The sequence below is a fragment of the Bufo gargarizans genome, chromosome 4 (assembly GCF_014858855.1).
Source record: "Bufo gargarizans isolate SCDJY-AF-19 chromosome 4, ASM1485885v1, whole genome shotgun sequence".
NCBI classification, from domain to species: Eukaryota; Metazoa; Chordata; class Amphibia; order Anura; family Bufonidae; genus Bufo; species Bufo gargarizans.
This window is the reverse complement of record NC_058083.1, coordinates 89,118,057-89,190,145: the sequence shown is the minus strand read 5'-3', so window position 1 is coordinate 89,190,145 and position 72,089 is coordinate 89,118,057. Positions and strand designations below refer to the sequence as shown.

General features: G+C 42.9%; 1 protein-coding gene across 1 annotated transcript; it reads right to left on the bottom strand.

Annotated features, from left to right (window-relative positions):
• Nucleotides 1-18,461: 18,461 nt before the first annotated feature.
• Nucleotides 18,462-53,605, bottom strand: LOC122935236 (alpha-1,4-N-acetylglucosaminyltransferase-like). Its single transcript, XM_044290999.1, has 2 exons — nucleotides 53,285-53,605; nucleotides 18,462-19,091 (listed from the first exon to the last, which is right to left on the bottom strand). Exons 1-2 carry the CDS (start codon nucleotides 53,603-53,605, stop codon nucleotides 18,462-18,464), a joined length of 951 nt encoding a protein of 316 aa, XP_044146934.1.
• Between the last annotated feature and the right edge of the window lie 18,484 nt (nucleotides 53,606-72,089).

The window sequence follows — 72,089 nt, the reverse complement described above, 5'->3', positions numbered from 1 at the left end:
TAAAAAATCGAATCAGAAGCCAGCTAACACATCATATTAGTAAATATGTGTGTTAAATGGCTTCCCTGCTCCTCTGCTGGTCCTTTTCGTCGGTTGGTCTCAGCAGAGGAGCAGGCATCACTGTGAGTACCCAGCAACACTTCACTTAGCCCCAGATCACCCTCCATCACCCCCATCACCATAATTAACCCCTTGATCACCCCCTGTCAATCACCTAGTGAAAGGGAAAAAAGTGATCAGTGTAAACTGTCACTATTTTTTTCACTGGTATTGACTGTTAGGTTTTAGGGATAGTTTAGGCCCCTTGGTTAGGTAGTTTAGCGATTGTTTAGCGACCAGCCCACCGCACCGCAGTCACTGATTCACTGATTAGCGTATCGCTAATCAGCATTTGTACTTTTATAGTATCTGTAAGTGATCAAAACTGATCACAGTCAGATCTATAATAGTATTAGTGTCACCTTAGTTCGCCCTCCACCCAAAATGCAGTATTTGCCCGATCAGGCCTGATTGGTCGCCCACACGTGGGTTCGCCCACGCCCGCATCACCGCAGTGACAAAAAATGATTTTTTTTTGATCACTGCACATTCACTTTACACGCGCTGCGGCGATAAAAAAATTAGTTTGGATATTTTTTATCAACCGCAGCGGCCTCCGGTACTTCGCTAGCCTCCCATTTGTAAGACAGGCTTGCTTTTTTTCTTGGGTAGTCTCAGGGAATACTCCTAAATTTAGTTGCCCAAATGTCAAACAGGGGGTATTCTTCTGAAGAGGCCTACAGGCTTCTGACCCAGTCGGATGAGGAATGGGAACCCTCATCTGATGAATCTAGCGGGTCAGAATATGAACCTGTAGAAAGCAGTGGCACTCTGACCCAAAGTTCGGACGAGGAGGTTGAGGTCCCTGATAGCACCAGGCGTACCCGGCCCTGTGTCGCTAGACCACAGGTTGTGCAGGATCCACTTCAAGGGCAGCAGAGTGGGGCTGGCGCTGGCGGATCACGTGGTGAGGCATACACCAGCAGCGCAGCCCATCCTGGACCTAGTACCAGCACTGCCGTACAACATGGTGAAGTGGCGAGCACCAGAAGGGCAGTTGAAGCTGGTACGGTGGCATGTGCAGTAGTGACCCCGTCGCAGCCACCCCAAAGACGGGCCCGTAGAGCCCCTAGAATCCCTGAGGTGCTGGCAAACACTGATTGGCAGTCCCCAACTTCAGCCGCACCTGTAGTTCCTCCTTTCACCACCCAGTCTGGAGTTCGGGTTGAAACAGCTCAGATCGGTTCGGCCCTGGGATTGTTTGAGCTGTTCTTGACTACGGAGCTCTTAGACTTAGTTGTGGCAGAAATAAATCGGTATGCCACACAATTTATAACTGCCAACCCGGGAAGCTTTTATGCCCAGCCTTTCCGGTGGAAACCAGTCCAAGTTTCCGAAATTAAAATTTTTCTGGACCTTCTACTCAACATGGGTCTAACTAAAAAGCATGAATTGCGGTCATATTGGTCCACGAACCCAATTCCCATGCCCATGTTCTCTGCTGCTACGTCCAGGACACGATTTGAGATCATTTTGCGTTTCCTGCACTTTAGCGACAACACCACCTCCCGCCCCAGAGGCCACCCAGCTTTTGACCGGCTCCACAAAATGCGGCCCCTCATAGACCATTTCAACTAGAAATTTGCAGATTTGTATACCCCAGAGCAAAATATCTGCGTAGACGAGTCCCTAATACATTTTACCGGGCGCCTTGGCTTCAAACAATACATCCCAAGCAAGCGTGCCCGGTATGGGGTCAAATTGTCTAAGCTCTGTGAAAGGGCCACAGGCTATACCCACAAACATTGTGTCTATGAGGGAAAAGATCAGACCCTGGAGCCGGTCGGTTGCGCTGACTACCTGGGGAGCAGTGGGAAGACAGTCTGGGACTTGGTGTCACCCTTATTCGGCAAGGGGTACCATCTTTATGTGGACAATTTCTACACAAGTGTGGCCCTCTTTAGGCATTTGTTTCTAGAACAGATTGGCGCCTGTGGCACCGCGCGAACTAGTCGCGCGGGCTTCCCCCAACGGCTCGTTACCACCCGTCTTGCAAGGGGGGAGAGGGCTGCCTTGTGTAACGAAGAACTGCTCGCAGTGAAATGGAGAGACAAGCGTGACGTTTACATGCTCTCCTCCATTCGCGCAGACACGACAATACAAATTGAGCGAGCAACCCGTGTCATTGAAAAGCCCCTCTCAGTCCACGACTATAACCTTCACATGGGAGGGGTGGACTTCAATGACCAGATGTTGTCTCCGTATTTAGTGTCCCGCAGAACCAGACGCTGGTATAAGAAGGTTTCTGTATATTTGATTCAATTGGCTCTGTATAATAGTTTTGTTCTCTACAGTAAGGCTGGGAGAACACAATCCTTCCTCAAATTTCAGGAAGAGATCATCGAGAACCTCCTGTACCCAGGAGGTTCCGTGGCCCCATCCACCAGTGTAGTTAGCCGTCTACACGAGCAACATTTCCCCAATGTCGTTGCCGGTACCTCAACCCAACCGTCACCCCGAAAAAGATGTTGTGTCTGTAGCAGGAGTGGAATAAGGCGTGACACCAGCTATTTCTGTCCTGACTGTCCTGACCACCCTGCCCTATGCACAGGGATCACATCTCACCAGGACAGGCACACAGGGCTATTAGGGCCCATTCACATACAGCTGCTGCAAACCTCTCCTTTCACCTGGGATAAAGTGCATAATGTACTTCGCCACATCTTTGGGCGCTTTGCACATTGTCCCATGGGGAAGGAGAGGTTTGTCCTATAAAGGTTAAAAAAACAAAAAAAAAAAAAACACATGTAAGCAAAAAGGTTGTTCAGTTCCAAAAGTTAATAAAATTGTTGCGTTGCGGCCTGGTTTTTTCTTTTTTTTTTTACCTTCCAGGTGGATTAACCGATCGACTAGCTGCAGCACTGATGTGCATTCTGACAGAAGCATTGCGCTGCTGTCAGATTACACACAAGTCGGTGTATGCGGCGCTGCAAGACGAGATTTCTCCTCTGCAGTAAAAGATAAGTTTGCCGAGGCATATGAGCTGAGGAGGTGGCGGTGTTCCTATGCTTTGGCAAACACTTTGTATATAAAAAAAAATATATGGGGGAAAGTGCATCTTAAAGGACGAAAAATACAGTACTTATTCCTATATCAGCCATAAACTAAGATTTACTGTATAAACTAAGTGTAGGTTCCTGTTGTAAAGAGATCTCCTTGACACCGGCACAAATAATCTTATAGAGAATGTATTTGCCAAGAATCTCACATTTATAATGTAGCCTTAGCACTAATTAGTACATTGTCTATAGTATGTATGACACTATTGTATTTACTTTGTTATTCATATTTGTAGATTGCTGTTGAATCATTTATTTTTGCTTTCGTGGTCCCAGCCATGGCGACGTGCACCTGTGCACTGGGATGTTCTGACTAACCCCAATTTTTTATTTTTTTTCTGTAACCCCTCATATGCAATGGTCATGTGGATCATGACACCTAGCGGTAAGTCTTTAAAAGAGAGAGAGGATTCTACCTTTACAAATCCATCTGTGCCCCTAGGAGGTGAATGTGTAGTGCTATAGGTTGTCATGGCAGCCATTGTCTTAACAAAGGCCCCAGGTCTGCCATGTACAAGAGCATTTTAGGTTGGTGGGTACGTTAAAAGGAAAACTGTTTGTTTGTAGTGCTATAAAAAAATTAATCTTAATACAGCTAAGTAAAAAGAAAAATGTTAGGGAATTTGAAGAGTTTTTTATGCAAGGGCAGTAAATCATAAAAAAGCTATAAATGTATTACTAAAAATATACCTTATCAGGATAAAGGTATACTGTAGACCAAGGGTCAGCAACTTGTAGCAATCCCGCTGTGGTGCAACTACAATTCCCAGCATGCTCCATTAACTTCTATAGGAGTTCTAAAAACAGCCAAGCAAGTGTACATGCTGGGAGTCATAGCTTCACCACAACTGTAGGTTGCTGATGCCTGCTGTAGACAAAGCATTAAGCCAACTGTCTGGTCTTCCTTGTCTAGCAGGAACATAATCCAGTCAGGCAAGGTAGAACCTAAAGAGGACCATGTAAACCTCTAAGTGTCCTTCAGATATTCTGCTCCTAACAGGCTTAGGCCTCATGCACACGACCGTATGTATGTTGCAGTCCGCAAAAAATACGGATGACATCTGTGTGCATTCCATATTTCGGGGTAATGGAACAGCTGGCCCCTAATAGAACAGTCCTATCCTTTTAGGGATTATCATGAGACAATAGAATGAGGAGCTCCATGGAAATCAGATACTCCACATAGGGGACAAACTGAATGGCACTAGTTTGTAAGCAATTTGGTTCCTAAGATGATTTGGTAAAGATTTTATTTAGTGGTTTCTGGATGGGCAATTTTATTTTTATTTTTTTAAATTTATCAATTTCTTTTATTCAGACAACCAATGTTCATGTTCGCATTAATAAGAGCGCCCAAGAAGACATAGTACCCCACAGATCCATTCTCTGGGCTGACATTACAATTACAGTGAAAACTTATAGTTTTACAATTAGAGTAATACAAATGTATATTATTTTTTGAGTTTTACCACATTTAACAATAAAAACTGTAAAAAACAATACTAATGTTGCTCTGTTGCTGTATGCGGTAGGCATTTTGGTAGTCCGCATGCAGCATATTTTGTACCAGCAGAATGTAGTGTTTAATGCTAGAAACCCAACGCACCATGTTATTGTGAACGGGATCTGGCAATGTTCAGCAATGCTGTATGAAAAATGACAGTGCCCTTTCCTTCTGCCAGAGCAGAATACTGGAATACCGGCTGTCTATGTGAACGTAGCCTTACAAGACCCATTCCATTCATGCCTTTGAGTTGATGGGTTTGTAGGTGGGCCTATTTTTTGAGGGACAATTTGAAATTTTCAGTGGCATTTTATATTTTACCTTGTTTTTCGGGAAGCGGGATGAAAATAAATTTTGAAGCTTTTTTCACAATAAAAAATGTAATAGCATAATAATGTACAGTTTGGATATTTATGGCTAAGATTGCATATTAGTGAATCAAAACATCTGAAGTGGGATTTGATCCAAAGTTTAGGAAAAATGTGATTCAGAACGCATATTTTTTTCCTAAACGGGGGCTGTTTGTGGCATGTCCATATTGAATAATAGATAAGCAATTCTATTAGGCCCTGATTCACAAACTGGGGTGATACACCCGTCTCATTCTACTGTTTGTGGTGTGTCCACATTGATTAATAGACGGGGAGAAAGAGGGGGAAACGCGATCCTGAATCGTTACCACGGATGCAGGAAAGCCTAGCTACACCTCTGAAGCAGGGTAATGTGCTGCCGTTACTTGCACAGTGGGTGACTGTGAATATCAATGTCCAAGGAAAACTGTATATTCTGTGAGAGGGGTCTAATACCTGCCCCAATATTCGGAAGATTTCTTGTGGTCCTGGCAGTCAGAAGTTACCACATCAATCAGATTCTGGAGGTATGTCATTGCTTCTAATGGTAAAATAATAATATTATTAAATTACTAATAAATACTAATTATGACTTGCCTACTTACTAAGACTGGGCTCACATGTTGTGATAGTACTGTGTTCCGTAAAACTGTTACTAAATCTTGAATATTCAAGTTTTCTGATCAAGTGATTTGCTGCATATTTTTAAACAGGTTACATATGTTTTAACCCCTTCAAGACCAAGCCAGTTTTCACCATAAGGACCAAGCCACATTTTCTAAATCTGTTATGTTTAACTTTATGTAGTAATAACTCTGGAACGCTTTGACTTATATAAGCAATTCTGAGAATGTTTTCTTGTGACAGATTGTACTTCATGTTAGTGGTATATTTGAGTCAATATGTTTCACATTTTTTATTTAAAAAAATCTCATATTTACAGAAAATGGGGAAAAATTCAACATTTTTGAAATTTGAATTACTCTTATTTTAAAGCAGATTGTGATACCTCATAAAAAAGTTGTTACTGTACATTTCCGAGATGTCTACTTCATGTTGGCATCATTTTGTAAACGTCATTTTATTTTTTTCAGGACGTTAGAAGGCTTAGAATTTTAGAAGAAAACCCACTTTTTAAGGACCAGTTCAGTTATGAAGTCACTTTCTGGGGCTTACATAGTAGAATTAACCCATAAATTACCCCATTTTAGAAACTACACCCTTCAAGTTATGCAATACGGATTTTGCAAACTTTGTTAACCTTTTAGGTGGTCCACAAGAATGAAAGGAAAATGGAGGTGAAATTTCTAAATTTCACTTTTTGTGCAGATGTTTCATTTTAATCTATTTTTCCCTGTAACACAACAAGTTTTAGCAGCCAAAGAAAACTCTATATTTATTACCCTGATTCTGCAGTTTACTGAAACACCCCATTTGTGATCGTAAGCTGCTTTATGGGTACATGGCAGGGAGCAGGGAGGGCAGATTTCACTGGGATAATTTTAGGTTGCCATGTCACATTTGAAGACCCCCTTAATCACCCCTAGAGTATAAACTCCCAAAAAGTGACTCTTTTGTAAACTATGGGATGAGGTGACATTTTCATTGGTACTATTTTAGGGTACATATGATTTTCGATTGCTCGATTTTAAGCTTTTTGTGAGGGAAGGTAACCCAAATATGACTGTTGTGGCACAGTTTTTTTTTTTACTAAGTTCTCTTGACAGTATAGATAATGTGTTGCTTTTATAGTGCAGGTTGATATATACACGACAATACCAAATATGTGTATTGTTTGTTGTTTTCCTGTTTCAATTCAGTACATCAGATTATGTATTGGATTGAATTGAACTGTCAACCCTCAGGCTGGATCTCCTAGGCTTGTGTTTTTGGCAAGCTCTGATGCCTGTGGAAGCATCAGTCCCTTGTCAGCGCAGCCCGGGGGTCTATGGAATCAGAGAGAGCCCCCTCTCTCTGTAAACTCTGCACGTGCGACATAATAAAGCATTTTTTAAAACAAAAATAATATTTTTGTGTCTTCATTTTCTGAAAGCTACATTTCTTTTATTTTTCTGCTGATCGTCTTGTGCAGGGCCTCTTTATCTATATTGGTACCATCGTTGGGTACATATGAATTTTTGACCATTCAATATGACCCTTTTTTGGGCAAGGTGACCAAAAAATTGCTATTTTGGCAGTTTTTTTTTTTTAACATCATTCAACTGAGGTGGTAGATCATGTGATATTTTTACAGTTTTATGGATGCGGCGATAACTATTATGTCTACTTTTTTACATTTATTTCAGTTTTACACAATAAAAGCATTTTTTAAGAAAAAAAATCATTTGGGCAATTGTCCTATATAGGGGCAAATTTTTTGTGAGCAGAGATGATGGTTTGATTGGTACTATATTGGAGTACGTATGTCTGTTTGATCGCTTGGAATTACACTTTTTGTGATGTATGGTGACAAAAAAATTTAATTTTTGGTCCAGTTTTAATTTTTTTATGGTGTTCACCTGAGGAGTTAGGCCATGTGATATTTTTATAGAGATGGTTGTTATGGATGTAGCAATACCTAATATTATACTTTTTTTAAATGTATTTCAGTTTTACACTATAAAAGCATTTTTTAAGGAAAAATAAATCATGTTTTAGTGTCTCCATTTTCTGAAAGACATATTTTATTTTTATCTTTTGAGCAATTGTCTTAGATAGAATCAAATTTTTTGAGGAAAGATATGACAGTTTTATTTGTACCATCTTGGGTTGTGTATGACTTTTTGATCGCTTGGAATTAAACTTTTTGTGATGAAGGTGACAAAAAATTAATAATTTTTGGCATAGTTGTTATTTTTTATGGCGTTCACCTGAGGGGTTAGATCATGTTATAGTTTCATAAAGCTAGATGATTACAGACGTGGTGATACCTAATATGTCTATTTTTTTACATTTATTTCAGTTTTTCACAATAAGGCCGAATGCACGCGGCCGAGAGCGGTCTGTGGTATGCCAGGCTGGATTCCTGTTCAGAGCAGGAGTGCACTGCGTCATTGGTTGCTATGATGCCGTGCGCTTCATGCCGCCGCTCCACTACAGTAATACACTTGTGTAGTGTATTACTGTAGTGCAGCGGCGGCATGAAGCGCACGGTGTCATAGCAACCAATGACGCTAATGCTGACAGGAATCCAGCCCGGAACACCACAGACCGCCTAAAAGCATTTTTGAAAAAAATAAAATTCTGAAAGCCATATTTTTTTTATCTTTTGGGCAATTATCTTAGTTAGGTTCTCATTTGTTGCGGGAAGAGATGATGTTTTCATTGGTACTATTTTGTGGTGCATACAGTTTGTCATTTTGATTGCTTGGAATTACACTTTTTGTGATGTAAGGTGACCCAAAAATTGAATTTTTTGCTAATTTTTATTTTATTTTTTACAGCGTTCACCTGATGTGGTAGGTTATATAGCATTTTTATAGAGCACGACGTTATGGATGTGGCGATACATAATATGTCTGTTTTTTATTTTATTTTTTAAACACTATTTTATGGTGAGTGGGCTTTTTATTATTTAAAACTTTTATATATTTTTTTTTTATTCAATACAATAGATTATGTATTGTACTGAATTGAACTGTCAACCCTCAGGCTGGATCTCCTAGGCTTCTGTTGCTGGCAGGCTATGATGCCTGTAGAAGGCATCAGGAATGCCTTGGCAACCATCAGTCCCCTGTCAGCGCAGCGCAGGGGACGATGGAATCAGAGGGAGCCCCCTCTCTCTGTAAACCCTGCACGTGCCACGGTCAGTGCTGACCGTGGCATGTTAAAGGGTTAATCCGCCGGCATCACCGCATACAGCGATGCCGGTGGATGCAGCAGCGGCCCGGCTATCAGTAACAGCTGGGCCCGTGCTGCTGATCGGTCGGGTGCAGCTCCTTCACCCGCCTGATCACATTACGTACATGCATGTGAGGATGAGGCATGAAGCCGCATTCCCTCATGTACATGTACGTGAAAAAGCGGTTAAAACATTTGTTATACCTGTAAAATACATATAGCCAATAACCAAACTTCAAAACTATGACAATACATGGTAAAACGGATCTGGTTTGGTTGCCCGGTAATTGGTTGCGCAGTGTAATTGCAAATTGTGAACCCAACCTTGTAATAATTTATTTCTAGTCATAACAAATGTACTTACATTACTTATTTATAATATGATCCACTTGCACCATTACAGAAGAACAGTTACACATTTAAATAGTATTTATTAATATACTAAATATATGTGTTCTAACAATTACATCAGCACTAATTATCAGGCACTGCACATAGAACATAAGTTGCACTTTACAACTAGCTTTATAGAAGACAATATTTAAGCACATATTTACCGAATTTGTTTGCTCCTCTGGTCAAAATTCAAGGTGAACGGCTCACAGCAATAAATCCACTCAGTGTCTTTTTCACCTTCCAACAAATGTTACCCCTTAAAAAAAAAAATCTGCCCTCTATAGAAAGCTCCAACAATTGCCTTTGCTTCTTCCTATGTAACTGAAGAATATAACTGAAACTCAGCTATACAGTTGAGTAGCTGGACATTCTCTGGGATTGTGTTTGACAAACATGCCAAAACTTTGGTTGTCCCACTTAATTGTCCACTGATCTGGTCTGACTTCTTTTATGGATCATCCCATTCTTACTATAGCAACCCTGTATTAAACATTTAGTCACCAGCCTGTTTTGCACATTCGTGACCAAGCTTTCTTTTTTTTTCATTGTCACTTTCCAAAAGCTTTAACTTTTAACTTTTCTTTTTTTTTTTCATGGATGTAGCCATATACAGTGGGATGCGAAAGTTTGGGCAACCTTGTTAATCGTCATGATTTTCCTGTGATTTTTTGTGCTGTGGGCGGAGAAAAGGCTTCCTTTGCATCACTCTGGCATACAGCATCTCCTTGTGTAAAGTGCGCCGAATGGTTGAACGATGCACAGTGACTCCATCTGCAGCAAGATGATGTTGTAGGTCTTTGGTGCTGGTCTGTGGGTTGACTCTGACTGTTCTCACCATTCGTTGCTTCTGTCTATACGAGATTTTTCTTGGTCTGCCACTTCGAGCCTTATGCACCTGCCTAATTTTGTTTAAACAATTATAGCACACTTTATGTAAATCCAATAAACTTCATTTCACTTCTCAAATATCACTGTGTGTGTCTCCTATATGATATATTTAACTGACATTTTTTATCGTAACAACCAACGATTTTTACAGGAAAATTATTACGATTAACAAGGTTGCCCAAACTTTCACATCCCACTGTAAGTGCTTGCAGTACCAAGTTAGGGTATCATTTTGGCACAAACATAACTCATTAGGCTAGTTTTACATTAACTTTCGGGAATCTACAGGACACATAACACTGAGCGGTAACTTTATCCTCTGTGTCAATACTATTATATATATATATATATATATATATATATAAAATCACAAATATTGCAGCAGCACAGTCAGACGTTGTGCACTGGGTGCAATTCCTCACAGAGGCCGGCCCCTCCTCCAAGATATATACTGAACAAATGACGAGGCAGCACTTCCAGCTTTCGGTGGCAGGATGAAGACCCCAAAACAGCTTTAATCCAGCAATGTTTCGGCCTACTCAATGAGGCCTTTATCAGCTTGATAAAGGCCTCATTGAGTAGGCCAAAACGTTGCTGGATTAAAGTTGTTTTGGGATCTTCACCCTGCCACCGAAAGCTGGAAGTGCTGCCTCGTCATTTGTTCAGTATATATATATATATATATATATTAACCCGTAGGATACCAGTGCCATACATGTACGGTGCTGGAAAGTGGGTCAGAAAACCCAATGCCATACAGCTATGGCGCTGTGTACACCCGGTCCCTTAGCAAAATCAGTTGGTGACCGGGGTACGATGGATGCTCTGCGCGGCAGGCAGCCATCTTTCCTGTGCTCACACTGAGTCGTACAGGGGTGACAGGTGTTGAACCAGCCAGCACCTGTTTCCCCCGAGGTGAAGCAGGGGACACCTGTGTTGTAGAGGATTTAAATGGGTGCATTATCACATATTAAAACATATTTAAACTTTGGTTTCTAAGATGATTTGGTAAAGATTTATTTTGTGGTTTCTGGATCAGCAATTTTTTTTTATTTATTTTTTTCAATTTATCAATTTCTGTTATTCAGACAACCAATGTTCGTGTTTGTGTGTTGCCAGAGTGTTTAACGAACAGCATATGGAATACAAATTAAAACATTATAGTCAAGGGACTAGTGCAGAGAAACTTGCATCATGCTCTACTTTGGTTTAATTCTCACAGTAGACTCAACCAATGAACTCCATGGGTCCATAAAAAATAAAAATAAAATCACCAATGGTTACCAGAAGACCAATGTAGAAAACGGATGACATACTGATGCCGTATGGACAGAAAAAATGGACACGTTGGATGCAGTCGGAGGCAATGCTGATTACACATGGATGAAAAATGTTCTTGTTTTTAGAGGACAGAACAATGACCCGTTTTACAATACTCGTGTGAATAGGCCCTTATCTGCAGAACAGGTCTTCTAACAATCTCACATGTAAAATCTTTACAGCTCTACAATTGCTTTCATCAAGCCCCATAAATCTGTACACTTCAATTGCAGTAGTGTGCATTCATTCACATTTGTTCACTAAGAGCTGTTCCTAATATAGATATTAAATAGTCATGAAAAAAGCATACAAATTACCAGTGAAAAATCATTAAAAAAATGTTTTCCCATTTTTCCCTTGATGTAGCCTTGTGATGGCATGTTTGTTGTGGGATGAGTTGTATTTTTTACGGGATGCAATTCAGCTTTTAACAAGCTTTGTCTCTGATGCCACCAGATGTAAGACAGCTAGCCTATAATTCATTGTTAAACCTTTTAAATAGGCCTTGAGACACGACTTGGATAATAAATAAGCCAGTGCCTCATCTGCAGACAGCTATATCGGGTAATTGCCCCTCATCAGTGCAGAGAATACTAGCTTCACTGCTGAGAGGCCTAAGTCGGGATTTGGGGGATACTATTTCTCCTTGCGGAGAGAGCTTTCTTATAAGTCAATGTTCGACCCTTGAAACAGGCCTTGAGATTTGACTCATATATTAAATAAGTCAGCACATCATCTCCAGAGAGCTGTTTCGGGGTGATTGCCCCTCATCAGTGCAGAGAGTACTGGCTTAAAGGGGTTGTCCGAATTATGGGAAAAAAAACTTAAAACCTCATAAATTCGTCAGGATATACATATACATTGGTTAAGCTCGATTTCATAAGAGAGAAACCCATACTTACACCTTCTCATGGTTCTGTTATTGCTGTGTTTACATGCTGAAGTACATGCTGAGGGGAGGTATAACAACAAAGCCTGAGCCCTGCCTCATGAATATTTGTGGGCGTGAACAATCTGACCTTCCCCTCACCCTGCTCTGCACAACCTAAGTTTGCATAAAAAAACTGTCACATGATCATCTAGCTAACACAGGCAGAAGATCTTCCTGTCACATTGCAGATACAGATACAACTCAGATACAGCTACTGCTCAGATACAGCTACAGCTCAATCTATAAAATGGACATATAGCTGTATCTAAGCTATAGATGTATCTAAGCTATCACTGATTCTAAGCTATAGATGCATCTAAGCCATCGCTGACTCTAAGCTATCGCTGTACATATTGTTCTGTTGCAGGAAACCCATTTCAAAACAAATCATATCCCACGTTTACGCTCGAGGTCCTATAAAATTGTGCATCACAGCACTAATCCTGAGACTAAAGCTAGAGGTGTCTCCATTGCTTTGCATAAATCCTTTTCTTGCTCTGTTTTGGATTTCAGATCTTGTGACAAAGGAAGATTTGTATTCGTCAAGCTAGCAATCCATGGGAGAACGTACACAATTGGTAACATCTATCTGCCAAACTCGGGACAGGGTAAGGCCTTTGCCTCGATAATGTCTGGATTGGACTCCTTCATTGAGGGGGTTCTCCTCCTTGTGGACGACTTCAATCTGACGCTAAACCCTAAGATGGACACATCCCTGGGCAGGTCTTTGGTGCCATACTCGGCAATATCCAGGATACGCACTATTCTACACAATAGAAGACTGGTAGATGTATGGAGAACGCTACACCCAAATGATAGAGACTACGCATACTTTTCTCCAGCCCACCGCACTTACAGCAGGATTGATTTATTCGCCACCTCTCACCATGCCTTAATGTTCGAACCTAAAGCTAACATTGGCACAGCTTTGTGGTTAGATCATGCACCCATATTCCTTACTCTGGAGCTGCCTGATTTGGTAGCCAGGGAGTGGAAATGGTGACTTAATGAAACCCTGTTGAGAGATATAGTGCACAATAAGGCGATTGAGGATACAATTCAAGATTTTTGGGTGAACCATGCTTCTGACACCACAGCTCTCCCTTTGCAGTGGGAAGCACTTAAATGTGTAATACGGGGCACAATCATACAACACGGATCTAGACTGAAAAAGGAAGGTGAATCTCATATTAAGAGGTTAACAGAAAACTTACAGGATTTAGAATCACTACACAAGCGACTCCTTACCCCTGCTCTCCTAGTGGAACTAACAAGGAAAGGTTTCAGAGTTTCTTATATGACAAAGCCAACAAATGTGGTAGCGCGCTTGCCAACCTGTTACACCCTAAACCGTTGCAAACATATATCCCTATGATTAAGGACCATAGGGGTCAATCAGTACATCACCCCTCTCATATTGCCAATACCTATAGTACATACTATGAATCCTTGTATAATATTAGAGGCCAGTTTGCAGATATGTCCCAACAAGATCTTGACAGACGCATATCTACTTACATGTCAGAAACAGCTCTACCAGAGATTTTGGCTGAGCAGAGTATGGATTTGGACCAGCCTTTCACAGAATCAGAAGTTAAAACAGTAATCATATCTCTTAAAGGGAAGAAAAGTCCTGGCCTAAATGGTTTTACAGCCATTTTCTTTAAAAGATACCAGGAATCTCTACTTCCCTTTCTTACTAAGATATATAACAGTATATCCCCTAAATGTCCCTTCCCTAAGCAATCCTTAGAATCTCACATAGAGGTTTTACCTAAACCAAACAAAGATTGAACTATATGCAGTAACTATAGGCCAATATCCTTAATAAACTGTGACATTAAGATCTATTCGAAAATCCTAGAAAACAGACTCAACATCTTATTACCTGAAATTTTTAACAAAGACCAGGTAGGATTCATCTTAGGGAGAGAGGCTAGGGACAATACCATACGCACCATTACCCTAATTTTGCAAGCTCAGAAACAAAAGGTTCCAATGTGCTTGATGTCAGTAGACGCCGAAAAAGCTTTTGACAGGGTGCATTGGCAATTTTTGTTGGCTTCCCTAAAATAAGTAGGCATTGGGGAAAGATATGTAGAAATGGTAGCGGCTTTGTATTCACATCCAACAGCATGAGTCCGAACTAATGGTATTCTAGCCCCTCGGTTTGACATACATAATGGGACACCCTTGTCTCCTGTCCTATATGTCCTGTCAATGGAACATTTGGCAGAGGCAATGAGGAACAACCAGAACATCAGGGGAATAGAAACTCCCAAGTTGCATCATAAACTTGCACTCTTTGCAGATGATCTCCTTCTGTATGTAACTTCACCTCATACTTCCATTCCATCCCTACTCAAAGAGTTCAATAGATTTAGCCATCTTAGCAACTTTAAGGTGAACATGGATAAGACTGAAATGTTAAATATTTCTCTCTCTCAAGAGGCCACAGAATCTCTCAAGCACAACTTCCCCTTTAAGTGGAAAATTAGTAGCCTATCATACTTAGGCATTCAGGTCCCAGCTTACCTACACCAGTTATTCCCCTTAAATTACCTACCGTTACAGAAAGGAACCCTTGAGGAATTACAGACATACAAACTTAAACACCTTTCCTGGTTTGGTCGTATGAACACTGTCAAAATGGACATTTTACCAAGGTTTTTATACCTTTTCCAAACTATACTTATTCATGTAGCTAAAAAATACTTCTTAGATATTCAAAGGGCCCTCAATAGTTTTTTTTGGCACACTAGTAAACCTAGACTGAATAAAAAAGACCTGATCAAACATAAATCCCTTGGGGGCTTTGGATTACCAGATATTCGCCTTTATCATGAAGCGGCTGTACTTGCTAGACTTTATACATTGGACCCTGCGTGGTCTGTTTGTAACATTCATGTTCATATAACGTCACCACTCCTTTTTGAAAATGGCGATTTCAATAAAATTCAGAGTAAACATAAGCTATCACAGTATCTAAGCTATTGCTGTATCCAAGCTATCACTGATTCTAAGCATTGCTGTATCTAAACTATCGCTGTATCTAAGCTATCACTGTATCTAAGCTATCACTGATTCTACGTTATTGCTGTATCTAAGCTATCGCTGATTCTAAGCTATCGCTGATTCTAAGCTGTCGCTGTATCTAAGCCATCACAGTATCTAAGCTATTGCTGTATCTAAGCTATCGCATATTCTAAGCTATTGCTGCATCTAAGCTATCGCTGTATCAAAGCTATTGCTGTATCTAAGCTATAGCTTAGATAAAGATATATCTTTGATGCAGATATAGCTTAGCTATAGCTATAGCTTAGATATAGCTATATCTATATGATGGACAATTATTTCTTTTTTCCCCCGGGGGGGTATTAATATTGTAATGGGGACTTGTTGAGGGGGCCAGTGCTGTAATAACGATCCCCAGATGTGGGAGGGAAACGTGTAAACTGGCCCATGTGAGGGAAGGAGCCAGACACATACCCTGAGAAAATCTATCGCCTCGGCTCTGGTAACTATCACGCATGAGCGATCGCTTACCATCGCTGAGGCAGTGTGAGAAGAGGGAGAGAGGGGCGGGCACCAAAGGCGCTGACGTCTCGTTTGCAGAGCCGGACCACTCCCTCCAGTAGGGAGAAGCTTGTAAACGAGACGTCAGGGCCCAAGCAGGGTTGATGACGTCGGGGTCACCTGACCCAAATGTGAACTGGCTAAACAGAGCAAAATAGCTAATGTAAGTGATTTACAAAATAGTTTAATATAATACTATAAGACTTATTAGCATTATTTATTTAACTCAAATAACCCCTTTTACTGGGTTAGAGGCCTAAGTCAGGATTTGGGGGGGGGGGGGTACTATCTCTCTTTGGGGAGAAAGAGCCTTAATAAGAAACGCTCAAGAAGACATCATCCCTGGCCCTGAATGCCAGCATTTCTAAACTACTGGCCTATGAAATGCTATCATTTAGGCTGGTGGACACAGACAGCTTCAAACAGCTCATGTCGCTTGCTGTCCCACAGTATGTTGTTCCCAGCCGGCACTACTTCTCCAAGAGAGCCGTGCCTTCCCTGCACAGCCAAGTATCCGATAAAATCAAGTGTGCACTGCGCAACGCCATCTGTGGCAAGGTCCACCTAACCACAGATACGTGGACCAGTAAGCACGGCCAGGGACGCTATATCTCCCTAACTGCACACTGGGTAAATGTAGTGGCAGCTGGGCCCCAGGCGGAGAGCTGTTTGGCACACGTCCTTCCGCCGCCAAGGATAGCAGGGCAACATTCTGTTACGGGACCTCTCTCCTCTGCCTGGGTGCTGGGCCTAAATATATGCCAATGGACTGTTGCAGTGGTGGTTGACGTGAAGCCTGATTCTCTGCTATGACATGCAGACTGATTCTCTGCTGACATGAAGCCAGATTCTCTGTTACGGGACCTCTCTCCTCTGCCTTGGTGCTGGGCCTAAATATATGACAATGGACTGTTGCAGTGGTGGCTGACGTGAAGCCTGATTCTCTGCTATGACATGCAGACTGATTCTCTGCTGACATGAAGCCAGATTCTCTGTTACGGGACCTCTCTCCTCTGCCTGGGTGCCGGGGCCTAAATATCTGAGAATGGACTGTTCCAGTGGTGGGTGACGTGAAGCCAGATTCTCTGCTATGGGACCTCTCTCCAATTGATATTGGTTAATTTTTATTTATTTTATTTTTATTTTTATTCATTTCCCTATCCCCCTACATTTGTTTGCAGGGGATTTACCTACATGTTGCTGCCTTTTGAAGCCCTCTAGCCCTTTCCTGGGCTGTTTTACAGCCTTTTTAGTGCCGAAAAGTTCGGGTCCCCATTGACTTCAATGGGGTTCGGGTTCGGGACAAAGTTCGGATCGGGTTCGGATCCCGAACCCGAACATTTCCGGGAAGTTCGGCCGAACTTCTCGAACCCTAACATCCAGGTGTCCGCTCAACTCTAGTCACGATTCAAAGTTCTTTTTGGAAATCTGGGACGCCATGTCATCCGGACCAAAGAGGACAAGGACAACCCAAGTTGTTATCAACGCTGAGTTCAGAAGCCTGCATCTCTGATGGTATGGGGTTGCATGAGTGCATGTGGCATGGGCAGCTTGCATGTCTGGAAAGGCACCATCAATGCAGAAAAAGATATTCAGGTTCTAGAACAACATATGCTCCCATCCAGATGTCATCTCTTTCAGGAAAGACCCTGCATTTTTCAACAAGATAATGCCAGACCACATTCTGAATCAATCACAACATCATGGCTGCGTAGGAGAAGGATCCAGGTACTGAAATGGTCTGCAGTCCAGATCTTTCACCTATAGAGAACATTTGGCGCATCATAAAGAGGAAGGTGCAACAAAGAAGGCCCAAGACGATTGAACAGTTAGAGGCCTGTATTAGACAAGAATGGGAGAGCATTCCTATTTCTAAACTTGAGAAACTGGTCTCCTCGGTCCCCAGACGTCTGTTGAGTGTTGCAAGTAGAAGGGGAGATGCCACACAGTGGTGAAAATGGCCTTGTCCCAACTTTTTGGGGATTTGTTGACACAATGAAATTCTGATTCAACATATTTTTCCCTTAAAATGGTACATTTTCTCAGTTTAAACTTTTGTTCCATGATTGATGTTCTATTCTGAATAAAATATTAGAAGTTGGCACCTCCACATCATTGCATTCAGTTTTTATTCACGATTTGTATAGTGTCCCAACTTTTTTGGATACATAATTTTGATAGCTAATAAATATTGTTTGTGATCTTACCCCTTTTATACAGTATAGTGCCATAGAAATGTATAGAGTAGCATTATACCTATGAAAAAAAAATTATAAATGAAAGCAAAAAGTGCCATGTTTCATTAGATGCCACATTACAGGATTGTTCATTATTGTTATGATGTGACATCATATGTAACCTGGCGGAATCTAGGCAAAACAAAGCTTACACAAGTGGTCATTGCTTGTTTCCTAAACAAACCAGTCGTGTTGGTCTCATTAACAAGTTGACAATACAACACAGACTAGGCTCTCACTAAAGATACACCACCAGAGCCTTTAGTGATCTCCATTTGTTTTGTTGATCTGGCTTGAGGCCATTAACATCTGGTCTTCATGTTTCTTCCTTTCTAATTCATAAAGACAGGGACAATTTTTGCTGTATAAATGTTCTACCAGGGTGTTGCTTCCTGGTACCATGGTTGTCCCATTTTTATTCATAAAGTTCCAGAGATGCAAACCAAATGAATTATTGAAAGTTGGAAAAGTATCCCATTGTATGAAATATTTCTTCCATTCATGATACGGGACTGGGTAAAAGCGGTCTGGAACAAAAAAAGTTAGTGTCCCGCAAGTTACATCTTCCTTAAGACTAATTTCAACATTTTTGCATTTTTGTTTTAAAACTCGTGTTATAAGTGCTGGTCCCTGGTGGCCCCATTCTTCACCTTTATAGTTCTGAACAAAGCTGTCCATGAACTCCCATGCCAAAGAATGTATTCGAGGAAACCCAAACACACCATTGCTAAAAAAATCGGTGGACTGAGGTGCAAAAAAATGATCTGAAGGGATAGGTTGGGTTGAGATGATATCAGTGTCCATATATATTCCTCCAAAGGTCCATATAATTGCAAGTCTGCATGCATCTGATAAAACATGAATCCAGTAAACTTCCTTCTGCAGGTCAACCTGAAAAATATAATCATTTACATAATAATGAGTCATAAGAACACACAAAACAAAATTTTGGGGGACATCATGATGACCTGAACATTACTATTTATGCTATTTTAATTTCTACAGCTTGTGGGTATTTTTAGCAAAATGTGTAGCAATTTATGAAGGTTCATTGTGCCTTTCAAAATAAATAAAAAATACAAATCAAAAGGTACAAATCTATTATATTCAAAGTTAGACTGACCCTCCAGATAATCGTCTGGAGTCATGGAGCTTAATGTAGAAAGCAAAAGAATTCACTATTCATAAGTAACCTGTTTATTCTTATAGGTAAGGTAAAAGCCAATATTCCTCATTTTACGGGAAAAAATTCCTTCCTGTTCCTAATTAGGAAATCAGAATAACTCCCTGGATCAATGACATCTCCAGATATCTTGTTAAGGCCTCTTTCACACAACCGCTTTTTTTTCACCCGTTTACAGGCCATTTTTTCTGTTCCGTATACGGTACCATTCATTTTAATGGTTCCGCAAAATAATACGGAATGTGTTCCGTATGCATTCCGTTTCCGTATTTCCATTTTTCTGTTCCATTAAAAAATTGAACATTTCCTATTATTGCCCGCAAATCACGTTCCGTGGCTCCATTCAAGTCAATGGATCCGCAAAAAAAGCAATGCATCAGTATGTCTTCCGTATTCGTTACGTTTTTGCGGAACCATCTATTGAAAATGTTATGCCCAGCCCAATTTTTTCTATGTAATTACTGCATACTGGATATGCCATATGGACACAATGGAAACAAAAAGACGGATCTGGAAAAAACAGCCCGCAAAACACTGAAAAAGCCATACAGTTGTGTAAAAGAGGCCTAACTATAACCTGTAATATTATTACACTTAGGGCTGGCTCTAGGTTCAGCTGGGCCCTTGGGTGATAAATCTCAGAGGGACCTCTTGTGGCATTTGTCAAATGTGACCACGGCATCTGAGAGTATTAAAAAACGGAAGCAAGGCCTTCCTGCTCAGATGCGCATTCCCTGAGCAGAGATAAGGGAAAGCAACGTGTTCGAAAAATGAGCTGCAGCCTGTACTAGGCTTCCAGGCTCATTGTTAGTATATCCCAGTTCAGGCCACTAGGTGGAGGCACTAAACTGTGATATAGTGATTTCTATACAGAATAATGGAGCAATTTCCATTATTCTATATAAGTTGCAATCTGATAAAAAGTAATTTAAAAAAGTAAAAGAAAACATTTGGAAAATATTTAAAAAACTTAAAACATAAAATCACCCCACTTTCAACAAGAAAATAATAAAATTCTGGGCATCGTTGCATGCGAAAACACTCATACTATTAAAATATTTTTTTAAAGTTAGGCCATATGGTGAAGGATGTAACAGAAAAAAATAAAAAGGCTGATTTGCTGTTATTTCATCGCTTTAACTCCCAAGAAAATTAAAAAAGTGATCAAGTCATACACACCCCAAAATAGTATTTAAAAAAAAAAAGACATATTTCCCTCAAATGAGCCCCTACACATCTCTGTAGACATAACTATCAAAAAAAGTTATGGGGGTCATCGGGGAGCAGGGGTTCTGTTAGGGTTGCCACCTTTCCCAACAAAATATAATAGTTACACAAATTAAAAAGGTCCTTCACTCACTGCACCTCTTCCGAATACTAAACGGGACGGCGGATGCGCGGGATTTTACGGGCACAGAGAAGAACTAGGATGTCAATCAACTGGACATGGGCGTGCCAAAGGGTGAGAAGACGGAGCCACTAGGTGCTGCAGCAACACCCTAGTAGCACCTAGAGGCTCATTAGCAGATTATAAAAGTCTTTATTTTGAGGGAACGGCGGCAGGCAGGGAGTTAAAAATCATACAGTTATGTTCTGCTGACATTAGCACATTGCGATTTCTCTGATGACAGAAATCCTTACTAATACTGGTTGACCCCAAGCATACTGATAATGCTTGGGGATACCCCCTTTATGTTCATAGCAATGACTCCATATATGGACATAGCCATATATGGAGTCAGAGCAGGGACTCCTAAGCCAGGAACTAGAGTCCTGACTGTTCAGTAGTATTGGGGGATTCCCCATACAGCGATTTTCAGCATAGACCTGAGTGGGCCCCCTAGGAGCAGTGGGCCTGGGTTTGCTGGGTGCTGACGCTGGCCCTGATTACACTCCAGAAATGCATAAAGGCCCCTATTAAACTCTTTTAGTGAGTTCACCACCATCACCCCCTTCCAGCAGAGCGTTCCATAGTTGCAATGCTCTTACAGTAAAGAATTATCTTTCAAGTTTTTGTAGAAACCTTCTTTCCTTAGATGTAGAGGATGTCCCCTCGTCACAGTCCTGGGCATAAATAGATTATGGGAGAGATCTCTGTACTGACCGTTGATATAGTTATGCATTGTTATTAGATCTCCCCTCAGTAGTCTTTTTTCTAATCCAAAGAATCCTAATTTTGTGAATCTTTCTGGGTACTGTAGTCCACCCATTCCAGATATTACTTTAGACAGTATGGCTGTCTTGTTTACAGGAGCCCAGGACTGTACACAGTACTCCATGTGTAGTCTGACTAGTGATTTGTAAAGTGCCAGGACTATGTTCTCATCACTTGCATCTATGCCTCTTTTGATGCACTTCAAAATCTTATTGGCCTTGGCAGCAGCTGCCTGACACTGGTTTCTACAGTTAATTTTGCTGTCCACTAAAGTCCTAAGTCAGTGTTAGCCAGTGTTTTACCATCCAGTATGTACCAGTGACTTTTATTTTCCTTCCCATGTGCATAACCTTACATTTGTCAGTGTTAAACCTCATCTGCCACTTCTTCAATCTATCCAAATCCATCTGTAGCAGTATACTGTCCTCTTCTGCGTTAATACTAATCTGCAAAAATCTATATTTTATTGTGCAAATTTTTTTAGCAAATAGGGCCCAATACTGACCTCTGTTGTAGCCCACTAGTGACATTGAACCAATAAGAGTGTGTAGCGTTAATAACCTTTCTCTGTTTTTTTATCACTGAGCTAATTACTTACCTACATACACACATACAGTGTCCTGGAATACACTGCAAAGCATTGAAAGTGTTGTTATCATTGTATTTCATGTATTACGTGCATATGATACAAATCCTATAAGGTTGTATAGGGAGTCGGAGGTCCCATATGGCTAGACAGGGCTGGATCCAGCCTTCCTCTCTAGGAGGAAGATTCTGGAGTTAATGGCTGACTGCTGCGGAGTGATCAGCTCAACGCATCAAGGAGCAGATCCTGTAGGGAGATTCCATTCCCCTACAGACTACAAGCAGTTTATGTGCCAGCCCTTAAAAGGGAGAATATCTATAGAAGATTTAGCCATCAGAAAGGGATTGTGGACTTTTCCAAAGAAGGTGATTGCTGCTATTCTACAGCCTCCTCTGCATGTGGTGGAAACACTGTAAGCTACAAGCTGCCCACCATAGATGGACCCCTGTTCAGAGACTGTATTCATCCGAGGATACTGTGGATATTATATATATATACATACAGTTGCAAGAAATAGTATGTGAACCCTTCGGAATGAGATGGATTTCTGCACAAATTGGTCATAAAATGTGATCTGATCTTCATCTAAGTCACCACAATAGACAATCACAGTCTGCTTAACCTAATAACACACAAAGAGTTAAATGTTACCATGTTTTTATTGAGCACACCATGTAAACATTCACAGTGCAGGTGGAAAAAGTATGTGAACCCTTGGATTTAATAACTGGTTGAACCTCCTTTGGCAGCAATAACTTCCACCAAATGCTTCCTGTAGTTGCAGATCAGACGTGCACAACGGTCAGGAGTAATTCTTGACCATTTCGCTTTACAGAACTGTTTCAGTTCAGCCATATTCTTGGGATGTCTGGTGTGAATCGCTTTCTTGAGGTCATGCCACAGCATCTCAATCGGGTTGAGGTCATGACTCTGACTGGGCCACTCCAGAAGACGTATTTTTTTCTGTTTAAGCCATTCTGTTGTCGATTTACTTCTATGCTTTGGGTCGTTGTCCTGTTGCAACTCCCATCTTCTGTTGAGCTTCAGCTGGTGGACAGATGGCCTTAAGTTCTCCTGCAAAATGTCTTGATAAACTTGGGAATTCCTTTTTCCTTTGATGACGCAGCAAAGCAGCCCCAAACCATGATGCCCCCACCACCATACTTCACAGTTGGGATGAGGTTTTGATGTTGGTGTGCTGTGCCTCTTTTTCTCCACACATAGTGTTGTGTGTTTCTTCCAAACAACTCAACGTTGGTTTCATCTGTCCACAGAATATTTTTCCAGTACTGCTGTGGAACATCCAGGTGCTCCTGTGCAAACTGTAAACATGCAGCAATGTTTTTTTTGGGACAGCAGTGGCTTCCTCTGTGGTATCCTCCCATGAAATCCATTCTTGTTTAGTGTTTTACGTATTGTAGATTCGCTAACAGGGATGTCAGCATATGCCAGAGACTTTTGTAAGTCTTTAGCTGACACTCTAGGATTCTTCTTCACCTCACTGAGCAGTCTGCACTGTGCTCTTGCAGTCATCTTTACAGGACGGCCACTCCTAGGGAGAGAAGCAGCAGTGCTGAACTTTCTCCATTTATAGACAATTTGTCTTACCGTGGACTGATGAACAGCAAGGCTTTTGGAGATACTTTTATAACCCTTTCCAGCTTTATGCAAGTCAACAATTCTTAATCGTAGGTCTTCTGAGAGCTCTTTTGTGCGAGGCATCATTCATATCAGGCAATGCTTCTTGTGAAAAGCAAACCCAGAACTGGTGTGTGTTTTATAGGGCAGGGCAGCTGTAACCAACACCTCCAATCTCAGCTCATTGATTGGACTCCAGTTGGCTGACGCCTCACTCCAATTAGCTCTTGGAGATGTCATTAGTCTAGGGGTTCACATACTTTTTCCACCTGCACTGTGAATGTTTACATGGTGTGTTCAATACAAACATGCTAACATTTAACTCTTTGTGTGTTATTAGTTTAAGCAGACTGTGATTGTCTATTGTTGTGACTTAGATGAAGATCAGATCACATTTTATGACCAATTTGTGCAGAAATCCATATCATTCCTGTGAGAGACGTGTATCTGGTTTGAAACATTATTCTGTAGTACACATTTTTGTCCACAAGATGGCCGAAAGCCAGATGTTTGAGCCATGTGTGCATTCTTTTGTTTAAGGTAAATAAGGTAGGGGGAAGAGGGGATTACATTACAGTTTTCAATATACCTATGAACACAGTTGTAGTTGCTGAAATCACTCCTATCAGGTTAAGGAGCCAATAGTCTCTTCTTAAGGAACACCCCTTTTGTGATGTCATGTCTGCTATTTAAGTCAATGTAATGTGAATAAAGGGGCGCGTCTCTTCTACCATGGCTCAGGGAAGAGAGAAGATGCTTTCATGAAACCACCTAGTGTGCCTGGTCTCATTATAAAGCTGTATGGCATGCACATACTAATACTTCTAATTGATTTGGCACCACACAAAGAAGAAGGTGCCAAATCAATTAGAATTGCGCTGCCAAATCATGAATTGCGCTGACATTCCAAAGGGTTCGCATACTTTTTCTTGCAACTGTATATTACAGTACAGACCAAAAGTTTGGACACACCTTCTCATTCAAAGAGTTTTCTTTATTTTCATGACTATGAAAATTGTAGATTCACACTGAAGGCATCAAAACTATGAATTAACACATGTGGAATTCTATACATAACAAAAAAGTGTGAAATAACTGAAAATATGTCATATTCTAGGTTCTTCAAAGTAGCCACCTTTTGCTTTGATTACTGCTTTGCACACTTTTGGCATTCTCTTGATGAGCTTCAAAAGGTAGTCACCTGAAATGGTTTTCACTTCACAGGTGTGCCCTGTCAGGTTTAATAAGTGGGATTTCTTGCCTTATAAATGGGGTTGGGACCATCAGTTGCGTTGTGGAGAAGTCAGCTGGATACATAGCTGATAGTAAAGAAAAACGAGTGGCCATCATTACTTTAGGAAATGAAGGTCAGTCAGTCCGAAAAATTGGGAAAACTTTAAAAGTGTCCCCAAGTGAAGTCACAAAAACCATCAAGCACTACAATGAAACTGGCTCACATGCGGACCACCCTAAGAAAGGAAGACCAAGAGTCACCTCTGATGCGGAGGATAAGTTCATCCGAGTCACCAGCCTCAGAAATTGCAGGTTAACAGCAGCTCAGATTAGAGACCAGGTAAATGCCACACAGAGTTCTAGCAGCAGACACATCTCTAGAACAACTGTTAAGAGGAGACTGTGTGAATCAAGCCTTCATGGTAGAATATCTGCTAGGAAACCACTGCTAAGGACAGGTAACAAGCAGAAGAGACTTGTTTAGGCTAAATAACACAAGGAATGGACATTAAACCAGTGGAAATCTGTGCTTTGGTCTGATGAGTCCAAATTTGAGATCTTTGGTTTCAACCACTGTGTCTTTGTGCGACGCAGAAAAGGTGAACGGATGGACATTACATGCCTGGTTCCCACCGTGAAGCATGGAGGAGGAGGTGTGATGGTGTGGGGGTGCTTTGCTGGTGACATTGTTGGGGATTTATTCAAAATTGAAGGTATACTGAACCAGCATGGCTACCACAGCATCTTGCAGCGGCATGCTATTCCATCCGGTTTGCGTTTAGTTGGACCATCATTTATTTTTCAACAGGACAATGACCCCAAACACACCTCCAGGCTGTGTAAGGGCTATTTTACCATGAAGGAGAGTGATGGGGTGCTGCGCCAGATGACCTGACCTCCACAGTCACTGTACCTGAACCAAATTGAGATGGTTTGGGGCGAGCTGGACCACAGAGTGAAGGCAAAAGGGCCAACAAGTGCTAAGCATCTCTGGGAACTCCTTCAAGACTGTTGGAAGACCATTTCAGGTAACTACCTCTTGAAGCTCATCAAGAGAATGCCAAGAGTGTGCAAAGCAGTAATCAAAGCAAAAGGTGGCTACTTTGAAGAACCTAGAATATGACATATTTTCAGTTGTTTCACACTTTTTTGTTATGTATAGAATTCCACATGTGTTAATTCATAGTTTTGATGCCTTCAGTGTAAATCTACAATTTTCATAGTCATGAAAATAAAGAAAACTCTTTGAATGAGAAGGTGTGTCCAAACTTTTGGTCTGTACTGTGTATGTGTATATATATATATATATATATATATATATATATATAGAGAGAGAGAGAGAGAGAGAGAGAGAGAGAATCCCTTTAGGCCAGGAAAAGGAGAGATTGTCCAGTCTGACTGAGTGGGAGAGAAGCTAGTCTCCATATACAACCTTTGGGAACTGCTTGAATCGGCTGTAAAGACTGCATTTCATGTTAATAGGATCACCTGCTGACCAGTTTCAATGAAGTGCTGCAGATTTGTTATACCAATACCAGTATCATCATTATACCACACATGATTTGAACCACAAGGTGCTGGCATCACGACAACTGGGACCCTGCCTCCCACCATAAAACAGCAACATCAAGGGCAACTCAACTGCCATCAGGCAGGAGAACACTAGAAACAGAGTGTGCCCTCAAGGGAAGAACCGTCGCACCCTTCACATGACTGCACACCAGCACAGGGAGCTTCAAGAAACCATACGACTACTGCACCCATTCGGACACTCACACTCATATATGCCCCTGTGACCTGTTCACTGCACATATTTCCCCTCAGTCCAATCATTTTCATTTAATGTACTAACTAGAGATGAGTGAACCACTCAAGATTTGTTTCCGGTTTGTGTTGCCGAATTATTTGAAAAAGTACGGTTTGAACTGAAGTTGTTCCAATGCCCTGAAAGTTTGAATATAACCCCCTCTAGCCTCCTAGTGCTCTGATTTTTTTTTTTTAGGAAGACTAGTTATATCTTATCTTTCATTTGTTGTTTTTTTTTTCCTCCTATCCTCCCTCCCCCCCAGTCTAGTGTGGATGTGGAAAGGGTATGGTATGGATATAGCGTCATGCTTTTCCACAGTCTGATATTGTCCACACCCCTCATCTTTCCTTCTCATTCCTGGTATGTCTACAATGAACTTTAATGTCTCTTTCCCTGCTGGATTTATTGAGTATTTGTTTACATTGACTATTTCACCCTGTATCTGGTCCTCCCTTGATTGGGCCATATGTAGCCCCCCCACCCCCCCCCCCCCTCTTGGTCACACCTGATTGAACACTGAGTGGTTTAAATCTAAGTCCTTAGGTCTTTGAAACCTTGGTCTTTTCAATGCAACATCTCTCAAGTGCAGCTCTTTAAGTGCTTATACCGAATTATACCAGAATTAGACCAGATGAGCACCATAGGTGATTACAGACATAGTTACTGCAAACAATGTTTCAATTATTCATCTTTCTCTTCCCACTTTTCCACAACCTCCTGATATATCCCCACATCCAGGAACTATTCATCTCTTCCTCCATCTTACCTTCTCATCTGACCGCTTGCACAAACCTGTTTGGCAACGTAAAACCATTCCTTCCAAAACACACACATACCTCATGCCCTCTCTTATTCTCATCTATTAACACTTTCTCTGCTTTTCCTCATTGCTGGTGATATCTCTCCAAATCCAGGCCCCCTCAACAAATCCCCACTATCACCTCCATGTCCCAGTACAAATCTCCTTCTACAAATTTCTGTAACCCCTTAAACCTAATAACCATTCCTCCTACCCCTGCTCCTTTTGTTCTTCTTGCAGGAGCATGGAATGCACGCTCTGTCTGTAACAAACTGTCCTACATTCATGATCTTTTTATCTCTCAAAAACATTCCTTTCTGGGTCTCACAGAAACATGGCTGACACCCTCTGACACCTCCTCCCCCACTGCACTCTCATATAGTGGATTTCATTTCACTCACACCCCCGGCACCAGCTGAAAATATGGTGGAGGAGTTGGTCTTCCCCTATCAGACACCTGCTCCTACAGCCCAACTCCACTGCCCCCCTCCATTACGCTCACCTCATTTGAAGTACACTCTGTTCGCATCTACTCTCCATCCAATCTTCAATTAGCTGTCATTTACCGCCCCCCAGGCACAGCCACCATCTTTCTTGACCGTTTTAACAGCTGGCTACTACACTTTCTTTCTGCTGACATCCCCAATATCATCACAGGTGACTTCAACATCCCTATTGACACCTACCACTCAGCCGCCTCTAAACTTCTATCACTCTTTTCCTCCTTCGGCCTCTCACAGTGGACTTCAGCTTCCACACCCTCGCAGGAACCTTAAGCATCTCGAATTTTGCTTGCTTTTTGACTCTCTTCTCCAACTCTCTACCATCTGTTCCCTCCAAGACCCAGATGCTGCCACCACCCTATATAACACCACAATAATTACAGCTCTGGACACTGTTGCCCCACCCACACACAACGAAACCCGAAAAATCAACAGATAACCCTGGCACACCAACCTAACCAAAAAACTCAGACAAGTTTCCAGGGCTGCTGAGAAGAAATCCCATTCTAAAGATGAATTTGCCGCATACAAGCAATCCCTCCTCATAATAAAATCCTCACTCATGGATGTGAAAATCCCCAGAGTTGTGTTACTACACGCCTCTACCCGCTACTGTCTTCAAAGAGCCTTTACATTGTCATCAGATATAATTTACATTATGTCTTCACAAATGTGCATGTAAAACTATGTTAAATCTAAATTTTTATGTAATTTTCCATGTTCACCAGCAAATGGCAGCAACATGTTGGTAAGGAACTAGTTACAGTTTAGTATACCTAAGCTGGAATGGATTATTCCAGCTTAGCTCCCCCTCTGTGGAGATGTGGACTATTCCCACATCCTGCAGTATGGGAGGGGAAGGAAGTTAGAGTCAGTGTGCCAACCACCCGTGTTGGGGAAGGCTGTGTGATAGCCTTCAGGAGTTCCCTTGTATAGGGAAGCAAGCCAGGATCTTGTCTCGGCTGAGACATTGATCACATCCGCAGCCTGAGAACCTGCAGCCTCGGCTATCTACAGAAAGCAGTTCCAGGACAAAAGTATTCCCTCAGAAACCATTTGAGAGTCCAGAGACCTAGGAGAAGCCATATTCCTCCTCAGCTAGCCTGTCCCCATACAGAAGAAGTGCAGAAAGGTGCAGAAGATAAGTTCCTGCCACAATTACAGAGCTACCAAGCAGACAAATGATTTCAGTGGACATGCTTTTCCTATTAACCCCCGCCGTGCCGCAATCTAGTTTTAAAGTTATGACTTACCGTTACGTCATGGGTCCTTAAGGACTTGGGAAACATGCAGTACCGGTACGTCATAAGTCCTTAAGGGGTTAATCTTTCCTGGTAAGTTTTATCCTGCAATCCATGTACTAGTTTAGTAGCTCTTCTCTGAACTCTCTCCAAAGTATCAATATCCTTCTGGAGATATGGTCTCCAGTACTGAGCACAATACTCCAAATGAGGTCTCACAAGTGCTCTGTAGAGCGGCATGAGCACCTCCCTCTTTCTACTGGTAATGCCTCTCCATTTTTTGCAAGACCCATCTGGGGCCTTTGCTGCATTTGTCACAGTGAAATACAAGCTTGAAATACTGCAATTATATTCTGGGTTTAAAAAAAACACCCATTTTGGGCAAGATAATACATTTGTGGCCTTTGCTGCATTTCTGGCAGTCCAATACAAGCGTTAGATACTGCTGTTATATTCTGCTATAAAAAAAGCACCCATTTTGGGCAAGATAATACAATTGCGGCCTTTGCTGCACTTCTGACAGCCAAATACAAGCGTTAGATACTGCTGTTATATTCTGGGTTAAAAAAAACACCCATTTTGGGCAAGGTAATACATTTGCGGCCTTTGCTGCATTTCTGACAATCCAATACATGAGTTAGATACTGCTGCTATATTCTTTTTTTTTCAACTGCCATTTTGGGCAAGATAATAAATTTGTGGCCTTTGTTGCATTTGTGACAGTCAAATACAAACTTTAAATACTGCAGTTATGATCTGGGTTTAAAAAAAACACCAACTTTTTGCAAGACCCTACATCTGGGGCCTTCGCTACATTTGTCACAGTGGAATACAAGCCTTAAATACTGCAATTATATACTGGGTTTAAAAAAAACACCCATTTTTTGCAAGACCCTACATCTGGGGCCTTTGCTGTATTTGTCACAGTCAAATACAAGCGTTAGATACCTCTGTTATATTCTGGTTTTAAAAAAACACCCATTTTGTGCAAGAGACTACATTTGGGGCCTTTGAAGTAATTGTATAAAATTTTCCAGTCACACTGTTGTGTGACCTCAAGAAATTTTTCATCTTTATGACACCGGCACTGCCTTACTCTCAGTCAGGAGTGGCCAACCTTACAAACACAAAGAGCCAAAAAAAAAAAGTATGACTATTAGGAGCCACAAGCTATACCTTTACACACGAGTCACCATATTTTTCGCCCCTACAAGATTCACCTTGTTTTTAAGAGGAAAATAAGAGGAAAAAAAAAAAAAAGATTTTTCATCTGATCTGAGGTCTGATAAAAATATTTTTTTCTTATTTTTCATTAACAGAGAAAAAAATAAAAAAATCTATTTTTCATCAGACCTCAGATCAGACTCCTAAATCAGAGCCACAATTCTCATCTTTTCTAAAATAAGATCCCCAAACCTCATCAGACCTCCATATCAAACCCCCAAATAAGACCCCCAATGTTTAGATCAGACAACACAAATCAGACTCCCAGTGCCCGACCCTCAGATCTCTCCCCCATGCTCAGATCTCCCCCTGCTCAGACATTACCAAACCATACTCAAACAAGACCCCCCCATGCTCAAATCTCAGGCCCCCATTGCTCAGATCAGGAACCCCCCATGCTCAGATCAGACCTCCATTGCCCAGATCAGGACACATCCCACCACCCCCCAATGCTCAGATCAGAACCTCCCATGCTTAGATCAGAGCCCCATGCTCAGTTCTATAATTTAAGAAAATCTCTTCTCTCTCCTGATCAGGCATTGGGCTCCTGCTCGGGCACCTGACACACTCTCCACTGTGACCTGATGAGCACAACTTCAGGTCATAGTGCGTGTCTCCACATACTACGTTCTCACACTGTGTGCATCAGGACGTAGTGGAGAGTGAGCTGGAGCTGCAAAGTAGCAACAGTGCCCGATCAGGAAAAAAGATCTGCGCATTAGTGTTGATCATGAATATTCAAATTTTTATCGCAAATATAGGTACTTCGAAAATTTGCGAATATTTTGAATATAGTGATATATATTTGTAATTTTGAATATTCATATTTTTTTTTTATCAGTACACATGATCTCTCCCTGCTTCTAGCTTGTGGGCCAATGAGAAGGCTGCAATATATTTGACTTTAGGAGTAGTGTTGTTTGCAAATTTTCATAATGCACATTTTTGCAATGCAAAATTTATTGTGAATTTTTCACTTTACAACTATTAGACAAAAGATGATTATAGCACTATATTAGCTAAATTGCTCTATATTCGTTTTTTTTTCAAATATTCGCTATATTGCTATAACTTTGTTTTTTCGAATATTCGTAATATTCTAAAACAAGAATATATAGCAATATAGCGAATATTTGAAAAAAAACTAATATAGAGCAATTTAGCTAATATAGTGCTATAATCTTCTTTGTCTAATAGTTGTAAAGTGAAAAATTCACAATAAATTTTGCATTGCAAAAATGTGCATTACGAAAATTCTTCTTTGTCTAATAGTTGTAATTTTTTCCAATCTGAAACTTGTTGTTTTAGAATTTTACGAATATTCGAAAAAAAACAAAGTTATAGCAATATAGCAAATATTCAAAAAAAACAAATATAGAGCAATTTAGCTAATATAGTGCTATAATCTTTTTTTTTATAGTTGTAATTTTTTCCAATCTGAAGCTTCAGATGAGAAAAAAATTACAACTATTAGACAAAGAAGATTATAGCACTATATTAGCTAAATTGCTCTATATTCGTTTTTTTTTGAATATTCGCTATATTGCTATATATTCTTGTTTTAGAATATTACGAAAATTTATGGCAATATAGCGAATATTCTAAAAAAAAAAAGAATATAGAGCAATTTAGCTAATATAGTGCAATAATCTTCTTTGTCTAATAGTTGTAAGTTAAAAAATTTGCAATAAAAATTTGCATTGCTAAAATTCGCATTATGAAAATTTGCATATTACACGATCATTACCTTGCCGATTTTTTCGAGTAAAAAAAATGTAGAATATAACGAATATTCGAATTTGCGAATATTCGACAAATTTTCTACAAAATATTCGCTAATTATTGCGAATTCGAATATGACCCCTGCCGCTCATCACTACTGAGCATGGGGTGGAGAGTGAGTCGACCTGACTGCTTCCCGGCTCAACAGCTAGAGCCGCATTTGAAGAAGCAAAGAGCCGCAGGTTGGCCACCCCTGCCCTCAGTGAAATTAATTGTTGACTATTGGCGGTTACATTCTCACCTGACATAAACCATCTGTTAGTTTGGTGGGTAAACGTAAAGAATCAGGAGAGCGTCAAAAAAGGTACATGGCCCCGGTCGTGGTGCTGCTAGTGGAGCTCGTGTTGCAGAGAGAGGACACGGTCGATCTGTGCCAGCTACACGCACAAGTGAAACACCTTCCTCAGGTGCGAGTAGGCAACAGAACCTTCAACGTTATTTGGTGGGGACGAATGCTGCTCTACGAATGGTGAGGCCAGAACAAGTACAGGCGATAGTAGATTGGGTGGCTGACAGTGCCTCCAGTTCCTTCACATTGTCTCCCACCCAGTCTCCTGCTAAAAGATCAGAGTTGGCACCTGCAGCCCATGTCCATCAGTCCTTCACCTCACCCCCTTGCAAATCAGCCAAGCAGTCTGAGGCCAAAGTCATGGAGCAGTCTCTTCTGCTTTTTGATGACTCTGCTAGCAGGGTTTCCCAGGGCCATACACATAGCCCTGCCCCAGAAGTGGAAGAGATTGAGTGCACTGATGCCCAACCACTTATGTTTCAGGATGAGTACATGGGAGGACCTCGGCAGCATGTCTCGGTTGATGATGAAACACAGGTGCCAACTGCTGTGGCTTTTTGCAGTGTGCAGACCAACAAGGAGGGCCGGGATGAAGACTGGGTGGAAGATGATGTGGAGGACAATGAAATCCTCGGCCCCACATGGAATCAAGGTCACGCGCACAGAGCCACCAGCACAGCAGAAGAGGGAGCAGGGTGCAATAGCAGAGCGGAGGTCCCCTAGACAGTATGCCTGCTACTGCCCACCGCAGCAAGGAACCAAGTACACCAAAACCAGCTCCAAGGAGTCCCCTGGCATGGCAGTTCTTCAGACAATGTGCTGACGACAAGACACAAGTGGTTTGCATGCTATGCAATCAGAGCCTGAAGTGAGGCATAAACGCTCTCAACCTGAGCACAACCTGCATGACCGGGCATCTAAGTGCAAAGCACGAGCTGCAAAACACTGGACAGAAAGAGGAAGTACCCCCTACCCATCTGCGATCCCTGGCCCTGAATACCAGCATTTCAAAATTACTGGCCTTTGAAATGTTGTCATTCCATTTGGTGGAGACAGAGAGTTTTAAAAGCCTTATGGCCGTGGCTGTCCCACAGTACGTTGTTCCCAGCCGCCACTACTTTTCCAGGCGAGCCATCCCTCCCCTGCACAACCAAGTGGGGGACAAAATCAGGTGTGCACTGCGCAACGCCATCTGTGGCAAGGTCCATCTAACTATGGATATGTGGACCAGTAAGCATGGTAAGGGACCTTATATCTCCCTAACAGCACACTGGGTAAATGCAGTGGCGGCTTGGCCTGAGCCAGATAGCAGTTTGGCGCATGTACTTCCAACACTGAGGATTGCAGGGCGCTTCTCTTTGCCTCCTGTTGCTTCCTCCTTCTACTCTGCTACCTCATCCATTACCACCTCCTCATCCAGTCAACGTAACACCTTCACCACTAACTTCAGCACAGCCAGGGGTAAATGACAGCAGCCAGTTTTAAAACTTATCTGTTTGGTGGACAAACCCCACACCATGCAAGAGCTGTGGAAGGGCATGGGAAAACAGACCGATGAGTGGTTAGTGCCAGTGAGCCTCAAGCCCGGCCCGGTGGTGTGCGATAATGGGCAAAATCTCGTAGCAGCTCTGGGCCTAGCCGGTTTGACGCACATCCCTTGCCTAGCGCATGTGCTGGATTTGGTGGTGCAGAGGTTCCTTAAAAATTACCCCGTTATGTCAGAGCTGCTGCAGAAAGTGATGCAGCGTAACTTCGGCCTTCCCTCTCACCGTCTCATATGCGACGTGCCCACAAGGTGGAACTCCACCTTGCACATGCTGGCCAGACTGTGTGAGCAGCAGGCTATAGTGGAGTTTCAGCTGCAGCATGCACGGGTGAGTCGCTCTGCGGAACAGCACCACTTCACCACCAATGAGTGGGCCTCCTTGCGAGACCTGTGTGCATTATTGCACTGTTTCGAGTACTCCACCAACATGGCCAGTGCCGATGACGCCGCTCTCATTGTTACTATCCCACTTCTATGCCTCCTTGAAAAAAATGCTTCGGGCGATGATGGAAGAGGATGTGGCACAGGAGGAGGAGGAGGAGGAGGAAGAGGGATCATTTCCAAGGGTTTCAGACCAGTCATTCACAAATGGCTCCTAGGGTGGGTCCCTGCACCCACAAACACCAGGTACACAATTGTCCAGCAAGGGCACAGTTCTGAAGGAGGAACCATGTTCACAGCAGGGTGGCAGCCAAACCAGCTCATGGCCATCACTGGTGCGTGGCTGGGGGGATACAGAAGACACAGACGATACACCTCCCATAGAGGACAGCTTGTCGTTGCCGCTGGGCAGCCTGGCACACATGAGCGATTACATGCTGCAGTGTCTCCGCAACGACCACCAAGTTGGCCACATTCTAACTTGTGCTTATTACTGGGTGGCCATGCTGCTCGATCCCCATTACAAGGACAAGGTACCGTCCTTAATTCACTGAAGCGCGATCGTAAGATGCGAGAGTAGACGCGCTGCTGGTGGCATTCCCACCTGATAGCGGGGGCACAGTGGAAACACAAGGCGAAGGCAGAGGAGGAGGAAGAGGTCGCTAATGCAGCTGGGGCACCACCAGCACCTCAGAAGGCAGGGAAAGTATGGCCGAAATGTGGAAAAGTTTTGTCAGTATGCCACAACAACCAGCACCACCAGCTAATATGTAACGTCTAAGGGCTCTTTCACACCTGCGTTCTTTTCTTCCGGCATAGAGTTCCGTCCTCGGGGCTCTATGCCAGAAGAATCCTGATCAGTTTTATCCTAATGCATTCTGAATGGAGTGAAATCCATTCAGGATGCATCAGGATGTCTTCATGCTGCGCTTTTTGCTCCGGCCAAAAATCCTGAAGACTTGCCGCAAGGCCGGATCCGGAATTAATGCCCATTGAAAGGCACTGATCCGGCCTTAAGCTAAACGTCGTTTTGGCGCATTGCCGGATCCGACGTTTAGCTTTTTCTGAATGGTTACCATGGCTGCCGGGACGCTAAAGTCCTGGCAGCCATGGTAAAGTGTAGTGGGGAGCGGGGAGCAGCATACTTACCGTCTGTGACGTCAGGGCGCCCCAGGCGCATGGATGACGTGATCACATGGCACGTCATCCATGCGCATGGGGGCGCGGTGACGTCATTCTGGAGCGCCCAGGGAACCGCACGGACTGTAAGTATGCCGCTCCCCCGCTCCCCGCTCCTACTATGGCAACCAGGACTTTAATAGCGTCCTGGCTGCCATAGTAACACTGAAAGCATTTTAAAGACGCATCCGTCTTCAAATGCTTTCAGTACACTTGCGTTTTTCCGGATCCGGCGTGTAATTCCAGCAATTGGAGTACACGCCGGATCCGGACAACGCAAGTGTGAAAGAGGCCTTAGCAGGAGGCAGCATTTCATCAACATGGTAGAGCAGTATGTGTGTACACGCCTACATGTACTGAATGATGGGTCTGCCCCCTTCACCTTCTGGGTCTCCAAATTGGACCCATGGCCTGAGCTTGCCCTTTACACCTTGGAGGTGCTGGCCTGCCCTGCAGCCAGTGCATTGTCTGAACGTGTGTTTAGCACAGCAGGGGGCGTTATTACAGACAAGTGCAGCTGCCTGTCCACAGCCAATTTGGACAAGCTCACATTCATTACAATGAACCCGGCATGGATCCCAAAGGACTTGTCCGTACCTTGTGCAGAATAGACATGTATACCGGCCTATTGTTATACTCCAGAGCAATTGCTCATTGTTTTTTTTGTTTTTTTTTATATTTCACACTCTTTTCGGGTGTACCCTAATTTGAACAAAAAATAAAAATAATTAAAACAAAAAAAGTGTTGGCTTCCTCCTCCACCGCTGCTTCCCCCTACACTGCTACGTCCACTGCCGCCCCCTCAACCTCCTACTCTATAAGGACCTCCACCTCATAGATCAAGATTATTATTTAAAATGTTTAATTATTTTATTTTAAGTCATTTCACTAATTTGTCTGATACATTGTTGGGTTGCATATCCCAAATTTTTGGCTGTGATATATCCCTGCTCTACCTACTAGACAGGGAAATCCATTTAACTAATTTGCCTGTTACATTGTAGGATGAAATTCACCAATTTTTGGCTGGAATATACCCCTGCTCTACCTAATAGACAGGGAAATACATTTAACTAATTTGTCTGTTACATGGTTGGGTGAAATTCACAATTTTTTTGGCTGTGATATACCCCTGCTCTATCTAGTAGACAGAAATACATTTAACTAATTTGTCTGTTACATTGTCGGGTGAAATTCAACAATTTTTCGCTGTGATATACAGTGAAGAACAAAAGTATTTAAACATCCTGCAATTTTGCAAGTTCTCCCACTTATTATGGAGGGGTCTGAAATTCACATTGTAGGTGCATTCCTACTCTGAGAGACAGAATTTTTTTAAAACAATTTGGAAATCGCATTGTATGATTTTTTTAATCAAATATCTGTTTTATTGATTTTTCGCAAAGAAAATATGTGCCCAATATGCAGTCAAATAAGATATTGTAAAGTTACAAAGTCACTTTTACATATTTGCAATTATAGACAAAGCAGATAAGTATAAGAGTAACAATCTCTCGTCAAAGCTTGTGGTTTTGGGCAATACATATATAAGAGTGGTAAACATTACTCTGGTTGGCTTAACCAGATTTACAACATCTCGAGCATTGCGTTTATCTTCATATGAAGACTAGCCGGCTTTGACAGGAGTATAATAACAAAAACTAAAATATGGATAACTCACGGAGGGGTGTAGTATCCTCCGCGAGGTACAAACAGAACGCAGGTTGTTCTCAGTACAGCTCATTATGGAATGCTAAGATGTAATTTATGTTTAAAGGTTAAAGGCGTCACCTTCAAATTACGTTTTCTTGTAATCAATCCATGGTTTCCATAGTTGCAAAAAGTTTGAATGGGACCTATTGGCCCAATTGCTGAGTTCTTCCATGAGATATAGTTGGTTCACCTTTGTTTCCCATTGGGGGATGGTAGGAGGAGCTGAGTCAAGCCAATGCAGCGGGATAAGGGACCTAGCTGCTTGAACAAGCCAGGTGGGAAGGTCAAAAGGTTTAGGAGACCAGCTCTTGGAAGGCAGCCATAATAGTACCGAGGTAGGAGTAAGCTGGAGAGAAGTGCCACATATTTGGTTTATTTTTGTTTCAATAGCGGACCAGAAACTGGTAATTAATGGGCAGAACCAAAATATGCGACCCAGAGTGCCTGTATCTCTGTTGCATCACCAACACATTGTATGATTTTTAAAGAATGTATTTGTTTTGCGCTGCTGAACATAAGCATTTGAACACCTGAGAAAATCAGTGTTAATATTTGGTACAGAAGCCTTTATTTGCAGTCTGTTACATAGTTGGGTGACATTCACCAATTTTTAGCTGTGATATACTCCTGCTTTACATAGTGGAAAGGGAAATACATTTTACTAATTCTTCTGTTACATTGTTGGGTGACAAATGCTCATCTTTTGCGCTAGAAAGTACATTTGCGGCCTACACTGCATTTAGGACAGTATGAATGGTGAGGCCAGAACAAGTACAGAGTATAGTAGATTGGGGGGCTGACAGTGCTTACAGTTCATTCTCATTGTCTCCCTCCCAGTCCCCTGCTGAAAGATCAGAGTTGGCACCTACAGCCCATGGCCATCTATCTTTCAACTCACCCCCTTGCAAATCAGCCAAGCAGTCTGAGCCCCAAGTCATGCAACAATCTGTTATTCTTTTTGATGACTCTGCAGGCAGGGTTTCCCAGGGCCATCCACATAGCCCTGCCCCAGAAGTGGAAGAGATTGAATGCACGGATGCTGTCACGGCTGAGAATGGGGGAAACCCTCAGCCGTGCGATGCCACGAGATGTTATTTGCTGCTCGGCCAGGACAACAGAATAAGGGAGCAGGTCACCTCCTAACGCATCCCTAATCGGACCCTGACGCCTAACTGCATGAGCCGACTTTGAAGGTAGGAGGGCTCATGCTCAGGAACCTCGGATCCCTACTCACCCTCCGCTGATCCCTGAGCTAGGAGCTGGGTAGACCACCTGTTCCTCCTGGACGCAGAGAAACAGGAGTCTAAACTGTCCGAGCAGCAAGGGGATATAAAACATAAACAGACTATGGATATGGTAGTAGAGTGAAAGACTTCCACCCCTACCTGCCACAGAGACACTGACTGGATCCCTGAGCTCAAGTGCTGAAGTCCACACACAGACATAAAAGGACACAGCACACATAAACACACAGGAAGCCAGAAGCATAGCTGCAATAATAACAGACACCACATAAACATTAACTTAACATCACATAACAACATTTATGACCACAAGGGAGGCCCTCACTGGCAGATGGTAAATAAGAAGGAGGATGACTCCAGATTACCATAGCTGAAGTACCCCTCAGACTTCTGAATCACAGCAGAAGCTATATAGGCCCAAGTAGCCACACCCACACAGACACACCCAGTGTTCACACACTAGGAAGGGAATTAACCCTTCTCACACAAGGGAAGGGAAGACAGCCACTTAAAGGGGACGTGCACCCATAAATAAACCTTTTGCACAATAACAGAGACAAGGCACACCTACATAGACAGGTTGCCAGGTGCAACCGCATGCACTTACAGCAAGCTGCCTAGCACCAGCTCAGGCTGTTATGCTGCCACATAAACAATGTTGCCAGCGGCAACCACAGGTGAGACAACATACTTCAGCCCTCACCTGTGATTGACAACCAGACCAGACCGCAGGCAACTGCGTGCGGTTACAGGAGTCACGACCATGGTCATGACACTCCCACCCCTCAGAGCCCCCCCACCAAAAAAAAAAAAAGGGAAACTGGTGAGGGACTCAACAAGGGGATAGGAGAAGGGTAAAATAAGGGAAACAGTGTCAATACCCGCGAGTCTCCCCAGGACTGCTGCCGACCCCTGGAGCAACACACAGGAACCAGGACCCGACTGCCAGGCTCCGGAGCAACACACAGGAACCGGAGACCAGCAAAGAAACAGCCCGGAGAGACCGCACTGACACTGCGTCCACTCTCTATTAACGTCCCCACTCCAGTCGCTGCCAACAGACACTCCTACCCAGCATACAGCCTTAACACTAATGGAATGCTGCCAGCAGACGACCAGAGATAGGAACATAGAGAGGGACGGTGATCTCCAAAACACTCTCCCTCCGGAGAACGCGCATGCACCCCACAAGAAATGGCGATGCATGCTGCACCCTCTTCCGTAGGTGTGCAACCGCACACTAAACAAACCACTGTGAAAGCATAAAAAGGTAAGGGGACACCAAAACAGGCAATGGTAAAGGAATGGCGGGGACTAGCCACTCACCGCGCCATCAACGGTAATCCCCAAAACGCTCTCCCTCCGGAGAACGCGCATGCACCCCACAAACATATGTCGATGCATTCTGCACCCTCTTACGAGGGTATACCAGGTGAGGAGCCATTGTGGTCATACTGTCGAATCACGAGGGCATGCAATTATCTATCATAGAGATCTTTGCATGGGCTGAGAAGTCAGGGAGAGCGCTAGGGCTTTTACAGGGCTCACCCTTATGTTCCTTAGTTTGGGATCAAGTCAGTCGGATCTTCATTTGTTGTCTTCTAGTTTTCTGCAACACCATCCGTGACAGATGCCCAACCACTTATGTTTCAGGATGAGGACATTGGAAGACTACTGCAGCATGTCTCCGATGATGACAAAACACAGGTGCCAACTGCTGCAACTTTCTGCAGTCTGCAGACCAACAAGAAGGGCAGGAGTAAAGAGTGGGTGGAAGATGATGTAGAGGATGATGAGACACTAGACCCAACAGGGATTCAAGGTCATGCGAGTTCGGAGGAAGAGGCGGTGGTCACACAGAGGCACCAGCACAGCAAAAGAGGGAGCAGGGTGCAAAAGCAACTGTTACATTCTTGGGTGGCATTTTACCGTTTTTGCCCTAAATAAACCCTTGCCCTGCATAGGTAACAGGGACCTAAATTTCCCAAAATCGTCTGTTAGATTGTCAGGTGACATTTTACCAATTTTGCCGTATACAAACCCCTTGTCATGGTCTTACCTCCTTGCTGTTCTCCTTCGTTTGACATGTGCTGGCGGCCATCTTGGTTTCTGGGTTTCTTGTAGCCTCCCACCCTGCGGCTCCTCCTTCCCACTGGGAGGAGCTGGATGCCTAGCTCATATATATAGGAGGTCTGTGGCTTCAGTTCCTTGCTTGGTCCTCCTGTGCTCACATGCTTCTAAGACTGCTGCTGCTTCTGGTTCCTGATCCTGGCTTCGTCTGACTACCCTGCTGATTCCTGATCCTGGCTTCGTCTGACTACCCTGTTGGTTCCTGATCCTGGCTTCGTCTGACTACCCTTCTGGTTCCTGATCCCTGGTTTCGCAAGACCCTGCTTAGGTTTAGCCATCCGTTTGGACTTTTGCCTTACAGCTTTATTTTCAATAAAGCCTTCTTATTTCCACTCATCTCTTGTTGTACGTCTGGTTCATGGTTCCATGACATTAGGACCAAGCCATTAATTCTGACGGTACAGGGCCATCCTCGCTACCTACGCTGGTTGCCAGACTTGATCAGCAGGATCACCTGTTGGGTCGGTTCGCTGTGGCGTTGCAAACCCTGCTTGAACGCACGGCTCATTTAGCTTCCGTTGCCGATGGGTCGGTTGTCGCTCCTGGGCCCGCTCCTACTGCCACTCCGGTTGTTGCGCCAGAGTCTACCCCGACACCTGTTGCTGCGCCTGCGGTGTTTCGGGGTATGACCAGTTCTGCCCCCCTTCCACAGCGCTTTGGGGGAGAGCCAACTCAGTGCCGAGGTTTCCTTAACCAGGTGGGCATTTACTTCGAGTTGCTGCCACATGCCTTTCCCACTGAGAGATCAAAGGTGGGCTTCTTGATCTCGCTGCTCTTGGACAAGGCCTTGGCCTGGGCCAGCCCTTTATGGGAGAACAACAATCCGGTGGTTGCCGAGTTTTCTGGTTTTGTTGCTTCTCTTCGGAAGGTATTCGATGTGCCGGCTCGTGCTGCCTCTGCTGCGAAGCTCCTTATGTCCATCAGACAGGGTTCACGATCCGTAGCTGAATACGCCATTGAGTTTCGTACCCTGGCAGCAGAGGTGGGCTGGAATAATGAGGCTCTGGTCGCTGCTTTCTCTCATGGTCTCTCGGATGCCTTGAAGGATGAGGTTGCAGCTAAGGACCTACCAGTGGAGCTCGAGTCTCTTATTTCTTTCCTGATTTTGAATGACACCAGACTCAGGGAGAGACCTTCCTTTAAGGAGAGCCTGCGGAGGCCTTCTAACAGATTGGCGCCTACGTTTGCTGTCCCACCCGTGCCTCCCTCTCCTCACACGCCTCCTGGGGATGACTTGTCTGGGGGTGAACCCATGCAGCTGGGGTTTGCTCGCCTGTCCGAGGGGGAGAGGGTACTCCGGAGACGCGAGGGCCGATGCATGTACTGTGGTCTCGGTGGGCATTTTCGGTTGGCATGCCCGAACCGTCCGGGAAACGCTCGCACCTGAGATCCTGTCGGGGGCAGATCTTGGGTGGAGTCTCCTCGTCCCCGGTTTCCCGTGTTGACAAACCACTGATTACTGTTGTCCTCTCCTGGGTCGGGGGCTCGGTGACGACCCAGGCGTTGGTGGACTCTGGTGCTGGTGGTTTGTTCATTGATAGTGTGTTCGCTGCCGCCAATTCCATTCCTCTGCAGCCTCGAGGTTCCCCACTGGCTCTTGAGGCGATAGACGGCAGACCCCTTCTGCCACCACACGTGACTCATGAGACCCTTCCAGTGGGGATGGCCATTGGTGCCGTTCACAGAGAGTCGGTCTGTCTCCAGGTTATTTCGTCTCCACACTACTCGGTGGTCTTGGGGTACCCCTGGCTCCAGAAGCATAATCCGACTTTCGATTGGAAATCGGCCGAGATCCTCTCGTGGTCACCGCAGTGTGGGGCTAGTTGCATCAATGGGCCTGTCAAGTTGCTGTGTACTTCCTCGGACTCTCTGTTGCCTCCTGAATACGAGGAGTACCGGGATGTATTCGATAAGGTGCGTGCGGTTGCCCTACCTCCGCACCGCCCATACGATTGTGCCATAGAGTTACAATCTGGTGCCGTTCCGCCTCGTGGCAAAGTCTATCCACTGTCGGTAGCGGAGAATGAGGCCATGGAGGAGTACGTGAGGGAGGCGCTTTCACGCGGACACATTCGCAAATCCTCGTCCCCGGCAGGGGCTGGATTTTTCTTTGTGAAAAAGAAGGGCGGTGAGTTGAGGCCTTGCATCGATTACAGGGGTCTCAATCGCACACGATCAAGAACGCTTACCCGATACCCTTGATTTCCGAGCTGTTCGATCGCCTCAAAGGGGCCACGGTCTTTACCAAACTCGACCTGAGGGCGGCATATAACCTGGTAAGGATCAAGGCGGGCGATGAGTGGAAGACCGCGTTTAACACCAGGACCGGTCATTATGAATCCTTGGTTATGCCCTTTGGGTTGTGCAATGCGCCCACAGTCTTCCAGGAATTCATCAACGATGTTTTCCGTGACCTGTTGCAGCAGTGTGTGGTGGTCTATTTGGATGACATCTTGGTATATTCTGAATCCATGGAGGCCCACATTCTGGATGTCAGACGAGTGTTGCAACGGTTACGAGAGAACAAGCTGTTCGGTAAGCTTGAGAAATGCGAATTTCACCGATCCCAGGTAACCTTCTTAGGTTACATCATTTCCGCTGAGGGGTTCTCCATGGATCCTGAGAAGGTTTCGGCTGTCTTACAGTGGCCCCAGCCCAGTGGTCTTCGTGCCCTGCAGCGCTTTTTGGGCTTCGCCAATTATTATCGGAAGTTCATCAGGGACTTTTCCATGCTAGCCAAGCCTCTCACGGATCTGACCAGGAAGGGCAGTAATCCCCAGGTCTGGCCGCCCGAGGCCATCCGAGCTTTTGAGGCTCTAAAGTCCGCCTTTGTGTCGGCTCCGTTTCTGTCGCATCCCAACCCTGGGTTGCCTTTTGTCCTCGAGGTGGACGCGTCTGAGACGGGAGTAGGCGCCCTCCTGTCTCACCGTAGAACACCAGAGGGTCCTCTGCTTCCTTGTGGGTTTTACTCCCGGAAACTGTCTTCCGCGGAGTGCAACTACCAGATTGGTGACAGGGAGTTATTGGCCATCGTGCAGGCCCTTAAAGAATGGAGGCACTTGCTCGAGGGCTCGGTGGTTCCGGTTCTCATCCTGACGGACCACAAGAATCTGACCTACCTCTCTGAGGCCAAGAGATTGACACCACGTCAGGCCAGATGGGCTCTGTTCTTGTCACGTTTTAATTACGTGGTCTCCTACCTACCCGGTTCCAAGAACATCAGAGCGGATGCCTTATCACGGCAGTACTCCGAGCTGTCCGGGGAGGAGTCGATTCCGACTTCGGTCATACCTCCGAATCAGATCCTGGCCGCCATTCGCACCAGCCTGACCTCTCCCCTGGGTGAGCAGATTTTGGCGGCTCAATCTGGTGCTCCCTCTGGGAGACCCAACGGCAGGTGTTTTGTGCCTGAGGAGTTGCGCACTCGGTTGTTGCGAACCTACCATAACTCCAAGGAGGTCTTCCGGTTGCACGGTTTGCCCAAGGAGATTGTGTTGGATCGGGGGAGTCAGTTTGTGTCCAGGTTCTGGCGCACCTTTTGCTCCCAGTTGGGGATTCATCTCTCTTTCTCCTCGGCCTACCACCCTCAGTCCAATGGGGCCGCAGAACGATCCAATCAGGCCTTGGAGCAATTCCTTCGTTGCTATGTCTCCGATCACCAAGACAATTGGGTTGACCTCCTGCCTTGGGCTGAGTTTGCCAGGAACACGGCGGTGAACTCTTCCTCTGGGACGTCTCCCTTCATGGCCAATTATGGGTTCCAACCTGCTTCGTTACCGGAGGTATTCTCTCCCCAGGATATTCCGGCTGTGGAGGATCACCTTTCCGTCCTACGTGCTTCTTGGGTACAGATCCAGAGGTCCCTTGAGGTCTCTGCGCAGCGCCAGAGACTCCAGGCTGATCGCAGACGAGCGCCCGCTCCTTCCTACCAGGTCGGAGACCGCGTATGGTTGTCCACCCGCAACCTCAACCTTCGAGTGCCCACTCCCAAGCTGGTGCCTCGCTTTGTTGGTCCCTTCCGAGTGCTTCGCAGGGTAAACCCGGTAGCCTATGCCCTTGCGCTTCCTCCTGGCATGCGGATCTCCAACGTGTTTCATGTCTCCCTGTTGAAGCCACTGGTGTGTAATCGTTTCACTTCCTCGATTCCTCGGCCTCGTCCGGTCCAAGTGGGCAATCGTGAGGAGTATGAGGTGAGCAATATCCTGGACTCACGCCTGGTCCACGGCCGGGTGCAGTTTTTGGTCCATTGGCGTGGTTATGGTCCAGAGGAGCGTTCCTAGGTTCCCTCCGCAGATGTCCATGCTCCTGCCTTGCTCCGAGCCTTCCACGCACGCTTCCCTCAGAAACCGTTCCTTACTCCGCGGAGGAGGGGCCCTTGAGGGGGAGGTACTGTCATGGTCTTACCTCCTTGCTGTTCTCCTTCGTTTGACATGTGCTGGCGGCCATCTTGGTTTCTGGGTTTCTTGTAGCCTCCCACCCTGCGGCTCCTCCTTCCCACTGGGAGGAGCTGGATGCCTAGCTCATATATATAGGAGGTCTGTGGCTTCAGTTCCTTGCTTGGTCCTCCTGTGCTCACATGCTTCTAAGACTGCTGCTGCTTCTGGTTCCTGATCCTGGCTTCGTCTGACTACCCTGCTGATTCCTGATCCTGGCTTCGTCTGACTACCCTGTTGGTTCCTGATCCTGGCTTCGTCTGACTACCCTTCTGGTTCCTGATCCCTGGTTTCGCAAGACCCTGCTTCGGTTTAGCCATCCGTTTGGACTTTTGCCTTACAGCTTTATTTTCAATAAAGCCTTCTTATTTCCACTCATCTCTTGTTGTACGTCTGGTTCATGGTTCCATGACACCCCTGCTCTGCATAGGTGACAGGGACCTAATTTTAGTAAAATCGTCTGTTCCATTGGTGGGTGACATTAACCTATTTTTGCTGATGAAAAACCACTGCTCTGCATAGGTGACAGGGACTTAAATTTCTAAAATTCATCTTTAATTGACGCTTGCCCCCTTTTTTCATTCAATTCTTCCACTTTAACAACTTGTCCCACATTTCCGCTCGATCACATTTCAGCCATGGATATGGTATCCCTTTCTCACGCTCCCTCTCCGGCGTGGAATCCTGATTCGCTGCTAACCGTGATCTACATAGTAGGTGCAGAAAAGAACATCAAAAGTTGATAGAGAAGATATCCATGGTAGGCGCAGAACAGAACATCGAAAGTTGATAGAAAAGATATCCAATTGGATCGTGGACGTCACAGGGACGTGCCATGAGGCAGAAATTATCTAGAGTCAACAAAGCGGCAGCAGGGCCTCCCCTGTCTAACGTTTCCAAATCCAAAATACTCCCATGACATTCCCTGTAATTTTTTAGTGATCATTCCAATAACAAAGCATCTTAAGAGTCCTGTATTGTTATTTATCGTCACTACCTCCCCTAGTCGGGAGTGGGTAATTGAAGCTTCGTCTTCAATAATTTGTCCCACATTTACGCTCAATCACATTTAATTTCATTAATTGACCTCCCTTGGATGTGGTATTCCTTTCTCAGGCTCCATCTCCGGCCTGGAACCCTGATTCCCCGCTATCCGTGATCACCATGGTAGGCGCAGAAAAGAACATTGAAAGTTGATAGAGAAGATATCCAATTGGATCGTGGACGTCACAGGGACATGCAACAAGGTTGAGCAGTATGTGTGCACAAGTCTACACATACTGACTGATGGGTCTGCCCCCTTCAACTTCAGGGTCTCTAAATTGGGCCCATGTCCTGAGCTTGCCCTTTACGCCTTGGAGATGCAGGCCTGCCCTGCAGCCAGTGTATTGTCTAAACATGTGTTTAGCACAGGTGGAGGGGGTTATCACAGGTTATATTTCCCAATGTTTTGGGGTTTATACAAATTTAAACAAAAAAATAAAAATAAAATAAAAAACAAAAACAAAAAACAGTGTTGGCTACCTCCTCCTCCTCCATCGCCGCTTACACCTCCACCGCCACATCCACCACCTCCTCAACCTCCTACTCCATATGGACCTCCTTCTCTTAGATCAAGATTATTTTATTTTATTTTTTAAGTATTTTATGTTATTTGAAGTCATTTCCCTATCCACATTTGTTTGCAGAGCACTTGCTATGCTCTTAGCCACATTTTGCTGCCATTTGCAGCCCTCTAGCCCTTTCCGTGACTTTTATAGAGCCATTTTGGTGCTCCAAAGTTCCGGTCCCCATTGACTTTAATAGGGTTCGGGTTCGGGGTCAAGTTTGGGTCCCAAACTCAAACTTTTTTGTTAAGTGCGGCCGAACTTGTCGAACCCGAACATCCAGGTGTCCGCTCAGCTCTAGTTATCACACATGCCAATTAAATTACATTGTCTATCTCCTTAAATGTCCCTGTGGCCTAATATATGTTGACGAAACAACCTAAACTGTTAGAGATAGGCTTTACCAGCACAAATCTACGATTTGTTGTCAAAACCTTTTACTCCCAGCCCCACATCATTTTCACAAAATGAAACACAATTATCTCAATTAAAGTTTCAAGTCATAGAGCACATAAGTATGCCCAGATGTGGGAGAAAAAAACCACACATGCTGAAAAAACTAGAAGCCTATTGGATACATAGACTACAGAGTCTAGAAGACAGGGGTCTCAATAGGGAATATGAATTGTCAGCTTTTATCTGATTACATGCATTGACTGAGATACTAATGATTTATTTTCTTGTTTTCCAGATACATTAGGAACTGGACCCCCACCTCGTTTGCCACTCTTCAATGTATCCTTTATACAATTTTCCATTCTTCTTGTACTGTCTATCTTTGACTTAGTGATTTATGAGATATGCTCTTTTAGAGTCATCTACTATGAGTTTTCATTTCCTTGTTCTTTACTTGAACACCTATTCCTAAAACAAATTTTCCATATTTTTTATATATTCTGATCAGGAATATTGCGATTTGGGCTTCCCGTCTGGGTTGCGCCATCCCCTCCTGTAAACTCCTCCTCCTTCACGCGCCCTACTTAAAGGTGATGCATTCCACAGTGGAACGCATCCCACCTCACATACACTTCCTCCTACTAACTACCAGCTGCACTATCTACTTCCGGTATTGTTCCACATTGGAAGTCCTCTTCTCTTACCACACAAGAACGTGAGTGCAGAGGGCTCCTCAGGTCAGACCCGCGAGACGATGGACAATGGCGCAGATAGGCATCAGCCAACTGACTACATAGGATGCCTCTATAGTACGGTAGTTCAGTTTGTCCTCCCTCTCAGTGGGTGTAAAAAAGGCCTCCATTTTTGACTGGTAGCGAGGGTCCAACAAGGTGGAGAGCCAGAAGTCATCCCTTTGCTGAATGGTGACAATTTGGCTGTCACTACCCAAGCAAGTGACCATGCAGTGGACCATTTGCGCAAGTGACTCGGAGGGACTCCCTGTTAGTGTTGAGTGTGAATATTCGAATAACCAATTTTTATCGTGAATATTTAGAATATAGTGCTAAATATTCGTTATAAATCAAATATTTAGCATTTTTTTTCCATCTGAACACATGATTTCTCTCTGCTTCAATGAGAAGGAAGCAATGTCAAGTTCGCAACAATACCTAGTGCACCAATCAGTAATCTGTAGTCAGACCTACTAAAATGTGAAGTTGGACGTAGTGCGCAAAAATATTCAAATTACTGCCGATTAGCGCAATTGCAAATATATTGGAGCACTTGACTATCTGCATATAAAGCTATTGTAATGTTCTGCAGTGCCAACCATTTTCTCCAGCCTCAGGAGAAACTCATGAAATTTCTAGCAGCTTGAAAAATTTAGCCAAAGTGACCTACGCCTGTATTTCGCGTTACGAATTTGCATTGCACTGTTTTTACTAGAGGTGGGACGACAAATCAGTCGAATCCACAAATCCCTCGACTCTTGCTGGATTCAAAGGATTCGTGGACTCGAATCCCGACCTCATTTACAAAATTCAAATCAGACGAATCCCGGGCATAGTCATCTGTATTGCCATCCTCAGGATACAGATTCCTTGCCTGTGCTGCAGCAAGAGAGGGAGATGAGTGTCTGTCAAACCCACAACCTTCTGTATCAGAGGCAAAGCACTACATACAAAGCACTATACATACACTGTATATACACGACAGCTGCCCCAACACACCCAGCTGTGCTATATCTCTATATGAAAGCTTCACCAGCCCACTCAGCTCTTCTATATCTCTATATGACAGCTGCCCCAGCACACCCAGCTCTACTACATCCATACACATGACAGCTGCCTCAGCACACTCAGCTCTACTATATCTCTATATATGACAGCTGCCCCAGCACAACCAGTTCTGCTATATCTCTATATATGATAGCTGCCCTAGCACACCCAGCCCTGCTACATCTATACACATGACAGCTCCCCCAGCACACTCAGCTCTGCTATATCTATATATATGTAAGTATTACTATACAGTAGATAGATATATAGCAGAGCTGAGTGTGCTGGGGCAGCTGTCATATAGAGAGACAGCAGAGCTGAGTGTGCTGGGGCAGCTGTCATGTGTATGGATGTACACTGGCTATCAAAGATATGACAGAGTCTACAGTAGCCTGTGACCTAAATATACTTTTCACATTGAGAGGTCTGGATATACCTGATTTCATGCGATTCATGACCAATTAATTCATAACTAAGCAAATTTCTTGGAGAAATTCGGCATAGCATATGAATCAATTTTTTTAAAACTGCTCATCTCTAATTATTATGTTCTTCAGCAGCTGAGATGTGTATTATAAGGTTCTTCAGAAGATAAGGCTACTTTCACATCTGCGTTTTTGCTGGATCAATCACGGATCAGCAAAAATGCTTCTGTTAGGATAATACAACCGGCTGCATCCGTTCTAAACTTATCCGTTTAAATTATCTCTAAAATTACTAAGATAGTTACTTTTGTGTCTGAGAAAATGGATCTGGCACCATTGACTTACATTGTGTTTCATGCTGGATCTGTCTTCATCTGTATCCCATGACGCACTAAAAAGCGCTGCTGGCCATGCTTTTGTGTGCGTCATAGGAACACAACGAAACGGAATGAAATGCATTCTGGTGTACTCCGTTCGGTTCAGTTCAGTTTTGTCCCCATTGACAATGAATGGGGACAAAACTGAAGTGTTATCCTCCGGTTTTGAAATCCTATGATGGATCTCATTACCGGAAAGGAAAATGCAGATGTAGTATAGGTGTGTATTATGATGTAGCTGAAGTGTGTATTATTATGTTCTGCAGCATCTGAAGTGTGTATTGCTATGATTTGCAGCAGCTGGGGTATGTATTATGACTAGTGTTGAGCGAATCAAAGTCCACAAAATGGACTTCAATCCAAATTTCAGGGAAAATTCTATTTGCCTCGAAGCCAAATTTCCTAGTGCTTCGTGGTAGCGAATCGATTTTCCCAGAATGGTGGTAAAAAAAAAAAAAAAATACTTACCTCATTCATTTGCTTGTGACGGGCTGGCCGTCAACATTTAGATTGAAGATCTTGCACAAAATCCTGTGCACGGTGACGTATGACATCACCACGCTGGCCAAAATTGGTCTCATTAGGATAAGTATAGGGATGGCACTCTAGTCATAGGTATTGCATGTAAAAGAATATTTTATTAGTAATAGCTGGCTGGTATATGCCAGATGTTGGCAAAAAGATATATAACTAGTAAAAGATAGCGTTCTCCTGGAAGTATAAAATGTGGACAATATAATATCAATTCACAAATTATGGACTAAAAAGCAACAGTGCATAAAAAAGTAACAATGCATAAAAAAGAGTAGATTGCTGACATAAATATGTGGCTTGTATCCGTCAACTACTACGTGTATAAGTAGTGATGGATCCTGGGCACAAAATGGCGTTCTCCTTTGAAGTAAATAGTACATACAATGAATAAGATGATGGTAGTATGAAAGGTGAGATAGTAGAAGTCCGATCTTGTCAAATAAGGAACAAATATAGATGAGAGGTGAGGGCCCCCTTTTTTGGGGGGGGAATTAGTATCCGATCTGAATTTGCCCCCTTTGTTTCAAATGGGTAGAATGTTTCACCTCCTGCTGGTAATAATTTGCTTCCACAGTTGTCCCACAATAATGTTATAATAGAGAACTGCTGTTTGTAGCAGGTACGTTACCCTCCTGTAGATGAGATGTGGGTTGGTGAGCAGCTCCTGGCGGGCGGGTGGCGTCTCCTGGCGGGCGGGTGGCGTCTGCGTGTCTTCTTCCCGCTCAAAGACTCCTGCTTACGGAGCTGTATGCTCGGCCCGTCTACTGCTGCGGCTGTGCGTAACTTTCGGTGACGTCACCTGCGCTTACTGATTCTCCCGCTCAATTTTCATCGGCGTTACACGTGCTGTCCGATGGCGGGAATAAGAGGCTGCGGTTTTTTCAAAAGTTAAGCGTGCTCCGGAGCTGTTGGAAGTTCGGATCCTTTTAATTTTAGCTAGCTTGTCATGGGTATGGCTACCTCATTTTACCCCATACGCGTTTCGAAGCTCACTGCTCCTTCATCAGTGGGAATGGGTAGCCTATTTTCTTTATCCTATATATGTGGTCTTTATTGGATCAATTAAGGTTCTGGGGGAGTGGTTATAGACCTCAATTAACGGTGTTCTGTGACATTAATCCTGGAATTGTAGGTAGAATGGATGAAGTTCAAATGGAACAATATGATACTTATGAGGAGACGGACAGGATACGGCCATATTGTGTCTCAATATTTCATTCATAATATTTATATTTAAGAATAAGATTAAAACTTGTAATTTAAGAATAAGAATAAAACTGAATAAAAATGAATAGAAATAAAAATAAAAATAAAACGGAATGAGATTCATAAAATCTCTATAGTTCTGTGTGTGTCAATATACTTTCATATACATCTGGATATGCATATATATCCTTAATTTATAGAGAAGTCCATATGTTATAATAAGAAAGTGAAAGATAAATATAAATATAAGATAAGAACACTAGGTTGGGAATGTTCTCAACAATGTGGGATATATTATACTGGAGATAGATCCTCAAGCATTGTGGTTCCCTAGTTCCATAAATGTGTATATAGAAGGGGATTGGGGATCTAGGGGTCCTTTATTGGACAATTATTGTTTTTGTTGGGGAGACTTCCATCTATATTGTGATGTGTGAGTGTATCTGAGTTGTCACTTCAGAAGAAGATGTTGAGAGAGAGAATGTAGAGTGGAATAGGGGGGAGGGGCCCACCCGGGAGGAGGGGTCGGAATGCTGGTAGACAGCCTGACTACGAAAATTGGTCTCACCCAAAGTAGCTTGAGACTTTGGTGAATCATTACTGTATTCATATCTGGGTATTTTAATACAATTTAAAATAGGAATTTGAAGTAGGCTTTGGTACTGGCTGGTACCTCGGTATCTAAGCTCACTTAGCATTCCTATTTTATATATATAGATGAGAATACTATGGGGAACATGACTACTATTATGGCCACTATGGGAGCAATATTAGTGTTGGAGGACTGTAGGGGAACTATTGCTACTAAGTGCCCTCTGGCAGAAAATTATTGCTATTGGTGGGTCTTTGGGGAACACTATTAGTTTAGGGGGCATCCTGGCACAGTGTCATCTTAGCACAATTATTTTGAGGGACATTATGTTTAGATTATTAGTGTCAGGGGCACTATTTGCTAGGCACAGTGTATTTTAGGACACTGTGTGCCAACAATCATTAGTGAGGGTGGCACTATCTGCATGGTACTAGTATTTCCAAGTGAATTATTTCTACAGTATAGTATTGGGGAGCACAGCAGGTACAGTATTAGAGGTGGCAGGGTGTGGTGTTCAGAAGGTGGGAGGATGATGGAGAAGTAGGAAACTAAGATGTCTGTTTGTCAAACTCTGCAGACACGAGATGCGGCTGAAATACATCATCATGGCCTACATTAGAGGAGACATCACTGGATGTAAGCAGTATGTGGAGCTGTACGACCCTATATGTTTTGTAGTTTTGTATGCACAATTTTTGCTAGGTGCATCCCAGTCAGACCCATTCATTTCAATGGAGCTGAGCTGTGCCTAGGCCTAAGGAAAGCTTTGAGAAGACCGCAATGCTACTGTGAGTGCCGCTGCCTTCCTAAACAGCTGATCACCTTGGGTCCAAGGTGTTGTATCTCCACCGATCACATAATGATGACCTATCCAGAGGATAAGTCATCAGTGAAAATCTCCCAGAAAACCCATTTAAATAATGTGCTCACTTGCGTACTGTGGAACGTCAGCAGAATCTGTGAGGATTTAGGAGCAGAACTGTATTTCAATGGACTGAGCATCACTCTTACACATTAGAGGCAAGTTCATAGAAAATGATTATGCTTTGTACGTACCGTAACATTCACATCATTATACACATGTTTTAATAACTTCTACATACCTTTTCATACCATGATTGAAGAGGTGTATTATTAAACAATTCCTCAAGTCTCAGAGGCAGTATATAGACATTATCAAAAGACGAGAGAGTCGGAAAAAGATTCCTGGTTGTGTTCATATCTTCTTCTGTTTCAATATCATACAGCCCCTTCATAAAGAAGCCTATTGGTCGATCATGATACACTCGAGCTGCTGATTCAATTGCACATAAGACCAAGGATGGTGGCTCCATTCTGTTCGTGGTCTCTAGAAAAAATATCCCATTTCCACCCTTAAATATATTTTGGGGATATACGCTAATATTTGGGGGAAGAATAGGCATGACAGTTGATTCCCTTCTATTCCGTTCTATTTGGTTTGATTTGATGTATATTCCAATTAAAAAAAACACACTTGCACATGTCAGAGAGAAAGTAGTGATCCTCATGGCTTTCAGCATGTCTCGTTATTATGTGAGCACACCTAAATGATAAAAGAAAAAGACTAGTTAAGCTGTGGCCCTCAATAAACTGCATGATTCGTACATTACAATGTGTACATTTTTACAACAATCTATACAAAAAATACAAGGAACTCCATTCAGATGTTGAGACAGGCAGGGCTCTCCGGCCCAAATGCAAAATTAGCATCAGGGCCCCACTGCCCATGTGTCATTTATACTAGTGATGTATTTTTATGTGTCAGATGGACCTTTGGGTCCCTGATTCCTTATGGTCCAGGTTTGTTTTCAGGTTCAATATAAACAATAGGAGGGCACTCAATTATCTGGGACCACCAATATGAGGTGACAATAACCACATTTAATGTATATCTAATGTAAAAACTAGCATAAAACGATAAAACTATACATCCATAGGATAGTACGAATGTGCCCAATCGGGCATAAAAGCCTGAAAGGCCCAAACAAACAATGTGATGACCGTAAGTGCAAAGTATGGACTTGATCCCTGGTGGGCAATCCGAGTCCAAGTGTAATGCCCTAAGGGGATATGAAATGATGTTGGTCTATGAGCTGGACCGCACTCAGTTACCATGCATAATGTTGTAATGCTAGATAGGTGAGTATAGCCCCGTGGGGCAGAGTACGTTACCCCTCTTTTTGTGCTGGATAAAGGTAGAGAAATATGCTCAGACTCACATCGGTGTCCCGTGTGGTCTCTAGGTCTGGTACGCGGCGTCCCACGTGACCGGGCGGCACACCACGTGATACCATGCGGCTCGTTGGAGAACAAATCAGCTGATGGTGTGTTGGGTCATAAAGTCCGGACCGTGCAATGTCAATAATCCACAACTCCAATCAGAGAGGGTCCAGGGGGCTGCCTTAGGGTGTCGGCACCTCAGGGTGCGATTGTGAAAACTTTGCTGTCTTAAACTGGACGCGTTTCAGGGATCAAACCCTTTCCTCAGCGGTTGTTTTCAGGTTAGTTTTTCCTTTTATAGTTTTTATGTCAAATAAATCTGTATAAAAAGGTAGCTTTTTGAGGCCCATAACTGAGTAACCAAGAGATTACACCACAGGGTCACAAGTCACAAGACAACTGTTCTTAACCAACTCTACTAATGACTTCAGAATCTTTCCACAGGAAGGTTGTGATACTTTTCAACTTGTGTCAGCATGGTTCACTCACATAACAACTGGTTGGCTGTGATATCTTGATCTTTCTCGCTTGTACATAATTAGTACATCACTGCTGCATTTTTCCAAAACAGTTCCTCACCTGTCCAAAGACTGTTTCTGGTATTGCAATTAAACTCCATTGACGTGAGTAGGGCTGATTGCATTATCCTACAAAATCTGTGGACAGGTGTGGCTTGGTTTTTCTGATCCTGGACCATCCCTGTAAACCAGCCATATTTATATTTACTATTAATGTTTGTGCTATATAACCCTGATCTTTTATATCTAACATGCCTTTGAAAAAGCTTTTGTTAATGTTAAATGCCCATCGAGGGCATCATTCTTGCTGTGGCTTGGATTTAATCCTTCTGTCTAGGGATGTACAGTGGATATAAAAAGTCTACACACCCCTGTTAAAATGTCAGGTTTCTGTGATGTAAAAAAATGAGTCAAAGATAAATAATTTCAGAACTTTTTCCACCTTTAATGTGACCTATAAACTGTATTACTCAATTGAAAAACAAACTGAAATCTTTTAGGTGGAGGGAAGAAAATTAGAATTAAGCAATCACATTCAAAATCATATTAAATAGGAGTCAGCATACACCTGCCATCATTTAAAGTGCCTCTGATTAACCCCAAATATTGTCCAGCTGCTCTAGTTGGTCTTTCCTGAAATTTTCTTAGTCGCATCCCACAGCAAAAGCCATGGTCCACAGAGAGCTTACAAAGCATCTCATTGTTAAAAGGTATCAGTCAGGAGAAGGGTACAAAAGAATTTCCAAGGCATTAGATATACCATGGAACACAGTGAAGACAGTCATAGTCATCATCAAGTGGAGAAAATCTGGCACAACAGTGATATTACCAAGAACTGGACGTCCCTCCAAAATTGATGAACAGACAAGAAGAAAACTGGTCTGGGAGGCTACCAAGAGGCCTACAGCAACATTAAAGGAGCTGCAGGAATATCTGGCAAGTACATGTGTGGTACATGTGACATAAATCTCCCGTATTCTTCATATGTCTGGGCTGTGGGGTAGAGTGGCAAGACGAAAGCCTTTTATTACGAAGAAAAACATCCAAGCCAGGCTACATTTTACAAAAACATATCTAAAGTCTCCCAAAAGCATGTGGGAAAAGGTGTTATGGTCTGATGAAACCAAGTTTCAACTTTTTGGCCATAATTTTAAAAGATATATTTGATGCAAAAACAGCACCTCACCAAAAGAACACCATACCCACAGTGAAGCATGGTGGTGGCAGCATCATGCTTTGGGGCTGTTTTTCTTCAGCTGGAACTGGGGCCTTAGTTAAGCTAGAGGGAATTATGAACAGTTCCAAATACCAGTCAACATTGACACAAAATCTTCAAGCTTCTGCTAGAAAGCTGAACATGAATAGGAACTTTATCTTTCAGCATGACAACGACCCAAAGCATACATTCAAATCAACAAAGGAATGGCTTCACCAGAAGAAGATTAAAGCTTTGGAATGGCCCAGCCAGAGCCCAGACCTGAATCTGATTGAAAATCTGTGGGGTGATCTGAAGAGGGTTGTGCACAGGAGATGCCCTCACAATCTGACAGATTTGGAGTGTTTTTGCAAAGAAGAGTGGGCAAATCTTGCCAAGTCAAAATGTGCCATGCTGATAGACTCATAACCAAAAAGACTGAGTGCTGTAATAAAATCAAAAGGTGCTTCAACAAAGTATATGTTTAAGGCTGTGCACTCTTATGCAACCATATTATTTTATTTTAATATTTTATCTTCCCTCTACCTAAAAGATTTCCGTTTTTTTTTTCAATTGAGTTGTATAGGTTATAGGTCACATTAATGGTGGAAAAAGTTCTGAAATGATCTCGTTTTTTTACATCACAGAAACCTGACATTTTAACAGGGGTGTGTAGACTTTATATATCCACTGTATATCCACTTTTGACTTTTTTTATTACTGATATAGGAATGGCAGATGTTTTGATCGAATGACTAAGTGCCTATTTTCGAGAATATATGTAAGTTGTGTGATAGGACTGGTATTATAGATTTATACCAGACTTTTATTCTGCATTTACATGGATCAGCTTTGAGTGCCATTGTTAACAAAATAAAAAGTTGGTATAGGTCCCTCTGCCCAGTACTTAAACTAGGTTAAAGGAGTTTTGCCATGACAAACACATATCCCATATCCACAAGATAAAGGATAAGTGTGTGATTGGCTGGGGTCCAACTTTTGGCTCCCACTAATCATGAAAATGGGGCTCTGGGTTCCGCTCAGCTATTTCTTGAAGTATAGAGTTGAATGGAGCATCAGCATTAAATTTAGGACACCGTTCTCATGATTGGACCTCATCTATAACACACTTATCAGTGTATTATGTGTTCCTAGGACAACTATTTTAAGCCAGCCATACATTTTAGCTTGGCAGCAAATATTTTATTACAGACAAATTGAAAACTCACAAAAACGCATAATTTTTCAGGTAATGTACATCTACAACTAGACTACTGATATATACGCATTAATACATATACTTGGCAACTTTCCTGGAATGCCAAAAAGGCAGACCTTTCAAACTCCTGGTGTAACATGTGACTCCAGAATGCTACATCATCAGACTCAGCCCTGGCACCCAAACGTAAATTGAAGGAATGGGACAATGCGCAAAGGGGATGTGACAATTTTTGAAAAGGACATGTCCTGATAAAAAGGTCATGTTATAATAACCAGTACAAGCTCCTCCATATTTGCCAACATTGGAGTTATTCTAGTGATCGTAATAGGTACAGCAAACTGAAATTGGGAGTTAACAGGTCGCCAAAGTGTAGAGGGACTAGTGTGTCACATTTTTCTAAGTTATTATTGTCACCTCTGGCCCATTCAACTATCCTAGAAATATGGACTGCTTCATAATTTTCCTACCAATTTGGTAAGCCTAATTAGTGTTGCATCAGTATTTTAAAATAGAGGTGAGATTTTTTTCTTTCCAGAGGTATTAGTTAGTGTTAGGAAAAAATAATTTGGGAAATGTATGGGGAGTGTTTGAACAGATCTTGGAGAGAATAACTGATTTAATAAGGTTCTTGGGGAGTATAATTGATATAATAAGGTTTTTACTGCCCATCTAGGATAGGGAAAGGAGGGACCAGGAATCTAAAACAGATTGTATTTTGGATAAAATGGGTTTGTAATTAATGGTTTATAGTTTTTTTTTCCCCCAGGATGGACTAATCTTAAGACTGAGGTATGGTAAGTGATGTACAGACACTTTGGGTGGTAGGGGGGTTTCATTGCAGTGTTTTTGGTGTCATTTTAAGTCTGCCTTTGGTTTGTGTTGTTGCGCCAAATTTATGAAGTGGTGCTCGGTTTTATTAAACGTGGCACAAGTGCGATGTGGTTTTGCCACTGTCAATGAAAGCACACAAGGGGTTGCTATGGGGAAAGATGCAACTTTTTTTGTGACTTTTGCTATAGTTGTACATAGTAAATGCACCATAAAAGAGAACTAAACACTAAACTTGTATTTAAAAATATAACATTTTGAAAAGTGGCAAAGTGTGGCGTAGGGCGATAAATGTTCTTGAGTCCGCCTGGCATCCTCTTCTGCAATGAGGGGCAATCGCTTCGCTCTCCTCATTCTAGTGATCAGACCCCCACCCACTAAAACTTTTGATCGGTGGGTGTCCAGATGATGGCAGTAATTAAATATTAACCCCTTCACAAAGCCAGTTTTCACCTTTCTGACCAGTCCTATTTTTGCAATTCTGACATGTCAATTCATGGGGTAATATATTTGCAATACCTCTACTTATCCAAACCATTCTGAGTTTGTTTTCTCATGACCTACTGTACTTTATGTTAGTAATACATTTGGATTGATATGTTTTACCTTTATTTATAAAAGAAAAATTTACAGAAAAATTGGAAAAATTTGCTATTGTCTAAATTTGAATTTCACAGATTTTAAGACATATAATAATTCCTCTACTTGCCATCCATGTATACCGGTCATTTGACTTTTTAGGACATTAAAAGGCTTAGATTTTTAGAAACAATTTTTCAATAAAAAAAACAAACAACTTTTTTTAGTTTTAAAGTGACTTTGAGGGGTTTACATAATAGAAACCACCCAAACATTACCCCATTTTAAAAACTACACTCTTAATTTATTCAAAACTCATTTTAGAAACGTTGTTAACCCTTTAAGCCCTAGAGGGTTGTTTGTTTGTTTTTTGTTTTTTTGCGTTTTCGTTTTGCTCTCCCTGCCTTCCCAGAGCCATAATTTTGTTAATTTTCTGTTCACATAGCCATATGAGGGCTTGATTTCTGCAGGACAAGTTGTAATTTCCAACGCCACCATTTAATATTGCATATTATGTAGTGGGAAGCGGGAAAACAATTACAAATGTGGTAACATAAAAAAAAAAAAAAAAGCAATTCTATCACAATTCTATTGAATTTATGACATTCAATATATGATAAAACTGACCAGTTAATTTTATTCTATAGGTCAGTATGAATCCGGCAATACCTTATATGTATGGTTTTTCTTGCTTTTTGATAATGATAAAAAAAAATGAAAAAGTTGGAAAAAAAATTTGGCACCATATTTTGATCCCTAGAACTTTTTTATAATTATGTATACAGAGCTGTATGGGGGCTCATTTTTTGCAGCGCAATCTGATCTTTTAATTTATATTATTCTGGGGTGTGTATGACTTTTTGATTACTTTTTATTTTAAAAAAAATGTAGAAAATGAAGCGACCAGCTGTTTGCTGTATGGGGAATATATTTTTAGATTTTATACCCTGGGCAATTTTTTAAAATGTTTTAAAAAAAACACATCATGGGTGTCGCACCCATGACGTGTTTTTTTTTAAAACATTTTTAATTCTTTTATTTTTATTTTGGGAAAAGTAGGGTGATTTGAATTATCTTTTTTGTATAGTTACCATAGGGACCTATAACATGCAATCATTAAATTGCTATTATCGTAGACTACAATGCATTTGCATTGGAATTTATGATGATTTTTACTGCTTTCCTATGGAGCCCTACTACAGGCAAGGACTCCATAGGAAATACTATGCAGCAGCTTCCTATCATTCACAAAGACAAGGGGTTCCGCACACATGCTCCGGCTACTCCGATCGCCGCACAGGGGAGCCGGAGCATAACCGGAAGCGCGCACTTTCGGTTTTCAGCGCGCTCAGATGCCGTGGTCAGGATTGACCATGGCTTCTGAGGGGTTAAATGTCTGCGATCGGCATTACTCCCGGTTGCGGTCATGAGCCACGGGTGTCTGCTATAAGAAGCAGGCGGCCACCCACAGCTATGGTGTCCGCAGCGCTCAGGAGCGAGAGCTATCCTTAAAGACCCGGCCAGCGCTGTACATGTACGGTGCTGGTCATTAAGGGGTTAATTATTCAGGTGTTCCACAGGAATTAAAGCAAAATGGAGGTAAAATTTAAACATGTATGAATATGTTGTGCCCAGCTGCTGCAATCTGATACTCACATCACACTACTGCATATGCAGCAGGGTTTTGGATGGGAAGGACCTTTGGACCATTGTACAAAACAAGCACTTGTTACGATTTGTGTCACCCCTATCTCCTCAAAAAGGCAAGATGGCCTAAAAATTAGCAGTTTTGGCGCCATTTTTATTTTTACGAAGTTTAGGTGACAGGGTAGATTGTGTGATATTTTTATAGAGCTGGCCATTACAGGCATGACAATACCTAATATGTCTATTATTTTTTTTCCATAAAAAAAAATTTTTTTAATAGGTTGATAATGGGTAACACTTGAAACTTATTTTTTTTTTTTGTCCAGCTAGAGGACTTCAACGTTTAGAAGATCTGATCCCTTTTACAATGCATAATTGTAAAGCATCGGAACTGTCAGCATTATACCAACATTGCCCCGAGACCCAGCTTCATAGGCCTCTGTAAGTGGTGGGCTCCGAGGCCTTTGTAAGGACTTCCTTAGCAGCCATCAGTACCCTGTTATTACGTCAAGAGGAGCCAATAGGTTGAAAGAGGGAGCTCAGTCAGCTTTGCATCAAAGGGGTCAATCCATCGGCATAAGATATCAGCAATGTCAGCGGATACAGCGGGGGCATGTCTGTCAGTAAAAGCTGTCGCTGATTGGGAAAGCCCAACTCTGGTGTCAGCACGATTAACGCGCAGTAGTATTACAGTGCTAGTCGGAAACTCACTTCCAGCAGTGCAATACATGTACAGAGCAGAGCTGATCGGCAAGGGGTTAAAGGAAACCCTGATCCTTTCGTCTGCACAATAATCTGCAATGATCATTGTGCAGAAAGAGTTAAACAGATGAAATCAGAGTTTTCTCAGATTCCAGTCATTAGTGATGGTAGCAGAGGATGGTGGTTGTCAATCAAGGCTGCCCTCTAACCAGCAATTGCATGGGCGCAGCTCTGACACACTTCCACGTCATAATGCAGCACAAAACAGAGGTGCTGCTATTGATATGGTGCACAGTGGGCTGGGGGTCCAAGTTGTGTGAACAGCCCATGGTGCATTTCATCAGTCCTCTAGTTATGAGGCCCTATGAGATATGTGTATGTCCCTGATGGATACTATCAGTATATTATCTGTTTGTCATCAGTATCACATCCGCATCCATTTTTCAAAGGGCCTGTTTTACTGATCTGTAATACTGATGCAATATCGTCTATAAGACATCTATATTGTGCAGCCATAGTATGCAACATTTCCAAATGATACGGTCCTGTGTTTCATTAGGGAGGTTCTCTTTAAAAACTGTGATCCTGGAGGGGAACATTATATAGCTCTTCTAAGACAAGTCCTCTGAGAGCTTTCTTATGGAGAAGAGAAGTTTAAAGGAAGAGTAGATGTTTATGGAAGTATGTGAAAGCAGTATGAGCAGAAAGTCATTGACTAAGACATGTTCCATACGTAGATCAACTGGGAGGCAATGGGAATGGACATTCTTATGGTAATGTAGTTTGAGAGAAAGGTTTTGTTATGTTACTTCATAGAGGCAGGGTCATCAATGTACTTACTGTATATCAGTTCTCTAACATAAATACTGTACATTCAAAAATTTTAGTCAAAGGGCACCGCTGAGTGTAATACAAATGCAATGGGAGAAGCTCTCAGGTCTTCAGAGTTTCACTGAGCGTGATTTATGTACCAAAGATTTCCAACACTTCCGAAACATGGTCTGTGTATTGACCACATCGACTGGACTGACTGTGGCTCCTCTGAACTGAACTGACTGCATCATAGTGATCTGATCAGGGGCCTATTGTACAGTACACACATGATGATAAGCACAGTAAAATAGACCCGCGATTCGATAAGAAATGAATGTATCATAAATTTCTACGGGGAGGTCAGGGGAGACACTGTCAGTCCAGGAGATGGAGCTGACACATGGGTCACATGGGTCCCACGTTTGTTTGAATTAGGCCTCATGCAGACGACCGTTCCGTTTTCTGCGGTCCGCAAATTGCGCATCCGCAAAACACGGAATCCGCCTGCGTGCCTTCCGCCATTTGCGGAACAGAACAGGCAGCCCATTGTAGAAATACCTATTCTTGTCCACAAAACAGACATTAATAGGACATGTTATATTTTTTTGCGGGGCTACGTAACAGAGCAACTCCGTGTGCTGTCCGCATCTTTTGTGGCCCCATTGAAATGAATGGGTCCGCACCCGAGCGGCAAACACTTCGGCTCGGATGCACTTCGGCTCAGAACAACGGTCGTGTGCATGAGGCCTTAGCCTATATTCTGCTTTATATTAAGGTCCTTTTAAAGGCTAGGATCAAGACAAAAATAGTGCCGGTTGCGTAGGTCAAGAATTTGGCATGAAGGAGGGACAGCTGTTTTAATTTTTAGAAAAGCTAGGTTCATCTCTGCCCCTGGCCAAAAAGAACTGAGGGAAGGGGGGCCCAAGCTGAACTCTTGCACCAGGGCCCATGAGCCTTTAGGCTCCTGATAAGCACCATGCATACCTGTAAAGGTCCATTATACTTCACGTCTAAATAAGAATCTGGCCAGGATATACTGTAGCTTTACTGTAGCAGGATATACCGTAGCTTTACCATAGCAGGATATACCGTAGCTTTCTATGTCCTTTGCATATTCTGTGCAGAACCTGTCCTAATGTGCTTCCTTCCTAATTAGGGATCATTAAGAGATTATACTGTAGCATGATGGCGCATCATGGAAACATGGGGTGGACAAACTAAATGGCATTACATTGTAAGCGCTTTGGTCTCCAAGATGATTTGATATATATAATGAGTTTGTGGTTTCCTCCATCTACAGTTTTTTTCACATTTTATCTAATTCTGTTATCTTAGGGCTTATTGAAACAAACCTTGTTCGTGCCCAAGTGCTGCCAGAGTGTAAAACGGACAACAAACGAATAATAACAAGTCGTCAGCAAAAGCTGCTAAAGAGTGGGTTCTCCCCTTGACTTGCAGACCACTGACAACCTCAGAAGACCTGATTTTATGCAAGAGCAGTTCTAGAGTTAATATGAATAAGGTCGGGGACAGGGGACAGCCCTGTCTTGTCCCATTCAAAATATTAAATGGGGGAGACAGCACGCCATTGACCAAAACTCTAGCTGATGGGCCACGGTACAGTGAGAAAATTGCGTCTATAAGCATAGGTGGGAAGCCAAAGTGTCGCAGAGCACCCTCCATAAAAGCCCAGTTGACTCTGTCAAAGGCTTTTTCTGAGTCCGTTCCTAGAAGCACTAGGGAGATGTTATGTTTTTTGCATAGTAAATAGCATGAAGGGCTCTGCTAACATTATGCTTACCTTCTCTGCCTTTGACAAAGCCAACTTGTTCTTCATTTATTAATTTTGGGAGGAGCCCTGCGACACGACGGCTCAACAGCTTAGCCCAAAGCTTAACATCTACGTTAAGAAGGGAAATTGGCCTATAGCTACTACATTTGGTAGGGTCTTTCCCTTCTTTGGGATAATTGAAATATGGGCCATAAGTGATTGTGGGGGGAGTGAGCCTCCTTTTAATAAAAAGTTACACATATTTGTAAAATGCAGGATGAGAGAATTTGGGAATTTCCTATAATATATAACAGGGAGTCCATCTGGGCCTGGGCATTTCCCGGGAGGAACACTTGCTAATGTTTCTGTAACTTTGTTTACTGTTATTGGCGCCAATAATATATTTCTATCGTTTTCGGTTAATTTCGGAACATGAACCGACTTAAGGAATGAGTCTATTTTTCCGGCTATTTGGGAAGGGTCATCTTGTTTTAAATTGTAAAGTTGTGAGTAGAAATTGGCAAATTCTTTGGCAATAGATGGTGTGTTGGAAATAGTAAGCCCTTTATCAGTTTTTATGCTCGGTATGAATGCTTTTTCTCTTTGACCCTTTATCATTTGTGTGAGGAGTTTTGAACCTCTGTTGCCATGAAGATATTGTTTGAACTTAGCTACTCTAAGCGGATTTTATGTTAAGTAGATCTCTTAGTTGACTTCTAAGTTTGGTGATATCTACATAGTTGGCATCCGTGGGGGAAAGCTTGTTAATATTTTCAATAGCTGAGATTTGGGCAATTATAGAGTCCATTTTTGCAGTTCTTTGTTTACGTACCCAAGCTCCTAAGGCTATGAGTTCTCCTCTAATGTAGGCTTTGTGTGATTCCCACACTATAGTCTGACTCATAGATGGAGAGGCATTAATCTCAAAGAAAGTACTCAGTTTATTCTCTAGCTTAAGCCTATCCTGTTCGTTCTCTAAAAGAGTTTTGTTTAGTCTCCAGGACCACTCCCCGGGTGGAATACCTTTCAACCGTATCACCAAAGAAACCGAGGCATGGTCTGAGACCAATATTTCACCGATCGTTGCTTGCTTAATTCTCTCCAGAATATGATTGGATAAAAATAAGTAGTCTAAACGTTGATAGGTTCTGTGTACCGCAGAATGAGAGGTAAAATCTTTCATATTGGGGTGGACTAATCTCCAAGCATCAGAGATTTGGTGTGAGGCCAACATTCTCTTTAGCTTGCCAATTTGTTTAGTCATAAATTTAGGAACAGCCGAGGTAGAGTCCAGGGAGTGGTCCAGAACCAAGTTTAAATCTCCCCCTAATATTAACAAACCTTCCCTGAAATCCTGTAGGGACTGTAGTAGCTTGGTAAGCCACGGAATCTGTTTGTTGTTAGGAGCATATACATTAACAAGTGTGACCTTGTTTTCATGCAACATTCCCTTAAGAAATATATAGCGTCCACTAGGATCTATGTAGTAAGCCTGTTTTTTAAAAGGAACATCAGTTCCGATTCCTATTGAGGCCCCTCTAGAAGCGGAGGAGTGTGTGCTGTGATACCATTTTTTATATCTTTTAGTAAACAGATTAGGGACCCGGTTGTGTTTAAAGTGGGTTTCCTGCAGGAACAGAATATCTGCTTTTTCCTTTTTGAGTACCTGGAAAATTTGACTCCTCTTTTGAGGTATATTAAGCCCCTTAACATTAAAGGAGACTATCTTCATAGAACCCATAATGTTAACAGTAGAGCCAATGTTAAGTAATTATTACCCAACTGATCCGGGAGAGAGAGATATTTGACCCAAAGAAAGAACTTAAATACATAATAACCAACCAAAAAATTGAACTGACGGTCCATCAGACCAACAATACTGTTTAGTAGGGTGTATCACTAATAGTGAAGTACCCAACCACCCCTTATTTAAGAGCGTGGTCTAGGTAAAGAGAAAATGGAGGGATGGAGAGGGAAGAGACAGGGTATTCAAATATAGATATAAGAAAGTTAGTACAGAGGGAAGGGAGGGGGTTAAAAGGTAGGAGAGGGAGAGGCTGTGTTTCACACAAAGCCTGTGTGGGGTGACACAGCGCCGTCTAAATGTAGATGTGTTGGCTGAGGACAACATTAATTCTAGCTTCACCACGCATATCAAGCATGTCGTTTTCCCCAGCCAACACGTCTGCAGACATTCCCAGCACGGTATGTATACGGGTTACACATTACTTCTCCTATGGGGAGAGCTACAGGATAGAGTTACAGAATAGAAACTTTCTATTAAGGTTAATGCGATATATAGAGTTCGCATTAAGACACCCAGGTTGTGGGGAGGTAGCATCCAACAGCTCTGTATGTGTAAGTCCATATCATGTCTATCACTTAAATTACCCAGCCAGTACCTGCACATCAATTGTAACTCAGCAAGGCTCAATTACAGGAACTGTATGTGTAAGTACATTAACATGTGAAAGCGTTATTAATGTAAGGACACATATTAATAAGCAGACAGCCGGTTAAAGCAGGTCAGGAGATCCGGAACATGTCTCCTTATAGCTGCTCATTTATCAGACTAAGCTAAATAAGATGATCAGTCTAAACATATATGAACGCTTAGAAATTAAATGAAATGTCCCCAACAATAAATTCGGGTGGACAACTGTAGCTCATACCATACGCCTACTACATAGGGTACAGACATCTTTAGAGCTGGACTTCATTTTCAAGTGTCCTTTAATTCAGATTGACGCTTCTTGGCGGCAGGCGATTTGAATTTTCTGACTATCTGCCAATCTGCCTCTGATGGTAATGGTGGGATCTTTGTTCCTCCAGCGAGCGGCAGCCAAGAAGGAATGTCCAGAGGTTCCATCTTCAAAATATTCCATACTTTATTAAGGTCAGACGGGTGACGTATGATGACTTGCTTGCCATTAATAAAGATGTATAGGCCAAATGGAAAGAGCCATCTTAGCGGGTGTTTTTTAGCTCTCAGTAGGTCAGTTAATGGCTTTAGAGCTCGTCGTTTGGCTAGTGTGCTGGCAGCCAGATCTTGGAAGATCTGTATCTTGGAGTTATCCAGGAGTATTTCACCCTTCTCCCTGGCTGCACTTAAAATGGCGGTGGGGCCTCTGCTAGGGGCTTAGGTCTGAGGGCTCTGTGAGCTCTCTCTACTATCACCGCAGCAGCTCTTTCTTGGCCCAAGATAGAGGAAAAGATGGTACTGACCATGGTAAGTATCGCCTCTGTTGGTATGTCTTCTGGGACACCTCGTATGCGAATGTTCTTCCTCCGACTCCTGTTCTCTTGATCCTCAAGGTGCAGGAAGGCGCAATTCAGTTGGTCTTGCATTTCTTCTATGTTAGACTGCAGGGTGCCACTGTGTTTAGTAATCGCCATTTGTGTCTCTTCTAAAGCTGCAACCCGCTGGCCGGTTTGTTTGATGTCTGCTTTAATAGCGGACAGTTCCTTCATAACCGGTTCAAAGGATAAAGCCAAGGACTCCTTAAGAAAGGTCCTAGTAATCGGCATTAAGTCACGTTCACAATGGGCTTCCGACATAGCGCAGGAGCCTTCATCGTCTGAGTCTTCTGTGTAACTTTGTGCAGCAGCGGCGTCCGGCGCCATCTTAGGTCTGCATGCCGGAGATAACATCTTCTTTTTCAGATATTTGTCCATGTCTGACTGTCCCCTATTGTGCTTAGGGGTTCCCTGGGACTCTCTGGCTTTGTCTTTCGTCGGTTTCCCCATAGTTTAGGGTGAAGGGACTGCTGTAAAAGGCTATTAAATGCGCTGTGGACCGGAGCACACGAGTCAAGCAGCCATTCCCTGACGCGGCTAGCTCCGCCACCCGTCACCCCAGTATTTTATACCCTACCCAAAATCCACAAAAATTTTACAAAACCCCCAGGACGCCCCATTGTTGCTTCTACTGAGTCCATCTTTTCCCCTCTGGCCATTTACCTAGAAAAAATCATGACCCCTCTGATAAAAACATCCAGGTCCTTCATACGCGACACCTCAGATTTTTAAAAAAAAACTACAAGACATGGACAAATTGATGGACTGCAACCTGTTGACATTAGATGTCAACAGTTTATACACTTCCATCACACACGAGAAGGGTATACAGGCCACGGCAAAACTCCTCAATGAACAATCCAATCTCAGTAACCTACAACAGGAATTTTGCCTGAAACTACTAAAGATTATACTTACAATTTTTTTTTTCTTGTTTGGAGATACCTATTATGGCCAAAAGAGAGGTACCGCTATGGGGTCCAACGTGGCCCCACCCTACACTAACGCGTTTATGGTAAAATTTGAGGAAGATCACGTCACCCATCCCCTGTTCCAACAACACGCCCACATATGGCTTTGCTTTATCGACGACATATTTTGCATCTGGAAGGGTCCCACATCCACCATAGATGATTTCATCACAGACCTCAACAATATTTATAGCGAACTGGGATTCACCTCACACATCAGCGAAAAGGAAATCAGTTTCCTAGACACCCTGGTCAGGATTGACCAAGCAGGATCTATAGACATAGATCTATACCACAAACCCACGGACCGGAACAGTCTCCTCCTTTTCAATAGCTGCCACCCTAGAGCCACAAAAAAAATCGCTACCACGTCCCCAATATACACGCGTTGATCGTATCGTTACAGACACCACCATCAAAAACACAAGATTCGATAACATGACTGACAGATTTGTACAAAGAGGTTACCCAAAGGCCATTCTAAAAAAAGCCCTCCAGGATCTAAAGAATCCACCCACACCACCTCAAATCAAACAAGATAATTCCAATAGAATAGCATGTGTAACCACTTATCACCCCCTCATGCCCAAAATACAACAAGCTCTCAAAAAAAAAACTGGTTACTACTCTCAAAAGCGTATCCGGAAATTAAAGAATTCCAACAACAACCACTAACCTGCTATAAAAGACCATCCAACATAAGGGATAAATTAATCAAAGCTGATATAGGTAGCTTTACTAGACTTCCCAAACAAACCTTTCTACGCAGTAGGAGACAAGGAACATACCCGTGCTTACATTGTGCACACTGCTCTAGCGTAATCAAGGGAGAGTATGCTACACACCCACGTACCGGAAAGGCCATCGCGATAAAGGGATTCTACACCTGCGACTCGAGCTTTGTCGTTTATCTACTAAAATGCCCATGCGGCCTCGGATACGTCGGCGAGACAACACAGCACATCCGGGACCGGATAAGCAAGCACAAATCCACAATCAGACTAGGACATACTTTCTTACCAATACCCAAACATTTTTTTTAGAAAAAAACATCAAATTTCTCAGCTTCGCTTTCAAATCCTGGAACAAACTGACCAGCCAAGGAGAGGTGGCAACAGGACACTTCTCCTTAAACAGAGAGAGGCCTTCTGGATACATAAATTGGGGACACTGGCAGCACATGGATTGAACCGCGAATGTGATTTTTTTTATAAAAATGTGACATTTTGATGTATATTGATATGTATTTCTCCTTTCCTCTGCAGACTCATTGAATTTTCCACAAGCTGACGAGGGTGAGATATTAGCGTTCCCTCTTCCAAACCCCCTCTTCTCCCCCCCTTTCCCCTCTCCCCCCCCCTTCTCCCCTTTCCCCCTTCTTCTCCCCTTTCCCCCCTCCCCCCCCCCCGGTTGGATAAGCATGCCAATTTTTGACATATTTCACGATATACCCATATGACTTAACAGCCCCACTTATTACTAAACAGGCGATTGCTTTCTTCCATATACACTCATGGGATCTTACATCATCCCCACAGCCAGGTGGAGACATACTATAGGCTTATAGTACCTTCATGAGGCCCTAAATAATGCCAGATATCTGCAATGACATAGCCACAAGATACGTGTTTATAATAGATTATTATCCACTTCTCTTTATATCTCCCCCACATAGTCCTGACAGATTCATCCCTACTGTGATATTACCATCATGCATAGCCTCCCCTCTACATACCATTCTTCAATGTCACCATTTTAATATACCCATCCACCCATTGCCCTTTCTTGCCCTATTAAATATCCCATCGCCAAATAAATATGGACCGATTCAAAATATAAGTGTAAAAAAAGTTTATGTTGAAACAACAATATCTTTCGACACAGAGACAGGCACGTTCTACTTCCGTTAGACACAGAGTACCATATGTTGCCACTTGGAACGCATACTTGCGCTCCATATACCCTCCTCCCATCCGGTCATGTGAACATTACCGGCACTCCATACAAGCACTGTGCGTTCCACATACCATGTCACTTCCGGTCAGACGAACGGAAATGTGATCCCATCAGATGATTTAAACAGCGGCAGAACATGGGCCTGATCTGCATCCAGCGCCCCAGAATACCGCTACCCACCACTCAGGTAAAGAACTCATTTTAGCCCTGAATCTTTTTTCCACAGAAACCTCCTTATTATGTCAGTCTGCTCGACCATGGAAACTTTCTGCAGCTCCTCACCCCTCCATGCTTCCATATGTACAAACCGGATTCCCAAAAAGTTGGGACACTATACAAATCGTGAATAAATACTGAATGCAATGATGTGGAGGTGTCAACTTTACTTTACTCGGATTAAATGTTTGATCTGTCATCTACGTTCTATTACAAATAAAATATTGACATTTGCCATCTCCACATCATTGCATTCAGTTTTTATTCACGATTCACTGAGCCGATTGAATGCATTATGATGTATGTTGATATATACATTATGATATGTACCATGATAGCATTTATGATTATGTGTATCCAAATACTGTGGTATATGCAAACGATATACGATATGCCGCCTGTGCCCTCATACATATGCGAATGATATATGGGTTATATGCAAATGATAAATGCCATACCGCCTGAGTACTGTGTAATATGCAATCCAGAGGGTTTATGTATTTATGCAAATGCTATTATACAACGGCATAACCATTAAAGATTTCGCGAACATAAAATTTTCAGTTCGCAAACAGAGAACGCGAATTTTCGCAAATGTTCGCAAACGGGCGAACCGCCATAGACTTCAATGGGCAGGCAAATTTTAAAACCCACAGGGACTCTTTCTGGCCACAATAGTGATGGAAAAGTTGTTTCAAGGGGACTAACACCTGGACTGTGGCATGCCGGAAACATCCAGTGTGTGTATATGATCAGGTATGATGTTGTATCGATCAGGTAGTGTAAGGGTTACGCCCGCTTCACAGACATTGACAGACCAAACTCCCCTTTTAATGCACCGCAAACAACTGCAAACAGTCCATTTGCACAAGGTTGGATACCAAGCTAGCCATGTCCCGTTGATGTCATTGAAGGTTTCTTCCTCCACCCAGCCACGTACAACACCAACAGTCCCGGAAAAGTGAATTGAATTGATTTTTCGAATGGGGAGATGGTTAAAAAAACGCTGTCTCCCTCCTCTTTGTTTGAATCCACGGTCATTGCGTCTGTGCCGTGCAATTTACTGTCCCACCCGATATGAGTGGTATTTTCTATAGTTCTCTCTTCTCATCAGTTTAATCCCTGATACGTCCCCAATCTGGGGTCCATTTATTAAATAGATTTTTCGAACGGGGAGATGGTTAAAAAATTGCTGGCTCCCTCCTCTTTGTTGAATCCACGTCACAGTCACTGCGTCTGTGCCGTGCAATTTACTGTCCCACCCGATACGAGTGCTATTTTCTGTAGTACTATTCTCATCAGTTTAATCCCTGTTACGTCCCATATCAGGGTGGGATTGCCTTTTGTGAAAAAAAATTTAGGCCGGGTATCTTCGACTGCCTTCACAGTGACAGACCAAACTCTGATACACCAAACTGAATTGATTTTAGGAATCGGGAGATGGAAAAAGCAGCTTGGTCGGTCCTCTTACTCCCAAGTTGGGGTACTGCGCGTGCACGGAGCAATGTGCTGTGACACCCTATATAAGTGGTGTCTTAACTAGTCCTATTCCTATCAGTTTAATCCCTGTTACGTCCCCTATCCGGGGACGTGTGTCGAATTGATTAACCATTGTCGAATTAACAAACCATTACGACATCCTGGAATAATTTAGTTCTGAGCTTTGTACTTGATTTGTATTGGAATTGTTGGGGATTTTTAAAATTGTCTGCATTATTTCTAATAAACTATTAAGAGATTTTATTATGATTTTTTTTATTTTATGTATTAAAAACCCACCCATACAACTTAAAAAAAATAAAATAAAAATTAAGCTTTTTCTATGAAAAAACATCCAGCCATCCCAATCGCTTTTGGTTTGATCATAATGTAGCAACGGCCTTATCATCTGGGGTGTGGCAACATTGCCAACACACTCATAGAGGTAATGATCGCTTCATTGTGATATGCAA

Excerpts from the sequence above, each read along its gene's own strand:
- LOC122935236 (XM_044290999.1), bottom strand. The coding sequence starts at position 53,605 with ATGCCTATTCTTCCCCCAAATATTAGCGTATATCCCCAAAATATATTT. Across the intron at positions 19,092-53,284 it reads TTCAATCATGGTATGAAAAG|GTTGACCTGCAGAAGGAAGT; the intron begins GTATGTAGAAGT and ends TATATTTTTCAG.